Raw genomic sequence first — 61,622 nt, forward strand, 5'->3', positions numbered from 1 at the left:
GAAGTGCAACTGGCATCTTTGGAGAACAGCTGGGTACCTAGAACCGAGACACATCCTAAGATACTATCGATAAGCCCCAAAACAAGAAACTGTGACAGCAACTTATCATCTGAAAAAGTGGAAACGGTCTGGGAAAATAAAATGGTTCTAAAAGAACAGAAAACAGCATCGCCTGTTGGCTGTTACAGGTGAAAAATCAAAATTAAGAGCATCTATGGCTGCTCAAGGTGGCAACGTCCTACACCCTCTTATGCCTCTATGATCTAAGAGGAACTTAATTTTTATCCAGCATGAAGCCTCTCTCTCTGAGAACTTCCCATGCTGCACATGCTTTTCCTTTCCTAAACAGGTTGAATCCTGTTCAGACATTCTACGAGCACTTGGATGCTCACCAGGGATGCCTGGCTGACTCCAGGCTTGGTGAAGCAGATCATCTCCGAAGTGAGACTCTGTCTATTTATCATATTGGCCTCAGTTTTGGGAGTTTGTCCTCCCACCTCTGCAATGGTTGGGTCCCCCTCTGGGATCAGTTTGTCCTCTCCTTTGGGATGGTTTGGCCCCTTCTGAAATCTGTCTAATTTACTTGATACCTGCCAGTATTATATACCTGTGTAAGTAATCTATCATAAGTATATCTGCTGCTACATTGTTGATAAGTTGCTTCGCTAATAATGTTTGTAGTAATCTGTAGTAGCATATACCTACTTGGTTGTTACTATACAATTGGTTGATGCTATTATTAACTGCTGCCATACTAATGATTGATACTATACTATTGATTGCTGATCATCATTTGTAATAGCTTGATATATGCATATATTCACTTTATTAATCATAGGTATACTTGCTATTGGTGATTTTTGTGGTATTTGTGTTAATTTGTAATAAAGTAGAGAAATTTAGGGGATAAAAGCCTCCATGTCCTTGTGTATTACAGAGTCCTACAAACCATGGTCACAATCTCTACCCACCCACAAGCTGGGCAGACCTTTAGGTCTTGACATATTCCCAGGCATGTGCTTAGTTTCCCTAAGTGTGCTCCATGATGCCACCGGGAATACAAGTGAACCTAAGGGTAAGCATGTGACAAAATGTTTTGTTGGATGTACATGAAGCTGTAAAAATCAATAGCATCCCACCAACAGACAGGATCGGGTAGGAGGTTCAAGGAAGGGAAAATGCACCTGCATTAATCAAATGGCTTGTCATCCACTAAAGACGTTTGAGAATAGACTGCTTGCTTCATTCAGGTCTGTGGTGTTGCAGGGTTGGGCTGCTGAGCACTCAGCTACTCAGAAAGCCAGCTGCAGCTGAAGAAGCAGCCAGGGATCTGAACACTTGTACCCCCAGAAGCTGGGGGAAAAGGGACTGTTCACCAGTACCGCCTGCTCCTCTCCAACATGGTGTTGGTTTGTCACTGCTAAATGTAGAGGCTCGGTAATGTAAAGCATTTAGGTGGCGTTGAGCAGAAAATATTTGGCAACAGGCCTCCTAGCCTAGACATGAAAAAAGCAAATTGGTGCGTACAAGTTAAATAAGTATTTACCAAGTTAAAGTTTAAAAATTTGAACTTCATCGTACATGAATTTATACATGAATTTTAGCTTCTCCAAACCAGTTTTGTTTTGATATATGTGGACATCAGCTACGTAATAAATATGTATAATATAGATGTATATGGATTTTGGCAGAGTAACAACATTTTCTCATGCTCCTACCAGGAGTCATTTCTGTGGCTCATGAATATATGACTTGCAGTTCCAGCATGAAATCAATGGAGTTACACATAGAACTACCTTGCCCTTCTAGGTTTCCTGCCCTACTTTCAGTTCACCTAATTAGCTCAAATTGCATCAACTACAATCTTGTTTAGTAAGACAAAGTACCTGCTGTATGTCTCTTCAGGCCCGCCTATGTACCTGCTGTGAATGTGTCTGGTCTAAAAAGCCAGTGAACTAAGAGCTGAAATGAAACCAAACCAAGAACACTCTGTTTTATAAAGCTTCAGTTTACCCAAACATCTTCCCTCTAGTGGAAAACTATTGCAAAATGTCCTCTTGTCCTGGTTTCGGCTGGGACAGAGTTAATCGAGTAATGGAGAATGGAGTCTAACAGTAGACTATTGTGGCCCAAATGAAGTCACGCCTCTGCTGCCAAAGGGATTGAGAAAAATGCATTAGAGATATCAGTTGTGGCGTACCACTTGGCTGCCTTCTTTGACTCCAGTTCATACTGAAGTTCTAGCATGTCCGGCATGGCAGCACTCAACAGCGACGTTTAGCAACAACTAAAACATCAGTGTGTTATCAACATTATCCTCACACTAAATCCAAAACACACTGTGCCAGCTGCTAACAAGAAAATTAACTCTATCCCAGCCGAAACCAAGACACCTTTCCATCATTAGTTTGCAAGGTCTCTGCCACCATAAGACAGCCCTCCCTTACATACCCTTTTCAAAAATAAATGCATCCTGTCTTTAATGGTATTTCAGTCTGAGTTCATTAAGTTCATATTGTCTCTGAAGTCGTTAACAGAAGACATTACAACAGGCAGGGTGGGAGTGGATTTACAGTTACTGTACTGCATTTGGAAATGCTAGGGACAAATTTTCACAGACTGTAATGGCAGAGTCACACATCCGAGACACTGCCTCTGCATGTCATCTTGCATATCTTGGAAGATGTGACGCAAGTGGCGGGGGGGGAAGGCTTCAAATAAAATAAATCTTTAATGAGTGTGCTCAGGTAAAGATGAATACAGCAGAAAATTTGATATGTGGTTGATACAATAAAGTTTCCTCTCCAAGGCAACTTAGGCTGCAAGAAAGACTATTCTTAATCTGCCCACAGTATTATCTAGTCTTTGAGTCCTGCCTCCAAAATCCAAATAATATTATTAATGTATTTGCAAATCTTACTTCTTTTATTTTATTTGGTGCTTACATTGTCTCAAGAGCTCTAATCTGATTTGGGAAATTTTTATTGTAACTGATGCCACCTTTAGAAAATCATTAGTCTCCTTATAGCTTAAAACAATAACTGAGTCTTTCCTGCTTTCTTATCTTCTGTTCCATCTTCTATGCAGATGGTGCCTTTTCTTGTGAAGGTTAAGTCAATATAATAGTTTTAAATATTTGTGGAAAACTGACCAACGACTTTTTTTCCTGCCTGTTACATTAAAATAAAATTATTCTTTTAGTAGGTGCAAACATCTCTTTTTCCAGAGAGTACTCTCTAAAGCTTTGTTCTGGGTTACAACAGAACAACAGGGCTCTGCATAGGTACAGACCCTTCTGGAGCAGAGCCACATTTGGAGTCGGAAGTAACTGATTTTAGTGTTCATTTCATTTTCCGGGTATTCACTCAGGCTTGTTACCATAGAATATAAGCTAAATAAGAAATATCTGAGAGATTTTTATACGGATAGTCTGTTAAATGCACATGCGCATGCTCAAGCAGTTGAACCATCTCACTGTAATCTAGGAGTACATTCTTCAGTTAAATATGTACAAATGTCTGCCAGATCAGACTGTAGATCTGATCCTGTGCTGCTGACGTGAATGCTAAATCTCCCATTAAGTCGGGATTATTCCAGAAATGGTTTCATTCTAATTCTCAGTGAACAGGTAACCACAGGAGAATGGACAAATAGGAGGAAACAACCCTCAACCATCTCCACACAACTGCCAAGGTTATACTGAACCCTCTATAACAAGTCTGTGCCTTGCATTACTTGCATGCCAGTGACTGGGAAAAGTCAGCTTTTGTACTGTATGTTTGTTCTGTATATCGTATTTTATTTTCCCTGTAAGTGGAAGAAGTCTGTCGTGGCTCCCCAGTTTTCAGGAACAGTATAATTACTGAACTTTCCCGTATCACCTGTTTTCTAGGAGTGCAGATGACAGCGTGACACCAAGGAGCTACCGACTGCGTGTGGTTGGGCCATGTCCCATTCAAACCCGGGGATCAGAGCCTCCCTGCTGGTACCAGACACACCGCAGTGAGGGCCGTGGACAGACAGAGAAGGTGCTGAAGCATCTGCAGCATGGTGAAACGTAGGTGTGTAAGTCTCCACATTCATTACCCCACAGATCTAGTTCGCACTGGAGGCACCTAATCTCTTTTAGTACTGCATTATTTGTCTTAGTTGCCCAGAGGGTGCAACTCTGCAAATGCCTAGAATGGCCTAGTACTGCCAGTCCTGAACATCTTGGACACCACAATTTGGCAAATATTTTACCTATCTGAGACCAAAAATCATACTGAGTCTCTGTCCAGAAGTTCTCCCAGCATACTTCATCTGAAGTTCTGGAGGCACCAGGACCAGACTCTACAGGAAACACAGTTGTGGCCACCACCTTCTTTTGACATTTAAAGACCAGGATGTACTTTTATGGTCTTTTTTTTGCACTTCTTGAACTTGTGTCACTCTGAAGGGGAAGAGAGAAGGGTATCCTAGCCTAAAGAAATCAGCACTCCAGTGAAAAGCACACTCACCTGATAGAGGGAAAGAGGCTGTGATTTCTCTCTCTGCTTCCCATTGTTTGTACATTTTGTCTGTAATTCTTTAATTTAAAATGCATAGCAGTTCTTGGACCAGGAACTGGAACCAAAGAGTCTCCATTTCATGTCCAGGTGTGCAGTCTACCCAGCAAACTACACACCTATAGTCTTTCTTGCTTGTTCTCTAGTCCAATGAACCTCAAATTCTTCTTTGGTAGTTAGGAGATTCTCCAAGAATGGAGGTCTGAGTCTGCTCAAGCAGAGAAGGGACTAAATGTGGACCCCTGTGACCTGTGAGCATGCTCTGCCTCCTGTACAAGGTAGGTGCCTTTGTCTCTGGCCATGTGAAAAAAACATTTTCTGCTCCAGTACCACAGTAAGAACAGGAGAACCACAAAAAAACCTCCCACCCTGTACACTCCTACCTATCAGCCACTTTCAGCTCAAGAACTTACTGAGACAGATGTGTTTTATGTTTAACAACTCTCAGTGAATTTCATTTTACTGGCAACTTCAGTCTCCGCTACATCCTTTTTTGAGGTCTGGTTTTAAATTTCTGCTAGGAATAGGATTCGAGACACATTGTTATTCTTCAGCTTTGCCTACTGATTAATTTTAAGAACTTCCAGCTGAAGACCGCTCTGTTCTCCATGTTTATCGCATGGGAAAACTAAGCAATCAACTCTCTGTTCTGGATTCCCAAGGAGACATAATCAACATGATTTCAGCTGAGGTGCATTGAAGATTGCAATGAAAACTTCAGGAAAAAGAAGAAATAAATACTAGTAACACAGCCTGCTGAACTGGAGGAACTAACTTGAGCATAGAGTTGGGCTGGCATTTCCTAAAATGTCAAGTATTAGGCTAAGTGGTTGGCAGGTACACAAGGGGCAGAAAGAAATAATTCTGATAGAGTCTACTAGCTATTAATTTTCCATGATATTTAAATAAAAGATAGGAGAAATTAACCGAAAAGGAGTGCGCACTAGTGGAAAACATTTTCTCTCGTAATTGATTCAGTTGACTGAATAGCAGTGTTTTTCAGTGACAGATACACAAATGACTGTTGATGGGAATCATTATGTCTGGGTCTGCACTTCCTTTCAGTGGAAACTGCTATTAAGATCTAAGTGCCTACAGAAGTAAAGCTTTTAACCTCCCCCCGCTATGACAGTTTATCATTATGCATTCCATTTCAACACAGTGAGCCGAACAAGGTGCACAGATGAAGTGGGATACAATTTACTTTTACACAGCTAATACATTGCTAATTACAACTGAATAAATATTGAAACAGGAATTTCTAATAACATTAACCATTACTCTCTTTTAAATGTGTTTTGCTGGAGGACTGTTCAGAACTGTAATCACAACTTCAGGTATAATGAAGCAGAAATAAAGCAAATTTTTATTATTTTTAGCTTCAGTTGTGAGGTGAAAATAAATATTTTTTAGCTGTTTGCCTACAAGAGGCCAATGCAAACATCCAGTAATGTGGAGGTTTCTGCCATTAATAATAAATAAAGTCATCCTGATGAACTCATAGACCCGAATTAACTTTTTTTATTATTCTGGAGAAGTTACAGAAAATTGAAAATCTCTACAGAGGCTTTCTGTATGGCTATATAGAAAAACTATACAGACGTCACCCTGCCTGTTCATCGTGAGAGCTGGAAAAGAATGACCATTCTATGTTGTCCGAAAAGCAGTTTTGTTACCTGGTGTGCAATGAGCCAATAATCACACACTCAGGAAAGACATTATTTATTTCATATTTGTGCAATGATGGGTGCTAAGTGGTAATTCCACAAAGCTAGCACACCCTGCAGTTAAACAAGCAAGCAATTTATACAGTTTTAGATTCACCCACTTAGTTTCCAAAGTCCTTCCCCAAAATCGTTATTGGCAGTCACTTATCTGCCACCATTTCTATTGGGCTAAGGTTTTCTCCGCTTCTAATTGAACAACCTGCTGCTGTTGGCCTTATCTGGCCAGCCCCTCTCCTACCTTCCCCAAGACCACACGCCCCATGCATTCCCCAGGTCGACACGTCTTCTCAGCTGGGCCTGTCTTCCTGCAGCCATTTGTCCTCAGCCAAGGTCCCCACTGCCAGAAACAGCATTTGGAGCTTTTCTCTTGTCCAAAGGGGAACTTGCAACTGAGGATAGCTGGAGTAAGGAGAGAGTAGCTGTCTTGCAACACATAGAGAAGTCATAGTAGAAGAGAGTTATATCATGCTGATCCACACTAGAGTAACTTGCTCATTTTAAGTCACCCTGACCTGTACTGAAAGTGCATTGCAAACACTCCAGGACATATCTCTCCTTTTGCTACTCGCTATTAGGAAGCAGAGTACCTTGGCGCCTGCCCAATAGCCTGTGCAGCTGCGCTTGGCAGTGTGCTAATGTTGGGCATGTTTCTGGACGGTGTGCTCTAGCAGGGCATCTCCAGACATATTACAGGGAGGGCAGGAAAGTCTTTTCCTGAGAACACTGTGAGGCAACCCTTAACCAGCCACATTGACATAAATAGCAAACCTTTAGTCAGTAGTGCATTGGCACTTAATATCTAGGCCGCTACCTTCCCGGGCAAGGACACAAATGCAGAGAAACTTTTTACAGGATGCAGCACACAGACCTGTGAAATAATAAGGGGATGAGTTACCTACCCAAGCTTGAACATGTTCTGACAACTATAATCTCAATACGCTATATGGTATAGGGACAATGCAGACACAGCTGGTAAAGAGTCTTTACATCATCACAACACATTTGGAGGTAAAATACTGGGCTTGTGTTCTCTTTGGAAAATAAAACAGTTGCTTCTCAAATATCATAAAGAGCTGCTCATTTGTGTCTGGGTTTGTGGTCCCAGGGCTGTTGTCTCTGCATATGCACACTCGCCCAGAAGACTATCTGGCAGGTTTTAAAAAAAGGGCTTCTAAAATCCACGTCCTAATTTATGGCAGCAAAAATCTAGGGAAATGACTACAGCCTTAAATGCAGTATAATCTGATCATTTGTACGGCTTTTATCTTATTTTAGAATTCAGATTCATGTTCTTCTGATAGATACCACAATCTTCAATATACTTACATTGGAAAGGAGGGAATGTTAATGCTGCTGACTCAAGTCCTGTTTCAAATTTCTTGTCAAGTCACAAAAACACAGAGCCCAAGACTTCAAAATTTTGTGGTATCATTCTTTTGAATAATTCTCAGATATGCTCTTAGTTGCATCCAACAATAATTACAGAGAGCAGAAGGAGGATGGGAGGGAGGAGTGGAAAAGGGAATCTGATCTGTAAAAAGGGAACCCTGGGCCTGCTGGTGTTTTCCTGGCTCCGGCTGCCATCTAGTGTTTTCTCAGGCACGGTGAGGTGTACGGCTTATTTTTAAGTTTGCGTGAATCTTCTCCGAGACTGAACTCTGCCTGTGTACACAAGCAGGATAAATAGTACAGAACCACCTCTCCAAGGGACCGCAGACGAGGAAGATTTAACACAGCAAGTTGAGGAAGAGCTCCTATGAAATTAGTTCTCAAGTATTTGAGGTAGCATCACTTCCTCTGAATTAACTGCTTTACATGGTTGTGGTCTTACATGGTGGTACGTATGTGTGGGTGGGCTCTACTGAGCTAAGGACAGACATAACAAAACATAAGCCTTGGTCTTCCACTGCATAAAAAGGGGGTAGGCTTCTGTTCTTCCCTACTGCTGTGGTACAGTAGCTGCTGTTGCATTTTGGGCTTCTTTTTCCTTTCACTTAAATGGATGTATGGAAAGCCTGATTCCTAACAAAAGCAACATTGGTGGAGGGAGAATCCTCTCAGTGTAAAAATCATCGCTGCAGTTGTGGAAACCAAGAGTAAGTATAACACACAATGTATAAACTCGAGCTAATGTAACAGTCATCAACATAGGCTATAAGCTTCTGGAACAGGATGCACACCATTATTTTTTAGCATCTATTATTTTTACCATCTTACTAGCTTGAATTATGCTAGGAAATTATTTCTGCACTACTGTGGGAGATCTAATCCATCCTCCTCAAGCAGGTAAGAGTTTGTAGCTCTTTAATACAGTGGCATAATGTGCTCTCAGATGAGCGCGGCCCTCCAGTTTGTTTGTTCCGGATGTTGCACACGGCTTTGAAGTGCATCAGATTTTGTTTGCCCTGTTGTTGCAGACAGCTGATAGTGGGCACAGAGGACATTTCAGAAGTTCCTGCTGATCTTTGAGAAGCTGTGGATCTTTGTGTGAAGGTTGTACAAACCAGAGTGACGTGACAGAATACATTCACTGTCACTTTTGGTGCAGGACAAGCAGTAATCCAGAGATTGAATGGATTACGTTGTCCAGGAGATCTGGCTGACTCTGGCTCTGGCAGAGACTCTTGAGGTGTCACATCACTGACAATATATCCTTCTGATGCCTGGAGTTTGTGCAAACAAAGGAAGCCATGCCAACTGCTGTAAACCCAAAAACAATGTGCTGTTGGAAAGTTGCCTGTCAGCACTTTAGCAACAGGATCAGACTTGTGAAGCAATTACTTCACTCACAGGTAACGAATAGAACTGAATTAGCAGCTGGCTTTGAGAGGATGGGAAGCAGCTCAGGAAAAGAGATGTCCCTTATTTAAATTGCTTCATACTGAGGTCACAGGTGGTTGTTTTAGATCTAGTCAGAATGTCTAGTTCACACCTAGGCTTTAGACTATGCAGAATTAAAACCATAGCTTTGGGTCACAGATATTATGAGGAATAGTCCATATTTCACTGAGGGGGGGCGGGGGAATTTCCTGCGGGCTGCTTAGCAGGGCTGGACAAGGGCCTGAAACCTTTTATGACTTTTTCTTTGGCAATATTTCATGCTGGGAAAAGCTCTGAAGGATTGAATCTACTGGAACACCCTGCTTTGAAGAAGCACAGCTTTGCAGGTTGTCGTAGAAAACAATCACAAACTATCAGCAAATCAATAAATGAAGAGGGCTACTGAACAGGGATGATAGCCAGGATGGTAGACTAGGGCTACCTCTCCCTTTTCATACATATTAGTGTTAAAAATCAGTATTACCTATTTTGTAGTACTGATTGATTTCATCTCAGACTAAAAATCAGTACCCTTCCTCTGAAGACCTTTAAGAATAGCAGTAGGCTCTGTTACAACTATAATGATGAAGTTGACCATCTAGTCAAATTCTCAAAGTAAAGGTGAAGGGACTGGTTAAATTTGCCCATATGGCCCTTAGTTTCCAGTAGTATTTCTTGGAATTTTCCACTTGCTCCAGTTGCTAATCTGACCGCCTGATCTCCTTCTTGCACTTGTAAGTTTTGAGTGTTCCTCACTCAGACTTGAGATTCAAAACATAGTAGAATTTGCCAGCTGAAGTCATGAGTTGTTCACTGAGAAGCTATGCAAGAAAGCTTCCTGTACACTGGACTGTTGATGTCCTCATGAGCAATATTCGTGACCTTAATTTGACAGTCTATCTGTTCAATCTGTGGTAACTGGTTTTCCTTTCTGATTGTCTTATGGTCTCGTAAATATGTAACTTTATCTTAAATTATATATAATAAAAATTTAAGATGTTTATTTGTGTCACTCCATCTTTCAAAGCAACAAAACCAGGTATTTTACTGTTTAGAACATTCAGGGACTACCTTTCATATATAATCTCTCAAAATCATTTTGATTACACAGCAATCATGACTTCTCTGTTTTACTACAAAAAAACATTTACTACAAAATTTTGCTAAAATTGCAGGCTAGCACAGAATCAAAAAGAAAATGCCTTTAAACTTAATAATTACATTTCAGTGTGCTTTGACATGATGAAAGAAGTGGCCACATATTAGATGAAGAGTTATCTGAGAAGATAATGCTTAGCAAAGTAGCAAACAACAGGGACTTCTGATCCCCCTGAAAGGGAGACCAAAATTAAAAAGAAAGCAGACAATTGATAAAAGCTGCCATTTATAGAGTAAAAAAAAAAACATTAGGCTGGTCTTTAACGCAAATAGAGAGGGCCAAGATGGGAAATTCATATAAATTTTTCCTCGAGGAGCATTATTAGGAAAGCTAACCATGAGAAAGCTACCAGCTGATGGGCCTACAAAACAAATCACAGGCAAGACAATCCGTAAAGTTTGAGCTCTGAGGTTGGAGATTACTAACACACCATAATCTCATTGGAAGGTGTTGGAATATTCACTCTAAAAACCTACTGCATGTGTATACATAATCCCACTTACCTAAAAGCACAACAGTTTACGATCTATCTACGTCAGAGGCCAAGAAGAGAAAGTGTTCAACTCAGAGACTAAGTTTGAAGCCCACAAATCCAGCTTGTTGGGACCCAGCATTGTACTCTGATGAATGTTAACAAAGGAAGTACATCTGAAGCCGCTGCTGCTAAAGCATATTTATTTTGAATGTGTTCTCCCATCTCATGTATTTTTTAGACATGTCTCCATTTCACAAATAAATCAGTTTAAAAAAGTTATGCAGAATTTGTTATACAAAAGCCACAGAAATGGTACAGTAGACATACTTCTCAAGAAATAATGATCTCACATCACTTACAGCAGTAAAGTTACAGTGAAATGCTCAAAAAGTTTCTATCCTTGTCAATAGGAATTTAAAAAGTAAAATTAATCTAAGTCTGGCTTTTTGACAAAACCTTTAAATAGCAGGGTGATCTCATTAACGTTAATCATCTGGCATTAGATACAAATTCAAATTAATATTTCTGCAAAATCTGCAAAAATCAACTAATATAAAAGACTGAAATGTATAATAAGACATCTGTTGAAACTTCAAGATAGAGAACACCATTTTCTAAAATAAAAATAGTGGTACAGCAGTACAAAAAGTCAGGTTTTCCAAAGCATTGCTGTGTCTTGACTGGACCACCAATGAGACAACTTTCTTTCAGAAACTTTAGACACGGAAAAACCAGTCTAAAAAACTGATCCAAGTTAAATCTTTTTTTTTTAAAGTGCATTAATTATTTGAACAGTACACCGATACTTTTTACAATCTTAAATACAAAAATTCAAAGAACCAGTATAGTTTTCAAAGTTTAGAACAACTGACACCAAGAATGAAATTGCAAATATTTCCTAGATTTACAAACCCTTTAGGTTTAGATATGTATCTTCTTTTGTGCCTGTACACTCTATGACACAATAGAAAACTGATCCTGGTTAGTCACTGCTTTCATAACTTACAGAAAATTACGTAAAAAATTTGGACTACAGGCTTATTTTTTTGCCAGCTGAGTTACTGAAAACTCTCTTGGATTTTAATGATTCCTTAGACTTTGAAACACACTCATCTGTGGAGAAACTCAAGCAAAATTAACAGGAATTATAACTGCCAAGAATAAGATAGAGGACCTAGTATCAGCTGATTCCAATGGTCAAATGCAAATCATACTTCATCTTAATTTAAAGTAAATCCATTTAGTGATAGAAGGTGTGCTCAGAACTTATTTCTGGGAGATGCACATATTTTCTGGCACAGTAACTATTATTTTTGCAACTGTAATGAATTTGCAAGCGTACTGGCCACATAAGAGGCTAAAGAAGAGATTGTGTTTATCTACCATAAGAAAGGAAGAACGATTACTACAAGAACAATGACAGCTAAGTAATAAAGGCTTTAAATTAGAGCCAAAACTACAAGCAACTAAAAAAAGGCTGGAAATGTGTGAACTACCTCTACAAAAACCGTAACAAGGTAAGGAAATGGATACACTGATGACACTGAAGAAAACAACAGATGAGAGAGAGAAAGACTGGATAAACAGTAATGCCTTCATCTTTTTGGGTTCAGGATCAGATGTGATGATGTGGTGTTAAGACAGTGAATTCTGTTTTGTCACTTACAGAACTAGAGGGTTTATTTATCTATACATCAAAGAGTCTCTTGCTATGCCGTCCAGTGTAGTATAAAACTTGAAAATATTAGTCGTATATATTTGCTTCTTTATGTAATCAAGATGTTAAATGAAATACTTAACAGTAAAGGCTTACTTACGATGTTGGTCCAATCTCAAAACACAACTTAGCATTCACACCAGTATTGAAAGACTACCATCTATCTTATTATCAGATTCAAGGTGTAGAACAACCATCACATGGGAGTATGAGACAACATTTATATAATTACATTTAAGGTGTAGTTTTGGTATTCAATTAGTCGCATCATCCCTTTTCAGAGGAATTACTTGAAGTGCTTTGGCTATTCTCTCTCCTATAGCTCGACTACTTGCTGCAATTATTCTTCGAGACATCAAATCAAATGGTCCACCTAGAAATCAAAGCAAGCAAAGTAATTAGCTTGTATCTGGAGAAAATGAAAAGTTGGTAAGAAAATGAGCATTGAAAAAATCAAGTGTAAATGGTATATTACTATTTAGGACCAAGGTTTGCCCCTGGATAAAAATGCATTTAACACAATAGGTATCTCATACAAGCTACCTTTAAATTCTGTTCAGTGTATGTTTACTGTCTTTTTTCACTCTTCCAGGTGCTCAGCCAAGGGAGTAAAGGTTGTCTTGTAGCTTAAGGACATACAATTGACTCTCTATTAACTGGATGGGAACTCTGTTCAGTAGTGGTAATTTGGAAAGAGGAGCGAAAAACCTCTTTGCCTTCTCATTTCAGCTATGTTTTGCTCCCAATTAGCTATTTGAAAGGACAAAAGAGTATCATGCATGCCCACATACTAACCTGATACATCTAGCAGTACTCCACCTGCTTCAGTAATAATGATTCCAGCCCCTGCCATATCCCAGCAGTGAATCCCCATTTCATAATAGGCATCAGCTCCACCCGTTGCCACAAGGCACATGTTCACAGCTGCTGTACCAACGGCTCTAATCCTAAGGGAGACATATTTGTTTATTTAATTGAGAACAGTTTGTAAGAAAGTCAGGATGTCTGTGTACACTGCACAGAGAACACAGAAGCATCATACGCAAAGTGAACTGAGCAAGAGAAAATGTGACGGAATGCTGCAGCGAAACAAATAAAAAGTTTGGAACGAAGTTTTGCTTAAGTAGCTTGAAGAGCTCTCCAAATATAGCAAATTTCCAGAAATTACATTTATGAATTCTCTTAAACAATTTTGGTTTAGAGTGAAAACACATCTCAAAAAAACTTTTTAACCTAAAACATATTATGGAAGATATCTACCCATGAAACAGTAACAGATACTCTACTTCGCTTTTTGAATACAAGAATTCAAGTAGGGTGTACACTGTTCTCAGCATTGAAAAAACAGTTACTTCAGTTTCTCTGGTGATGCTCAGCAAGCATCACTGACTTGCAAAACACCCTAACAGCAGTAATCACAAAAAATAAATTACACAGCATAAATTTGGTCTGGGTAATTTCATCAAAACCCTTGTGTTACAAATTCCAGTTTCTTTTGGAAATGTTGATGCGCTTAGTCAGTAAGTGTGACTTGTACAAATAATTGCAGTTATTTCAATTATCAGTAAAACGTACGTTAAATTGTAACCCATAGCAGCTAAGTTACTGCAAGAAGCAACTTAAATCAACTCCAATCTCAATTTATTTTTTACGAATAAAATACCAAAGTTCAACCAACAACATACCTAAAGTATATTCCCTACTTACAATTTAGCATATATTCTTTAATGACATCAGAAGACTTTTTGAAAGTAGAAAAAACCCTACATGTTAAGTGTCAAAACAAGAATCTCGAGAATCTCAGCATAAAACTACAACCCCTTTTAGATCAGAAATGTGAGTAGGGTTGAGTAACAAAAAACTGTCTACTAAAACCACATTTAGACGTAAAATGGTTTGCAGAAATGTAGGCTTTAGCTTATCTGGAGGAGAGGAAGCAGGGAACGTAACCAAAATAAGAGCAGTTTATGGACAATTTCAACTACTTGGACAAATTCAAAAAAATTGTACGGTGTTGAAAGAGGAAAGGGAAATCTGCTCTTGTCTTCTGATATATAGAAAAAAACCGAATTATTTTCATTACTACAGAGTAAGGAAACTAAGCAATGTAATATAGCTTCTGTTTTTCCAGTTTTACTCCTTGTGTGTTTCTGGGGGAAAAAAAAAAAAAAAAAAAAAAGAAAAACACAAAATTGTATTTCATTTGTTTAACTAGTAAATACAATACTTTTTAGTCCTACAAAACCAAAAATGCTTTGCTTCCCAATACTGATTTTTAGGGTTCTCTTATATATGTCCAGCTTGAAAAAGTTAAAACACACTTAGAGTTTCTCTGCAGAAGCTACAAGACAAAAACATTTAAATCATATTTCACATTTAAGGTGTCAAATGTAATGTAACCAGTCCTTCCTAAAAATTATCATATTTACAATATTAACACTACCAGTAAATATAAAAAATAGGAAGTATCTTACCCATGAATAGGAATACTGAGAAGTCTTTCCATGTTAGCAAGAATTATTTTTACAGTCTCTGGATCACGATTTGATCCCAATTCTGTTACTAAGAGGGATTTTGTAATGTCTGAAAAAAACCCAAAAGCTCACTTTTCCAACAGTACAGCTTATATAAGAACAGTAATTAGCAGAGTTTACTTCATTGCTTTCTTACAAGACTGAATAAAAGTATTTTAATACAAATATTACATATATTGAATGTCTAAAAATCTGTTCTTACATGGAAAATGGCAGGAAAAAATAAAAATGAAATGAACAAAGCATGATCTGGTTCAATTGTGCATATACATTAACTGATGTCATTAGTAATTAGATTCTATTGCTATAAAAATTGGAACAGTCCTCATATCTTTAAAGGTCCCGCTTTAAGTGTGGATTTTACTTTACATAGGGTAGTAAGCATACAAGAGTGATACTGATTTAAACCACTACTTCACACCTGGAAGAAGTTGAATTGTTTGGTAGGTTTGTTACATACTCTAAAGAACAATCATAGACTGATCACAGACATACAGGGAATTAAAAACAAACAAACAAAAACCCAGAACACAGACACAGGGAGTAAAATCTTCAATTGCTGAGTCTGATTTTGCAAAGATCACAAGCACGTTTTACATGCATCAAATAGAACATAAAAGCTGTTTCTCAAAACTGAACAAACCACGGCCAAAAAAAGCCTGTCTTTGCAAAACAAAACTATGAGCTAAGAAACAGGAATACATCCAGGTCTAAAACTGTTGATGCCTCGTTTGCAAAATAAATGTCATTACTAGAAACAAGCTACTCAGTTCAGCTTACCTTCTTGGCCTGATACTTGAAGTTTTTGACCATTGCAAAATGCACCTTTTCCTTTTCTGGCAGTATACATCTTGTCTTCTATACAACTGTACACAATTCCAAACTCTATCTGTAAGAAAAAGTAAAGATACCTTGAGGTTTTTTTCCCTTTCTTCCTATTTACTGTGAAAATGCAGATCTTAGTTATAGCTAGCAACAAGGAATTAATTTGGTTTTGATTGATTAGATATTAAGTAATAAAAAGTATACCTTTTTGTTTACAACAAAGCCAATTGAAACTGCCACAAATGGAAACCTACAAAACAAAACATTTTACTGATTTATAGTGAGATACTGTGCTTCTTTCATTACCAAGCTTACTCTCAATAAAAACAATGTTCAGTTAAATGTAATGTATATTTCAAAAAGAAACTTGGACTATATAGGAAATGTTATTTTTCTGAACTTGCACAATTTACTATGAAAACAGACCCAACACCACCAATTACCATTTAAAATACAAACTTTTCCACCCACTGAAACTAAGCCCGTTACAGCTTAGGGACTGTCATCCCAGTTACAACTGTTACTAGCTTAGGGACTGTCACTTTATAGCCAAAGAATACAAGCAAGCCTCTATACTACTAACCTTTCTCAGAAGGAACAAGCTGGCCAAAATGGTCTCACCAAAAGAAGCAAGTCACCTCTCCCCCCACCTCCACTTTCTCCACCAAAGCAATGAGAAAGACAGATACTGAAGTGAGAAGGAAGAATGCAGGGGGAAGAGTGAAGGCAGTGGGAATCTATAGGACATGGTGGGCTCCGTCTCAGTCAAGTTTCTAACAATCAACCAATTAATTTTTTTTATTATCATTTTTTACTCTTGAAAATTTGCAGTTCCAAAACATTTGCTTTAATTGCTATCTGAAAAAAAATACAGACTTTTAAGTCTGTAAATCCAGCAGAATGAGTTCTTTTCTTACAGCTTTTTGAACATGTTATTTAGCAGGATTCAGCAGCTGTTTAAAGCTGTGGCACACATCGCAGCAGTCATTACAAAATTGGAATCACGTGCACTCAGAAAAGCTCATCAGGGCCAAAATCTGTCATGTTTGAAAGACAGAAGGAATAGGCAGTCAGCATTACACTGAAAGTCCCCTCCTCGTCCTGGCGTAAAATACCACTAGACAATTACCGGTGATATTCTGCTTGCTTTCATGGTAGTGGCTCCTAGATCTCAATGAATTTGAAGTTTCTTAGAAATCAGCACTTGGAGCTGTTATCACCTCTCTGAAGGTGCTGCAACTCCTAATTCTGAGTCCTGTTGCTTTACCGTTAAAATCTGCCCACCTATCTTTGGCACCTGTGCCAAAAGCTGCTGATCCCTCCTATATAGTACAGGCCTCTCATGGAACAACTGCTGTTGGTTATACAGTGAGACTATTATAATACTTACAGAAATACTGAAATGATTACAAAAACTGCCCAATGGCTCTCAATAAATGCAAATAGCAATTTGTAACTATTAACAAGTCCATAATATCTCTTTTAAAGCAATTTAAAAGTGAAAAAACCTTACTTTCATGGAACTGGAGAAAGAAAAAAGGTAATCAGTTGAAGTTGCTAACATAAAAAAATGAAAGGTAGACCTGTGTACGAAGTTGGTAGTTCCGTCAATAGGGTCTATAATCCATGTGGGGTTATCTGTCAAAATGCTGCCCTCTCCAGCTGCAACAGATTCTTCTCCGATGAAGCTGGAGTAGCAAAGACATTTAAAAGATACAAAGAAACTGTTTAAAATATCTGAATTACAACACTGTCCTTGAAATTAAAATTTTTAAATGAGATGCAGTTTTTTGTACCACCAGTGATCATATGTAAAAAGCTGAGAAATACACAATTTCTCTAGAAAGCACCAATCACATCTGACCAAGCTTGCATCAATATTTATGATGTCAGAGATAAGCACAGCACGAGGGGAAAAGAACTTTACGTTTTAATATCCATTACTGGAATTTAGCATTCATAACATTTCAGTTTTCATCATTTTTTCCAGTGACAGCATCATCAAATTTTAGTCAGAATACTTGTAGCTATTTACGCCTTTCAGTTTATTTGTGCTATAAACCACTACTTTTTAGCTTGTGTTTTAACTGAAGAAAGCCTTTGTGGTCATATGCATCTAGTTAGACCACTGCAGTAACTGTTAAATTTGCAGTCTGATTTCAACCCAAATATGACAGAAAGCTGTTAGTCTCAAAACTGTTTAGTTTTACAGGCATTACAAAATGGTAACATGGTAAAGGGATGAAGTCTCAAGTTTAATACAGTTTCCTTAAAGTGGGTTTAATAATTTTTCTTGCATTTTCTTGTAGATTTTCTTATTGTAGCTATATATGTGAAGCATAATAAATATGTATAGAATTGGAACAACTGAGGTGATGCGAAACGTCAGTAACCTAACTAAAGTAGTGTAAACACACAGACTTGTGGAATGACCCTGAAGTAACAGTTTCAAATGTCAAAATGGGAAAGTTCCATGTAAGTAAAAGTAAGATACATACAATTCATGCTTCAAGAATAGATTTATTCTGGGGGGAAGAGGAACACGGGGAGGAAAAAAAAAAAGGAAAGAGCAATATAAAAAAATAAATCAGTATTTTGTATGACAGGCTTTCAGTTATGTAGAATCAGAAGATCCTGTCTTCTTTTAAGGATGTTTGATGTTCTTAAGTTGTATGAGACTTGCCAAAGGCACACTCAGTACCACACGACCCATCCAGCACAGACAGCGAAGGCATGCTAGTTTCAACAGCCAACAGCATACAAGAAATTTGGATTCTGGGTATCTTGGGGCCACCTTTGATTCTCCAACACAAATAACCAAGAAGTTATTTACAGCTGTCTCAACTGGAAGCGACTTTCAGTATAAGTCTTAAGCAAGGCTAAACGCACGTCAGTAGACCCTGGGGACACCTTGTTTTGTTACTACAGCCCTGGGCAAAACTTCAACCCACTACTACTCTAAAATACTTAATATATAGAGGGTAAGAGAGAATTCTGTAACTTTCCAGCATGCCAATCGTAATGAAATTTTACCAAGCAAAATCATAAACTTTCCATTTTCTTCTTCCAGTCACCTCTCCTTCTTCTATCAAAAGTGTATTGATAAGAAGCCATACCTGTGAGAAGGATACTTTTCTTTTATCAAAGAAATAATGAAGTTTTCTACTTTTTGATCAGTTTCTGTCACTAGATCTACTGGTGAACTTTTAGTCATAACAGATACTTCTCCTTTGAGTGCTCCATGGATTATCTGTTAACAAAATTAAATAAAAAAAAAGAAAAAAGAAAAAAGCTTTCTCCATTAACAGTATGGAAAATATTAGTTTTCCCAAAAATCTGAGCATCATTTTTACTGTCATTTTCTATACTGCACATACAAAACACGAACACAAGCAGTGACAAAACCTGGATTTAACTGCAGGAGCTGGGGCTTACCCTTGCATCTATCTATCTATCTGTCTCCCCACTCAGCACAAACTTTTTACATGACCTTAAATCCAAGTACTACAAGAAAATCCACTGGTACATGAAACTGAGCTCTATTTTGTGAGGACAAGTTTTTGATTTATAAATTTAAATACCAGAGTTGAATGAAACACTTAAGACTGAGCTTAAGTCAGCTATTTTTAGCCAGACCCTGCATTTAGGGCAACCAAGTTGGTGAGGGGCCTTGAGCACAAGTCTTATGAGGAGCAGCTGAGGGATCTGGGGTTGTTCAGTCTAGAAAAGAGGAGGCTGAGGGGAGACCTTATCGCTCTCTACAACTACCCGAAAGGGGGTTGTAGTGAGGAGGGTGTTGGTCTCTTCTGTCAGGTGTCTGGAGATAGGACAAGAGGAAATGGCCTCAAGTTGAGGCAAGGGAGATTTAGGTTAGATATTAGGAAAAATTTTTTTACTGAGAGGGTTGTCAAACATTGGAATGGGCTGCCCAGGGAAGTGGTTGAGTCACCATCCCTGGAGGTATTCAAAAAGCGAGTGGACAGGGTACTCCAGGGCATGGTTTAGGGGGCATGGTTAATGGTTGGACTTGATGATCTTGAAGGTCTTTTCCAACCGAAATGATTCTATGATTCTATGATTTATGATCTTAAAACTATCAGAATCAGCTTAAGCAAGAATCCATGCCTCACAGCCCACAAAATTATTTTACTATAACTTAGAAAGATTTTCTGAGGGAAGACTTTAATGAGGTCATTGCAGGGACAATGTTCTGCAGATTCTGCAGCTCCAGGGGACAGAATTAGTACATGTGCCATCTTGTCTGGCTGCAATAGCATTTAAATGTACCAAGCAGAACCACCAAGAACTGAACATTTGGTAACCATTCTTATGCTAAGGCTCTGTTTGCCAAGATGTGCAAACTCTTTCTTGTTCTAAGCCATCTTAGATCACAAATGTGCAAAGTATCGCCACTGCAAGGGATGCTTCTTATTTATAGAAGTAAAGCCGTCTTCATGAAGAGAACTCGATATGGTTATCTTGTGCCAACAACAAGCCACTGTATAAAGTTGATTGAGGTGTTCACAGGAAAGACTGTCAACAGTTTTCAGGTGGTAAAATAGTAAGGTAGACGGGTGCAGTTTAAGGGGAAAAACAGAGATGCTCCTTGTTTACCACAATTCAGAATTTTTTTTTTTTTTTTTTAAATAAAATTTAAGGAACAAAAGATACTGCTTAGTCTTTAACCAGACTCTGGTCCAAAAAAAAAGTGCAAAGTTGTTTTCTTAAATTAACCAAGCTGTAAACATCAAAGACACTCCAATCTTGAACATCACTGAACGATTCTGCTAATTTATGTTTTTGACAAAATAATCCTCAGAAGAATATCCAACACCAAATTCCTTCAGAAGCTATATACATACTAGACTCAATAAATAATGTTATTATTTATAATAGTTTATACTTACCTCCCCAGCTTTTCTTGCTAAAGCAACTGCATAATCCATACATTCTTGCCAAGGGTCTGCCATCTTTTCTTAGATATACAGCCTATGAAAATGAAAGATTAATACAAAAATAAATATGGCTATTTTTTTTTTTACAAATTCTAATTTTCTACTCCCCCTGTTCTGGACTGTACTGTTTTCTCCTTGCTCAAATATGGAAGCTTGTCCTATCCTTTCTCTGAAAAAAACTCCCCCCCCCCCACACTTAAAAAGCATTAAAACCTTAGACTAAGTTACCAGATTTTTTCCCCACATTTTGTGATTATCAAAAAGGCATAACATAAAACATTAACAAGTACAGAGCCTCAGTCTTGAAAGATACATGCATATACAAGATTCCACATTTAGACGCTGACCTCAAGGTACATAAAGGCTGTGAAAAGCAATAGTGTGGCTACACACAAGCACATTCTCAAATACAGTGTACAGCTCAGGGCCTTTTTGCTTAGAAATACTAGAATCTTCACTGTAATTTATTGCAGAAGACTGCTGACATACAGCTTAGTCTATTTTAAAGTATGGTTTAAATGACTTCGAATATCTTAAATTAGAAGATTAGAAGCTTAAACCCAAAATCTATCCTTTCTGTATTTTAGTCCTCCATGCTTTGTTCTAGGGGTTTATTCCAAACACAAATGTGAAATGGTTTTGATTCTGCATGAGAAAGTTACAAGATCCCACAGTCATTTAAAAGCGTCTTCTATATTCTTAAGTATTATGAAGCAATAAAAGATGCATTATTTCCTATGCAACTCTACTTTCATGAGCAATGTAAAATACAAATCAGCATATCATACATTATTTCTGATACACCCCCAACAGACCACAAACTCATTCAGTCACGCAACAGTATTCTGAATTTTGGAAGTCTGTTTCATTTTTGAGCTCTAGCCCTTTAAGAAGCCTTCTGGGTATTTCCTACTTGAGTCATTCAGTTTTTAAGTGATGACCCGGGTAATGGTTTTGTAACACTTGCAGATTCACAAAGATTAGATAAATGATCATAAAAAATCCAGCACTGGAACAGCATAAAAAACCCTGTGCAATTAACATGATCCACGAGTCCCCAGTCCAATCATGCTGATCTAATGGTCCTTGCCTCTTTCAGCCTTGGTCCTAAACAGATAGATGGCTAGAAAAGCTAGGTAAAATGCAAAAGATACGATGCTTCAATTACGGTGATAACTTTCTTTACTTATCATAGCCTTTAAAGTATAGGTTGTGTTATATAAACGCAAAAGTAATTTGTCAGGACACAGAACTGGGTACCATAGCACTAAATAAAGTTACTCTGTTATCCATAAAAGACTGGTAGTACTAGAGGAACGTTAAGTACACTGACATCCAGTACAACGGCACAGACTCACATAGCAGAGGAAAAAAATCATTTACATTTCACCAAAACCTTAACTCCAGAAAACGTATTCTACTTAAATACTAGCGCCTACATTGGAAGTGTCCTACATGGAAGAAGTGTCTTTTTTTCCCCAGCTTAGTTCTGTCCTCTCTGGATGCCCCGAAACGAGTTTGTCCCACAAACTAGGTCGCGCATTCAGAGTAGAGGTTTGGATCCCGGGCTGGAAGGGCTGACGGGCGGCCCACACTGCCCGGTCGGGGTGAGAGCACCTCCCGCCCCGCCCCGCCCCGCCCCGCGGCAGGGCCACACAGCCCCCGGGGCAGCAGCACACAGCCCCCGGGGCAGCAGCACACAGCCCCCTCACGGCATCCCGAAATGGCGGCTGAGGGAGGGAGGAAGAAGAGGCTCACCCCTGCCGCCCTGCGCCACCTCCACCGTCGCCGTCGCCGTCGCTCCCGCTGAGGCGCGCAGCCGCGCCAGTGCGCAGGCGCCAGGGGCGAAGCCGTTAACCCCGCCTCCTCCTCCCGGTGTTCTGTAGCTGCCGCTGCGCCTGCGCAGTGTGTGTGGAGGTGGAGGTGGAGGTGGGGGGAAGGGGTGTGGGGAGGTAAGAACGGTCGTCGGGCGCCGTCAAAATAGCAGTTAAGATGTTGAAATTAGCCTTTCAGGTGGACTTCTGCTTAATAATCGGACATGGCAGGATGAAGGTACCGTAAGTGCTCTCCCGTGGAGCACGGGATTGGCGTTTACCTGGGCTTTTCGGTGCTGAAGGCGCCACTGTTGAAAACGAGACTGCGTTATTCAGTGTGCGGAAAAAAAGTATGAAGGGCCGTGAAAAAGGAAGATGAAAGTACGTGTAACAGTCCCCTCGAAGTAAAACAGCATCTCGTCAATTCAGGTTACAGTGCTTAAAAAAGAGTAAAATGATCACGTTTCTTACAGATGTGGTTCTTCTCCATTAACGTCTTAATTTTTCCCTCAGAAAAGCAACACTCGTGAAACAGCTTCTTTTGCCCCCTCACTAGCCCCTCCTGCTGTCGGTTCTGCTAATTAGAATAATACCAAATCAGTAACCAGAGAGAACTGGTATTTTTAAAATATACAGTAAACACATTTTCCAGAAAACTCCCTAGCTTTCAAACAAAGATTTTTGAAAATAATTTGCAGTTCGAATGATGCATTTGCAAGATTACTATAAGTAAAGTTATACAGAGGGGAAAAAAGCTTTCCTTTCCAAGACTGACTGATACCAGTTAAATTGTTTTTCTGTGGTCTTTTGACCCTATTGTCTTTCATCAAGTAAAGGTAAAACATTGAGGTGTTGTATTGTAGTCACAAATTGCAACTGATATCATCTACTGTCATCTGTAAAATGATAGTCTACTCTAAACAGGACAAGGGTTGTAGTTTGCTTTATGACTTAAAATGATCATAAAATGACTACATCACCAAAAGAAGCAGCCTTACCCTGTTTCCCCAATGCCAATCCAACCCACAACTAGACACTTGTTCAGGGCCAAATGGGGGTAGTTTTGTCCTTTCCACATCAGTAAAGATATGGTTTCCATTCCCAGCAGTGCTGTTGTGTGGGACAAGTCACTGTCCCTTTTCATGTTTCCTCCTTCCTATTTCAAAAACAGGAATAGCCTTATAAACCTGGGGTTTTTTTAAGTATTCAAAGTATTCACAGCCATTAAAGAACTGCAGAGATGATAAGGTGTGTTTTAATTGTTTTGCAAGTCATTCTTTACAAGGTTATCCTAGAAGCATACAGCCAATTAAAAGAGGCACTTTGGCTCTGATTCAGTCTTTGTTGAGGCAAGATGCCAAACATGCCTTAGTGCAAGCTGTATTGGACTGTACCAGTATTATGGAAAATGGCTTCTTTGACATCGTTAATACTATACTTAACATTACAGCAAGTGTTTTATAGGCTTTAGAATGGGATTTCAAATTCCGCATTGATCCTAAAATCAGCAGAAGTAAACCAAACAGAAATGCCTGAAACACTCTCCTCAGAAGTGTAAGAATTTCCCTAACCCAACCACAATTTCCATTCCAGCTGAAAGGAAATTTTTTGTTTCATTTAAGTGGCTACTCTGAGGAGAACTGAGCTGCAAGGAGGTATATTTTTATGTGACACCTGATAAGCAAGATGAACAGAGGTGATCTATTGATAAAAGTCTTCAAACCAGACTGATGACACTCCAAGGCAAATACTTTTCTAAAACAGACACACAAAAGGAAATTGATGAAAATAAAAGTATAAGCGATTACTGCCTGCTTTCTTAGTGTGATGTATTAATTCTTGTTTGCTACAGCATTGCCCAGCTGATCTAAAAAGTTGCATATCCAAGCAAAATTGAGCCCTTGATGTTAATGTAACCCTTTCCACACTGTGTTACGTGTATCACAAATATATGCTAGGCAATTTTGTAGCAGTATTTGAACTGGAACAAGGCCAGGAGCTGCGACCAAGAGCATTTTCAGCTTTAAAATGTTTGCAAAGCCTTGACCTTGTGCATTCTCTAAAATTAGTATACAGATATAACAACCAAAAAGCTTGACATTCACTTATTTTAACAGTTCGGCTGAAAGTACTGTTTATAATAAAGTCATTAAGTATTTCTTTTGAACAAATTCCTCTTCTCAGTTAATTAACTTTGCATACAATTTCTTTACATCTACTAGAAGTGAGTTTAACATTTTATTTATTAATTTTGAAGTGAAACAGTTCAGCAACTTCTAAACACAAGCCTGTAAAATTAACAATGGTTTCAATTGTCAACTGTCTTCTCCAAAGTGTTTTGTTTTTATTTTTTCAAATCCAGTTGTTTAACTTTCCCTATGAAAATGTACTAAGATAATAAGCTCTAGAAAAACAAAAAATTGCATATGCTAAGTAAAGATATGCTAGAGTCTAATCAGCTAAAATGTGAGCAATTCTAGCCTAGGCAAGATACTGAAGCTCTGGGAAAGTTTCTGCTCTTGTTCCTAGAGTTGAAGATTAGGACAGAGTTTTCACCTCTCCTCAGTTATTTATCTGTCAGACTAGCTGAATTTGGTTTTGCTTCTCAGTTTCTGAAGGCTAAGTGGAATGAGGTTCTATATACAATCCCAGACACATTCCTGGAATAAGATGAAAGTGAATGTGAAAACTTTTTAGAGTCTTATCAACAGTGACTTCCCATATTTATACTGTCATTTACAGGCTGCTAGCCCTTAGTAATAACTGGTGATTGATGAAAACAACCTTCCTGGTAAAAACTTTGAGATCTCCCCAGAGGTTTACTTCCTGCATCCCAAGTCTATCTTCTCTCTATCCACAAAAAATGTTACTTTAATTATTTTGCCTGCAGCTGCTAGGGCAGAAAAATCAGGGGCAGAAGGAAGGGAGTAAGTAGAGAATGAGGATTTTCTGCTGAAGAAAAATGACCCTGTTCTGTAGCAGCATTTTCCACTTGTTTCTGTAACAACAGCAGGGGGAGCAAGTTCAGTTTGGGGCTCTTCCCCAACTCTCTTGTCCCACAGTGATGGTTGGCCTCTTACTGCATATTCCTTACCACAGCAGCCTAAGACACAAAGAAAGGTGAATAGAGAATTGCGGAGGAAAGGGAGGAAAAGAAATAACAAGGGAAAAGGGAACTGTTCCTCTTGCGCTGGAAAGGGAGATGACAAACAGCTGGAGAGATAGGCGGGGGAAAGGGGAGAAATGCACGTATAATTCCTGCTGCCAGGAACCAAAGATTTCCAAAATACTCAGCCACTGAAGACCCTTTCCTTCATGGAAACCAGAAGCACCCTCCTTTTTGTGACATCCACACCACATCCAGTAAAATCATTTATCAATACCTAAGTCATGTTAAAACTACAGTGAAGAGTACTGTAAAGCGAAATAAGAACAATTAACAGTGACATGCTTACTGAGATGTTTTTGGTTTTTATGTAAGCCCAATCCATATATAATAATCCTACAGACATTCCTAAATTGTTATAAAGGTATACTACTTGGTAGTACCAAAACCCACAATACTTTACAGCCACTTGAACAAGACGACATTACTGTTCCGCCAATGGAGAGTACCTTTGGAAAAGATGCTAGGCAGGCTCCTCTTACACTGTGATATTTTTTTTTTTATTGCAGCTGTGCCTACGATGGGTATGTCATGCATGGCTATCTGTTTGTTTTCAAACCGGTACAAATGAACCAGAATCTAGCATTATAGCCAGTGGACAATTGTTCCCTTTAGGCAAGCACGTACTAGAGAAAAACTTGGGACAGTTTTTCTCAGTTAGTGACCATGGTAACTGAATGAGCCAAAATACCAAACCCAGATTTGTGAATGCCCAGGTGACTGTGGTGCAGTGTCCACCTCCACTTGCAGGTCTGAGTACACCTCTCTGCTCATGTCAGCTCTCCAAACCAAAACTCCGTTTCTCACAGGACTAATATTCCTCAGCCTTATGTCCCCTGCCCTCCCCATAGAGTTTCTCCCCACTTCTATATATGAACTGCAATGGCAGGGCAATGTCCCTGAAATGCATCATATTGACATTTTTGAACAATATAGACATTCAGTCTCCCCGTGGCCCAGTTACATCTCCAGGCATTACTGAGCACGTTCAGTCACAGTGCACATACAAGCTGGAACATCCTTGCGATCATGAGAACAGCACATGAAGATAGTTACCTGAAAGTGGCCTGCGTTTGAAAAAGAAATGTAGCTCTTCTCTTCTCAGACTTGTTGAAAGGTAAGTCATGCTGATCTAGCAGTGAGTCAGTCTGTGGCAGATGGAGGTTTCTCCCCCTGTCTGAATACTGCACCCTAATCGCAAGCCACTAGGTCATTTCAGTAGCAATGGATCACACCTTACATGCTGCAGCTGACAATCTTGCTAGCCTATTTAGTATCCAATAAATAGGTTTACCTCGGTAGTTCATTCACACTGCACAGCACCACAGAGCAGTAGAAACACACTACAGCTTTGCAAATGGAGCTGAGGCTTGAGCTTTCCACTGCTCTGTCTACACTTGTTCATACATTGTCCTTTCTGTCATTGTACTATTGCCTTTCTAGCTCCTCTCAGTTGGAGAACATTGGCTGAATAATTGTAAACAGATGAAAGCAAATTGGAGGGATTAGTCTTGAAAGGGTTCTACTCTAGCTTAAATAGAGACAGGCTCAAGGCCACTGCAGAATGAGTTTAGGTTGTAACAGGCTCATTCAAGAAAGATGATGGAAGACTCCTTGGTTATACATCAAAACTTATGGTTAGGAAAGTGCTGGCCCTAATATTTGTGTGCAACATTACATGGTTTTGTGTTTCAGTAATTCAAAACAGCTCTAACTGTGATAAAAATAGCCTTGTGGTTCTTCTTGCTATGTTCGCTTTTAATTTACAATCCAGCTCTGAAATCCACCAAAAGAGATCCAAAAACTGGAGCACATCAACTACTGATACTCTGAACAGTCTCTTTAATGAGCACCAAACAATTTTAAGACACTGACACTTAAGAAAGCCATTAATTCTATAGGTTATATATACACACCCAGAGGTATAATTTCTTTATGTACAAGCACTGTAAACAACCGCTTTAAAACTTAGTAAGTCCATCTTGCAGGCTGCTGAAGAGGAAACAATAGAGATTTACCTAAGGTCAGAAATGCCAGGATGGAACTGCAAGCTGTTGAATGCTATGCTTCTAGTTGAACTGTATTTTGTCCTTTCTCATCATATTTATTCCTCTTTTACACAAGAATTAGAAAAGGATAATTTCAAGTTCTCTTTTTATCCCCCACCTAATCACACAGTGATGCTGAGAATTACAAACACAAGACAGACATCTGTGTGAATTTACTTTTGCTTCAGAAAGCTTTCCTTCTAAACGTCATTATGCTATTATGAGGAGAGAAGAAAATGTGGACCTGGGGCATGGACAGTGCTGGATTCCAAACTCAATGAAATCTGTTCTTGTAGATGTAGAAAAGATGCTGCAATAATGTAATGTGTTTCTTTCCTTCAGAGAACTGATACACTGCAAGTTTACATTTTCATTATTTATTGATTTTAATACATACTTTTCCCATCATTTACACAAAAATAAATATAAAATTTAGGAAAACATTATTGACATTATACAGCCAAATAAAGCAAGAACTTATTCTAGAAAGTGAGTATCTGTAATATTAGTTATTATAATAACTAATTTTCCTTTCAGGACATAGTTCTTTTGTCAGTCAAGCAATTGAGAAATTGATGGCAACTGTGCCTTTACAACCGAGGGCAGATTCTGGCGTACCAGTGATTTTAAAAGAAAACTGGACTTGGTTTGAATACCACACTTCTAAAAAATTCTTTGATTTTATTTGTTTGTGATAATTTACTGATTAACTAAAGTATGACTCTGTGTCTTCTATAAATAGAACATCATTATCAAGATACTCCAAAATTATATTTCCACCATTGTACAATGGATAGTCTTTATCAGATAGCCATGTTTCCAATGTGTGCTCAAATGGCAAAGCTTCTCCAGAGGCAGTATGGCATAATCTCAATTTCTGTAAGACAAATAGCATGGAAATTAACATCAAGATTTGCCTACCTGAGATGCAAGAACTGGGGTGGGGGAAGGACAAAAGGGTAAAAAAAAACCCAAATCAAACCCTAACAAGCTGGAAAATGTTTGTTATTTTTACTGATTTACCTGGGATGTTGATTTGTTGTTGTCATTTTTAAGGCTTGCTAAGGAAGCTGCAAAATCTACTACTTTGCCAATACTCCACTTACTGCAAAAGAACATGGGCCTGCTTTTCTCTTTGTTCCCCTTCGGTAAAAATACTTGAAAGTAAATTCTTTCTGTCTAGAAAAACATGGAAATAAACAAAAAATTATTCACAGAAGAAACACATAATTACAGTCATACACATCTAACAGTTTTTCAGTAGAAAACTTAAACTTCAACCCCAAAATTACCAACTGAAACTTGTTCTATTCCATCAGGACCAAGGCCCCATTTTACTGCACAATATAAATGACTGAGATCATCAAGTCACATCCCCTCCAGCTGCAGGTATGTATATGATGGATAGTAAGTTCAGAAAGGTGGAGAGAACATCTTTCGCCAGAGTCCCACAGCTAGACTGTTATATATAGGCAGACGTGAAAAGGTCTCTGCCCTGGGTTTACTAGACTGCTCTGGGGAGAAAAAGGTGAGTTTAAATAAGCAGTGCTGGCTTTTGGCAGCAGTATAATGTCTCAAATCGGAATGCAAAGGCAGTTAAAACAGAACAATTCACCATACTAGAAATGCCTGCTTCACAAACCAACATTCTGGTCACGGCCAGCTAATCCTTTATCCTGTTTTTCCTCCTTTTATGTACTAAATGCTCTTTCAGTATATACTAGACTTCTTTAAGAAATTTCAAGAGTAACCTATGAGGGAGAGGTTTTGAATGGGATTGGGACAATCCCTTCTTCAGGTTTATTTCTTCTTGACATTCAACAGAAGATACAGAGTAAGCGTGACTGGTATATTCATCAGTTCAGACCGCTCTTACTGAGTCCAAGCCAGACACTATCAAACAAGACAGTAGTCTTCTTTTTAAAGGATTTAATTATGCCTTCCCTAGAAAAATACGGAACCGCTCTTCCCCAGCTATGTTCATAAAACTGAATCTGAATTTCAACCTGCACATTTTCCTCAGAACTTGAGGCTCTCCACACACACACAAAATCTTTTAACATCCAGGAACATTACAAAGGGGCCGGGGAAGCAGGACCTGAATCTTGCTAAAATGTAAATGACCACAACTTGTAAAACAGCTAACACAATGGCCACCCTATTATGGACACATGCTAACCTCACTCAACTGCTGTCAGTGCCCCAGCACCTTCCTACAGTTGCTCCTCCAGTTCCAAGGATGATGAGACAGTCTCCTGCAGTTCACTGGAACTTAATTCACGAAACAGCTCATTCTACTGTTGCATCCTGTGATGGGTTAACCCTGGCTGGACGCCAGGAGCCCACCAGAGCCGTTCTATCACTCCCCTTCCTTCTCAGCTGGACAGGGGAGAGAAAAAATATAACAAAGAGCTTGTGGGTCGAGATAAGGATAGGAGAGATCACTCACCAATTACCGTCACGGGCAAAACAGACTCAGTTTGGGGAAAATTAACTTGATTTATTACAAATCAACCGGAGTAGGGTAATGAGAAATAAAACCAAATCTCAGAACACCTTCCCTCCACCCCTCCCTTCTTCCCAGGCACAACTTCACTCCCGGATTCTCTACCAACCCCCCAGCGGCACAGGGGGACGGGGATGGGGTTTACGGTCAGTTCATCACATGTTATTTTCTGCCGCTTCATCCTCCTCAGGGGGAGGACTCATCACACTCTTCCCCTGCTCCAGCGTGGGGTCCCACCCACGGGAGATAGTCCTCCACGAACTTCTCCAACGTGGGTCCTTCCCATGGGCTGCAGTTCTTCACGAACTGCTCCAGCATGGGTCCTTTCCACGGGGTGCAGTCCTTCAGGCACAGACTGCTCCAGCGTGGGCCCCCCATGGGGTCACAAGTCCTGCCAGAAAACCTGCTCCAGCGTGGGCTCCTCTCTCCACAGATCCGCAGGTCCTGCCAGGAGCCTGCTCCAGCGCGGGGTTCCCACGGGGTCACAGCCTCCTTCGGGAACCCACCTGCTCCGGCGTGGGGTCCTCCACGGGCTGCAGGTGGATATCTGCTCCACCGTGGACCTCCATGGACTGCAGGGGGACAGCCTGCCTCACCATGGTCTTCACCACGGGCTGCAGGGGAATCTCTGCTCCGGCGCCTGGAGCATCTCCTCCCCCTCCTTCTTCACTGACCTTGGTGTCCGCAGGGTTGTTTCTCTTACATGTTCTCACTCCTCTCTCCGGCTGCCGAATACCGCCGTCCCAACTTTTTTTTCCTTCTTAAAAATGTTATCACAGAGGCGTTACCACTATCGCTGATTGGCTCGGCCTTGGCCGGCGGCGGGTCCGTCTTAGAGCCGGCTGGTATAGGCTTTTCTCGAACACAGGGGAAGCTTCCAGCAGCTTCTTACAGAAGCCACCCCTGTAACCCCCCCCCGCTACCAAAACCTTGCCACACAAAACCAATACACATCCCTAACTATGGGATATGCCTCCTGGAATTTCTGTGCCATATCCAAGAAAATACCAGTCAGTCAGGGACACAATAACTAACACTATTTTACAGCATGGCCCTCCTGTTTTGAGCTGGTCAGTCTCAAGAGGGGCAACTCATACCAGGTCTGACATCAAAAGAAGCAATCACCTGCAAAAAGCTAATCTCAACAAAGAGGTCAGAGAAAAGGTATTTCTAAGATAGTCTGATTTTCCTGATCATAGAATAAGAAAGGTCAGGAAGGACCTCTGGTGTCATGTGGTCCAAAACCATGCTCAAAGCAGGGGGAACTCTAAAGCTGGACCTAACTATAAAGGTAGATGGGGTTGCTCCAAGTCAGATACAATCAAGTTTTGAACATCCCAAAGGTGCAGATTCCACAAATTTTCAGAGCAGCTTGTTCCAAAGTCTAACCACCCTCACTGTGATTTTTCTTCCTATTATCTAATTGGAATTTCATATGTTGCCGCTTGTGCACATTGCACCCTGTCCTTTTGCTGTGCACCTCCAAGAAAAATGTGTCAATCTTCTGTATATAGTGATGTGAGAACTAATGTGTCTAAAAGGCATTCCAGAAACTTTGTCTTCAAAAAAATCTGTCATCAAACTGGAACAAACTGGGCAGAAGAAGGCTAGAAGGAGCCTAGGAAGCAATTTAAATACAGAAGTGCTGAAGGTTAACAAGCTTAATTTATCAGTGTTAGAATTATCGCTGTTCTAGACGATTAAACAATTAATATCCAAATGAAAAAATGAATAGTAAAAGAAATTAGCATACAGTAATTTGTGCTGCACTTTTTAGAGCTTACTGGCTTTGGAATTAGGAAGCAAATTTTAAAATTTTCTTATATATATATAGAGGGTGGATTTTTTTAATTATGTTCCACAATATTTGAAATTAATCACTTTCCCTCCACCACATATTTATTAAAGTGGTACTATCTGTGAAGAATGCTACAAGCAGGTCTTTGTATTATGAATTCTGCCTAGGCAGAGTTATCTAATTTCTAAGCGTAAAGTATAAAAAAGTATAAAAGAAGAAATTCATAAGAGTACTCAATAATGGAATAGCTGTAGTTGTTTTAAAAACAATAATTAAATGTACTCTACTAAGGTAAGGCTTAACAATAAGACTATCACACAATGTTTTCAGTATTACAAAATCAATATAACAGGCCTAAACTTTGTGTGCTCCAACATAACAATGTGCTGAAAAGTAATTTAAATACAGTTCTTTTAAGAGGATGCGTAAGTACAGATCTAAAGTGCAACCCTAGATGAAAGAATCAAGGTGTTTCTAAACCCAACATAATCCTGATATGTGGAAAAGACTTGAACACCAGGTTCACCATGGTAGTGAAAAACAATAAGGAATCTGTGAAATGCTTCGAGAATCAAAGATATTAAAGGCTGAAAGAAACATAAAGCAACTGTCAAAACCCTTTTGCAACCCAAAGGCAGGAACAACAGATCTCAGGCCCCTCATACCTCATCCAGAAATGTAATAAATGTCTATTAAACCCGAGTAGCAGAAATAAGAATGGAGCTTTGTGGAACACAAAGCTCAGTTTTATACGAAACAGGTTCAATCTGACTGGTACAGAGTTGTGCAAGCTGTGTCCTGTCTGTGTCAGAAGCCTCTCAGTACCCCAGCATGAAAACCCATCCCTTTGAGATGGGTTTGCCATGTGTGATCAGTACTCCCTGCTCCTGACCCCTGCTAATAAGGTTAGCATAATTAATGCCATTTTATAAGGCAAACGGACATTCTCTACGACTGAGCTGGTCACAAAGAAAGCTGCCTTTTCCCCCCACTCCCAATGGCCCTGAAGGTCCCGCAGACCAGGCAGACTTCTTCTCCCCCTCCCTATCGGCCTCAAGGTCCCAGGCGCCAGGCTGACTACTCCCCTCCTTACCGGCCTTGAAGGTCCCAGGCACCCAGCCAACCTGGTGGTGATGACCCTGTCACAGAACAGGGAAGCCTAGCAGCACACAGAGCACTGTCCATAAAATCAAGCAGTTACAAGCACTAAGTGGGACTTGGACCAGAACTGCCGCTGGACTGCAAAACCCATGATCCCCCGCTGGCCAGGGACGCCTTCACCGTCTGCTTCTTCCAAGGACTGAGTGACTCATATTCTTTTACATGTTTCGAGCCTAGATGATGACTGTGATAATGACACTGCAAGCCAAGTGTTAAGATTTGACCCGATCTGCAGAGGGTCCAGGTGATTAGGAACCATAAGCTAATCTGTGCTCTAAAATCCTGTGCTACGCTACTTACAAAATTGTGCTACACCGATTCTGATTATAAAAATCCTGTACTACTCTGATCATAAAATTCTATGCTATGCTGATCATCAAAGTCTGTTAAAATAATAAAGATTTAATTGTAACTACAACTTAGTGCCATCATCATTCTGCCAAGGATCCCCAAAACCACCTGTCTGTCCCTGTAGTGTCGGGTGACAGAATAAATTGGTGTAGTCGGCTGAATCCTTGGGTCAGAGTGATGACAACTGATTTCCCCGATAAATGGGACTCCTGGAGAAAGGGGTTTACAGAAAATAGATGGCAAGATCCCAAGTGGGACAAGAATTGGCTAGAGGCAATAAGCCATATCCAAAAGCCGTATGGAATGAGTTTAATAAATGGAAGGATATGTGTAAAGTGAAGAAGGACAGATGGAAGGAAGGAATGTGCTGGTTATTAGCCGCAGTATGGAAAATAAGGAACGAACAAGTGGAAAGGTTAGAAGAGGAAATTATAAAGTTGAAAGGTGAATTGTCAGCAAAGGATTTAGAAATAAGTATAACCCAATTAAAGGCTGATCGCAAGTCTGGAAAAAAGAGTGTATCTTGAAAAACAACTAGTGCCACAAGTTATAGAAAAAGCAAGAGAACATACTGAAAACCTGTTAAAAGGTAGCAATATAGACCCCATAAAGGTCTGTGTAGCTATGTATGATAGTGACTGGGATGGAGACATTTGGGACAGCCCAGATGAATCTGATGAGGAAGTAATTGATTCTGTACCAATACAACCCCTGACTAAAGACGAAATCACTACTCATGACCCACAGGGGAACAATCCGCAGAGATGGGATACTACTAATGTTCGAGATTTTAATGCGGATTATTTGTGAAAAATTCAGGCAACATACCAAAAATGACCTGGGCAGTCAATAGTTAAATGGTTGTGCCCCTCTGGCATGATAAAGCAGCAAGAGTATCTCTGTTTGCCGGAGAGGCAAGAGACTTAGATTTAGGTCCTGGAATTTTTCTCACCCTCAGAGGGAATGTCGCTTGAACCTTATGGACCTTAGCTATTCAGTGGGCAAGCAGAGTCCATTATCAAGATTGGAGCAAGGAACCTACAATTCCTTGGCAGGGTCCAGACGAATTGCAGGAAGCATAATTACAAGCGGCTATTATAACCTTATTACATTGCGCCAAAGCCCCGGGTGATGAACCTAGTCCTTGGGACATTGATTTGAGGTGTGATGAGAAAGGAGCTGCAGGGTCATGGAAATTAATCTTTAAGCAAATATGCCAGCGTTTACTTACAGAAATCCCTTCTTCACAAGTGCTCCGCAAATGCAAGAACTAAGTCCTAACCCTCCCATATGAAGGGAGCAGCGCCAGGTCCTAACTCCCTCAGTCCCACATGGAGATCAAACAAGTGCCCCACATGGCCATCAGGCCAATTTAAATAAAGAATATAATACCATCAGGAGACTTCTTAATCAAACTGAAAGTGCGCGATCTGAGTGAAACAAGTTGTGGCATGCCTGCATAAATCAGGGGTACACTGGTGACTTGCTCCATGGTTTGCCTACCAAAAAACTACAATTGCTAGCAAAGGAAGCTATCCACATCTCTACCTTGCCCCCTCCCATAAATAGAAACCCTTTTAAACCACAAAAATGTCCTGACTTATCTCCTATCAGAGAGCAGTATTAGGGAACTAGACAAGGGGCTCGGACTGGTGGAGGTACAAATGGCCCTACCCTCTGCCACTTGAGGACCAAGTCCCACCCTTTGAGCCACAGTAAACAATAATTTAAAGACTGATTTCCTCATAGATACTGGAGCACAACTATTCATGATTAAAGCAGAATGATGTCCTGGAGCTATCCCTCTGAAACATCAGAAAATATTAGTAACCCGAGTAAGTGGAACAGTGGTTCCTTATTGAATTTTTAAGGTAAAACTGGAACTTCCCTTTTGCCTTACCCTGCCCCACAAAATAGCAAATGCAACTAGGAAACTTATTTGGCACGGATATTCTGTGAGCTGGATACAGGGCAACACTAACTGGGCTATAGAATCAACTGATGAAGAAACAATGCCAGGACTCCAGCCAGGAGGTCACCTTTGGCTAGGAAATAAGTCCCCTGGTCCACTTGGCAAATTGATTATGTTGGACCTCTCCCTCGAACACCCAAGGGGTGGCACTACATCCTTACTGGAGCTGAAATAATATCAGGCTTAGGGAAAGTTTTTGCTTGCCAGTAAGCTGATGGTCTTACCACTGTGGCAGGATTTAATCAATGGTTTGCTGACACTCCCATGCCCTCTGCTGTGCAGTCTGACAATGGCACTCATTTAAAAAAAAATAAAAATTCCAGGAATGGTATTGCCTGGGTGTTTCACCTGTCCTACAGACCCCAAAGTAATGGCACAGTCGAGAAGTGGAATGACCTACTGAAATGAGCTCTAGGGCAAAGTTTATATACAGGAAAACGGGGTAAAGCCCCACCTAAGGCTGTTAGACTCTTAAATAACTGGCAGACACCCACTAGATGCCCGCTGGAACAAGAAAACTGTTTCTAAATGGGGACTCCCTCTAACTTTCACTGAGGCTTAGTGCCGTCATCATTCTGCCAAGGATCCCCAAAAGAACCTGTCTGTCCCCCCAGTGTTGGGTGACAGCTGTATGGCAGGCAAATACATTTCTGCTATAAAATAAAGGAATTTGACCTGACTGCTCCAAACTCTACAGAGACGCCTTATAAAAGACATGACTAGTGAGATTGGTTTTGGGTACCAGGCTGAAATAGATGTATAAATGATTGTGGGCTTGAAGAATTAAATCCAAACCCAAACTGACGGAACTAGATGAAGAACAAGAAATTTAGAAAACTTCCCATTTCCTTTGAGAAGTCAATTATTGAAAACAAACATGACTGACCTGAGGCAAGGACTTGTCCCCACAAGCGTGCATTTTCAGTTTCATTAATGCCACTTTTGCTGCTGTCTCACTGTTTTTTGCTCCTTTGCGTTTTTTGCTTTTTGCTTCCTCATTTTTTTTAGAATCTGAGAACAATATTATTACTGTTAGTGTGATGATTCAGACTGTCTCCTGAATGTATCCTGGAATTAGCCTATTGGGCCTCATTATATCTCCAGGGTTCCCATCCTTTTCATGTCCCTCTCATGTCCTCCCAAGGCCATATCAGGTACTCCTATACAAGAATATTTGGAATTGTTACAGTTCTAGCAGAACTCCTTTACACTGAAAAGGAGATGAACACTATCACGAGGTTAACACAGGTTGCAAAAGCCAAAGAGATAAAAATTCCTAAGTTTCCACACCTGTGGCCATCACAGCATTCATATGGCAACAGTTGCAGGTCTTCCTTTCTACACATAACCCCACTGTCCAGTTAGGCAGTGCTGTTTATTCTCTTCCTGTCCTACAGCTTGTTTAAAAGCTGCAAAACATTACTTTGTAGACTCACATTTTTTTGCCATCTTGGTTGCGTAGGTATAATCCCAGCAGATTGGCATGTGCACCCAATACAATACAGTTGCATTATCTGCACATGAATTAATAAGCAAATTATAATGGCTAGGTACAATTCATTACATTATAGTACTTGTAGAATGAAAACAAGACAATAATTCTGAAAGAAACCTGAGCCCTATTTACTCTTTAAAAATTCTCTTTATAGACATATGCTACTGTTGTCTTGTCTCAGTCTAGATGAACATTATTACATGCTGACATCTGAGTTTAGGGCTATTTAAACAAGGAACCCCCATTCTTTCTTCTTATTTGGTCAAACCTGAATCCTCAGAAAATAGCCCTCTGAAGAAACTGTAGAATATATATCCCACTGTACTTGCCTGTAATATGTTTAACTAGCTGCTGGGTGGCAGCCATTCGAGGTTTTGGTGTGTCCAGTTTCTCACATTCATGGTCTGATTGATGCCGGTGTCTGTAAACAACAGTGTAAAACTTTTATAACCTTTTCCATACACTAATGAATGAGTATTGATGTTTAAACACTCTGTTCCACTCACCTTAGACAAAAATGTTTTTCACAGTAAGGACATGAAACTGGCAAAAGCTCCTTTCTGTTGCAGTCCTTGTATGAGCATGGGTAAGATCTGTGCTGATCTGGTTTCACAGAATTGTTTTTTATATTCACCTAGGCATTAATACAAAATGTTTTGTGTAAATAAACAGATATTACACATACAAGTCACCACCCCGGCTTTCCAGAAGAACTGTACTAGCTCTCTGTTCTGTGGGCAAAACTAGTCCAGTGATTCTCTCCTACTTTTGTCCCGGTTCAGTTTAGCTCAGAGTTAGAAAAACAACCATCGTCCTACTCAAATTCAATTTACTTCTGGCAGGCAGAAAAAGAATAGATTCATTTTTTTAAGCTTGTCAAATTCTCAGTTAAATAATTCATACTTATATACTACATGTATATATCTAATCCGAAAATATACAGTTAAGTTGCACGGAATTTTAATTTTAAGGTAGTCATATATTATTAGATTACCTCAGAACATCCATGAGCATCCCGGCTCCTGTGCTGAAGGCTTTGTGGCAAAAGAAGGAAATATCACACCATTATCAACATTTCAGGAAAAGAAAACTGCATGTGAAAACATTTAAGTGTTTAAAGAGTGCTCTGACAAGTTTTATCATGGGAACATTTCAATTAAATAATGAATCTTCTCCAAAATTTCTTCTAACCTATGCATTTCACATTGTGAATGGATTGATCATATTCTTTCTGAGTATGTAAAACATTTTGCCCTTGAAACTTACACTCCAAGATAACAAACCATTTCAAGAGAATAAGAACATTAGCATGCTTAAGAATTCAGGTCAGATCAACTGGAGTTTGTCTGTTTTAATGGATTCTGAATCACCTTCCACAGCAGCAGAAATCCCTTGAAGGCTTCTAATGTGTTAAAGTAAAATCTGCCCTCAGTTTATCTGATCTTATCTCAGCTGCCCTCTGCTAATCTCAAGTGTAAATCAAAGTGCAGGCCCTGATTTGAACCTTGGAGGAAACTTCAAATTTTTTCCACAAGAAAAATACCACCCCTCCCCCTGCCCCCCAAATCAGTGCAAAACAGGGTCTAGCTAGATGCCTTCCAAAATAATCTACTTGTATTCTAGAGATATTTCCACTGATTTCAAAGCTCCACAACAGCTGCTCAGGAAAAACGTGGCAAGTTCAATGAAACAATTATTTTTTAACTAAATGTATCTGAACTGAGTCACAGAATGTTTTATACAACATTTAGGTCTACACAACTGCCACACTGCAACCTTATAGGAAAACCAACTTAATGTCCTTTTATGACAAGGTCACCCATCTAGTTGACCTAGGGAAGCTAGTAGATGTGGTGGGTTTGGATTTTAGAAAAGCTTTTGATGCTGTCTCTCACAGCGTCCTTTTAGACAAAATGTCCAGCACACAGCTAGACAAGTCCATAATACGATGTGTGAGCAATTGGCTGATGGGTTGGGCTCAAAGAGTTATATAGTAAATGGGGATACATCAGGCTGGTGGCCAATCACCAGTGGGGTTCCCCAGGGCTCCATTTTAGGTCCACTGCTCTTTGTGTTTTTATAAGTGATCTGGACACAGGAATCAAATGTACATTAAGTAAGTTTGCTGACGATTACTAAACTAGGAGGAGCTGTGGACTCCCTCAAGGGTAGAGAGGCCTTACAGAGAGATCTGGGTAGACTAGAGAGCTGGGCAGTCACCAACTGCATGAAATTTCACAAGAGCAAGTGGAAGATTCTCCACCTCAGACGGGGTAATACATACAAACTGGGAGATGAGAGGCTGGAGAGCAGCCTGGTGGAGAGAGGTCTGGGGGTTTGGGTTGATGGAAAGTTGACTATGAGTCAACAGTGTGCCAAAAGGGCCAACCACACCCTAGCACAGCATAGCTGGCCGGTCAAGGGAGGTGATTGTCCCACTCTACGCTGTACTGGTGCAACCCCACTTCAAGTACGGTGTGCAGTTTTGGGTGCCTCAGTGTAAGGAGGACATGAAAGTATTACATTGTGTCCCAGGGAGGGCAGACCAAGATGGTGAAAGGCCTCGAGGGCAAGACTGACAAGGAGTGGCTGAGGTCACTTGGTTTGTTCAGCTTGGAAAAGAGAAGGCTGAGAGGTGACCTCATCGCAGTCTACAACTTCCTCAAGGGGGGCAGTGGAAAGGGAGGTGCTGATCTCTCTCTGGTGACCAGAGACAGGACACAAGGAAATGGAATGAAGCTGTGTCAGGGGAAGTTCAGATTGGACATTAGGAAAAGGTTCTTCACTGAGACCGTGGTTGGTCACTCAAACAGGCTCCCCAGGGAAGTGGTCAGGGCACCAAGCCTGTCAGAGTTCAAAGAGCACCTGGACAACGCTCTAAGTCATTTGATTTAGTTTTAGGTAGTCGGGCGAGGAGCAGGGAGTTGGACTCGATGATCCTTATGTGTCCCTTCCAACTGGAGATACTCTATGATTCTATGAACTTACCAAAAGACACCTGAACAGCCATCACATACAAAGGGGAGAAAATCTGAAACAGAGATTTGTTTTCAGTTAGACAACATGGTCTTTTTTTTTTGTTTCTAGCTTAATTTTTACATGATTTAACTTTTGCTTACCTATAACATGGGGTAGGTATCTTTACAAGGACACTTAGCAGCTGCATCTACACAGCATCTAGAATTGGCTTTTGTAACACAGTTACACTTAACTACCCTAGTTAGTATGACTGAAAAGCATATGAGTAGGTAAATTATATTTATATACATTCCAAAAGTTGGAACGATGCTTTAAATTAAACTTTTTTCGATATCAAACTTTGAGACTAGAACATTTGGCTAGCCATCAAACTTACCAGTTGTGCTAAAAATTGAATTTGTTGCGAGACCACTCAGAACGCCAGGGACTGACTGCTGGAGCAGTCCTCCCCCTCCCCAGGGGGAGGCACCCCCTCACCACCGCCCCCGGCCCCGCCCCGCGCCCCGCCCCCGCCAGCGGCGGCCCGCGGGAGGCCGGGCCCTGTCTCCGCGACCCTGCCGGCGACCCGCCGCGCCTTCCCTTACCGAGCTGGCGGCAATCCGCCACCCCGCAGTGCTGCCCCAGCTCCAGCTCCGCCATTTTCCGCGCCTCGCAAATGACGGGGCGGAGGGGGGTGGGGTGTGCGGGCCGCGAAGCTGCAGGAAGCGGGCGCGCAAGGGCTGTTGGGCCACTGGAGGATACCGCGCGCCGGCTGCACGGGGCGGGGCGGTGCTGCTATGCAGATGAAGACAGTCCCCGCCCCGGGGCGTGGGCGGCGGCGCAGCGGGCGGGGCCCGAGGGACGGGGTCAGCAGGCCGCGAGGGCCCTGCCGCCCGTACCGGCAGGCCGCGAGGACCCCGCCGGCTCGGAGCCGCTGGGTCCCCCGTCAGGACCGGCTGCCTTGCCGGGCTCAGGGAAGCCTGCGCTGACCGGCCCGCGTCTCGCCTAGGCGGCGCCTCAGGCTTCCGGTCAGCCCAGAGCCGCGGCGCTGGTGCTGTTCATGCATCAGGCTGCTGTTACCGGGGGGAAAAAGCATTTTTTTTTTGCGTCTTATTTTTGTCGTTATTTGCGTCAGCCCTCCGGACAGCGGGGCCGGTCCCAAGAGGCAGAGGGAAGGGGAACGCGGCTTTGCGCTCCTCTTAATTCATCGGTGCCGCCGTGGTTTCCTCCGCGACGCACCCGTACTTTTAAAAGCCGCGTTTCCTCAGAATTCAGCGTTTACCTTCTCAGCCCCAACCCGCCTGCTCGGCCCCGGCCGGCGGCGCTGTGGCAGCCCGCACCTGTGAGGCCTCTCAAGCGCACCTTCCGGCGGCGTGAGACCGGAGGAAAGCGGGAGGAACTACGCACTACGCGGCCGCCTGCGCCGCTCCTCTTCCGCCCCGCCCGGGACTCTGCCCTCTAACCCCCGCGGGCTGCCCCGCCGAGCTCCCCGGCGCTGGCGGCGGGCGGCCCGGGGCCGGGCCCGCCCCGCCCCGCCGCCAGGTGCGGTGCCGCCGCCCGCGGGCCCAGGAAGTGCCGTCACGGCGTGTGCCGGGCGGGGCGGCGGCTCCTGCGGGCCGGGCCGGTCAGACCGTTCCGTCGGCGGGTGCCGGGCCGGGGCCGCCGCCGCCATGAGCAAGATTTCCAAGTTCTTCAAGGGGGGCGGCTCGGCCGCCTCCAAGGGCCGCGGGGGGCCCTCGCCGCAGGAGGCGCTGGCCCGGCTGCGGGAGACGGAGGAGATGCTCAGCAAGAAGCAGGAGTACCTGGAGACGAGGATCGAGCGGGAGCTGGCGGCAGCCCGGCAGCACGGCACCAAGAACAAGCGAGGTGAGTCCTCGCCTGCCGGCGGCCGGGACCGGGCGGGGCCCCGCTGCCCTCCGCCCGCCGCCGGGGAAGGCCGGGCGCGCCCTGCCGGGCCGGCGGCAGCTGCTTGAGTGTCTTGCGAGGCTTTGAGCCCCAGGCTTCGAAGGCCTCTAGGTGCGGGGCTCCGCTGAGGAGAGGGCGGACTCGCAGGGGCTGTTGCTGGGTCGGGTCTGTGGGCTCCGCAGTGCGTTCCGTGATTCAGCTGTGGACTCTGAGCGGGCGTCACCACGGTGTGCGCAGGCCGGGTAGGACAGGGTGGTGGCTTTGGGTCTTTGGCATCTGTTAGGGTTTAATGCATGGTGGATTCATTATGGTGGGCTGGTAATAGGATGCCGTATTCCTGGCTCATTTGCTGTCTGTGGTTTCCTGTGCGATACTTTTGTTCGCACTTTGCACCGCAGTCGACGTGGGTATCGGCTGGGTGCATGGTGCGCAAAGTACTACTGTTCAACGTGGGAACAGCTTGGGTGTTGAGCATTGGTTGTGCAGATAGCAAAGGAGCTGAAGCATGCGAGGATCTCCTGTCTATTCATGGATGCATTCACATTATCCCCGCTGTGAGGGTTGGAGAACAGGAGGAACAAAGTGATTCGCCTCAAATCACATAGGAAGTACGTGATACCACTAAAAAATGAATTGTAGTTCAGAGCATTAGTGACTACTGGTCTGGGCTGCTGTTAGCTGCAAAGGAGAGGGTACTAAGGGATAATAAGGTCTGGATCCTGCTTGTATTGATGTTGTCATCTCTGGGAAGCAAATGGTGGTAGCCAATGTCTTGGGGGATATACAGGCCTTTGAGAAACAAATTAATTACTTCCTAAAGTCACCTGGAGTCCTGTTTGTCTACTCTGAGCTTTATTTAAAGAAAAATACTTCAAAACAGAAGAAAAACATTTCAAATTAAAGATTTGTGACAACGAGAAAGTAGCTCTTTCATCTGCTCTTTCTGGTGCTTGGTAATTTAAAAAATTAATGCCATATAACTTAGAACTTGTGAGGAGCTGCACATTAAAGGTGTGTTGGTTAGCCCTTTAACGTATTTGTAATACTTTAGCATTTAATAGTTATTAGCAAAAGGCAGATTAACTAAACTAACTTTTAGTTAGAAAGGATTTAAAACCATGGGTCAAGATGGGACAGATTTGAAGGCTGAAACAGTCAGAGGGAGTAAAGCCGGTTCAGCAGCACAGCTGAGCCTGTTGCTCTGCAGCACGGGAGCTGCCAGGGTTGTCCCGGTCCCACGCTTTCTACTCCCCTGGCTTCAACTGGAGTGTCTGTCTTGTCCCCTTGTGCAGGTACTGGCACCTGTGTGCTGGTGCAGTGACCTGGTTCAGGAAGGTGATCCAGCTGAAAACTAATTTGCTGTGGGACGCAGTGACCAGATCACTCCTAGGGCTGGGTTCATTGTGCAAATGCCCAAGCGGCAGGGCTGATGCAAGAAAACAGGCCAGCTCCTGGAAGTTCATCCCAAGCCTGGACTTTGAGCTGGCATGGTTGCAGGAAGAAGCAATGCTTCCTGCCTTGCTCCTGCCCTTGTGCTGCTCCCTTCCTTTCCTCGGCAGAGCTCCCTGAAGGGTGTGTTTCAGAAAGCTGAATGCAGCTGTCAAACATCATGGGTTTTCTTTGGCTGGGTTATGTTTTTTACCCAGTGTAGGTTAAGTTCCACTTCTCCAGTTGACTCAGCAGCTGCACGAGTGCTCGGGCACCTGTGAAAGAGAGGGAGGTGCACAGGCAGGAATGAGTACTTGTTGTTGGGAGAGGGTGGATTTGCTTCTCCTTTAACTCAGCTGGTTGATGCTGGTTTCAGGCGTTTGTTGGCCTTGTGCTTCAGGCATGCAGTGTTTGACAAATGAAGCTTTTCTCCCAGATCTTTGTTTCCACTGCTGTGCTCAGTATGCAATGCCCCGAGTTTTTTGTCTATGCAATTCTGTGTGGAGCCAGGCTGCAAACTGGATTGTTGAGCTGGTCATGGTTAAGAATAACTCCCTTTTATCTTGTCGTTTGCTCGGGGACCTACAGTTAAGGACAGTAAGGAGACAGGAGTAGGGCAAGAAGTGCAGAGTGGGCGTATTTTCATGCCAAAAACGGTTCTAAAGCCAAAATGGGATAGTGTAACTACAGTCAGAGGAGAAACGAGAAACTAACCTTGGTGTGCCAAAGTGCTTGAATTTTGTGGGCTAGTGAGTGAACTTAAATCCCCAATAATACCCCTTCATTTGATATGTCAGTTGTTTTACAGTTTAATTGCTGTTGATATAACAGTGTATTAGCTGGTATACTGTACTATATAGTTCAGAGGGAACCTGCGCTAACCAGTGTCTATTGTAGCATTATGTAAACATACACACAAATGAGAGAATAAAAGTTTTAATCTACATTGCCTTGTTAAAGTGAACGTTTCAAAGGGACCTTGCAGGTAATTTTTAATGTTGTTTTTTCTTAATTGCTTCTGTGGAGAAGCCTATGGAAACTAAAATGGGAGTGTCTGAGACTAGAGCAAGATGTATCTAGATAGAAAATCTATAGAAAATGCACCAAATTAGTGTGATCTCATTTGATTTTTAGGCGCATGAGTTTGAGTCAGTTCTACTGACAGAAGAGAGAGCAGATTCAAGCATCAGCAATTTTTCACAAGTTCAGATGATTCTTGAATGGGTTCATGTGGCATCAGTAAGCTTAACTTGATTTAGAAGCTGTAACACGTTAGCTATGCAAATAGATGTGAAATATCACTTAAATATTTTTGGCTTCTCCTTTATGAATTGAGTATCTCTGCAGTTCCTGTACCTAATCTGAAATGATCTGCACTTCTGGGGTGATACATTTCCAGCATTCTCCATTAATATCTTACTGTAGCTGGACCACTTGTGGGTTTTCAGAACAGCGATGTGTGTTGGAATCCCTCCTGCAGAGGTCATGTCATGATAAGCAGTATTTCTTTTCATGGTTAGCACTGCCTTTTAATCTCTCCCCATTCCAGATACAAAGTCAAGATTTTCTTTTTTTATATCTCTTGCTGTATTTTTGGGGTATCTCAGTTTCAGCCAGTACACAGCTGCCAACTCCATCTGTGAACTGGCCTTTCATCTTCAATATTTTGAAGGTCATACAGGAAAATTTAAAGGACAGAAAGTGATACTGAGTATTTGAGAACTCTGTTTAAAAAGAAATGTCTTCTCTGAAGTGTGCCTGTGCAAGTAACATACATGTGAATGAGTGTTGTTTTAGCCTGCAGTCTTTCACAGATCCTAAAAAATGGCTAAATGAAAAGAATTGTTAAAAGAAGCCATAGCTGCTTTTTTTTTTTTTTTTATTTTAAATCCAGAATAGGATTACATCTTAACCATAAAGAGCCACATAGTACTACTGAGGACAAAACCTATATAGTAAGTTGGAGTAACAGGTAGGCTTTTACAGGTAGATGCTGCTAAACATGTTGTGTGGTACATTTGGGCAGGGTTTATGTAGCTGTGTAGCATTCCTTTTCAGTGACTTAGTTGTAACCAGAATGCTGTTGAAACCAAACAACAATGTTGTGTGTTAATGTGGACAGGGCTGTCATACCTATGGCAGGGTGTATGACAGTTTGGGACTGAGGTTTTCTGGTGGGGAGACAGGAGGAAGCCTTTAGTGTGTCTGTTTTGTGAGTTACAGCTATTCTCTGATCTTCATGATCGTTTCAAGTGTCTTGCCATGAAGTGGAATGATTATAAGTGCATTATTGTTCTTGAATTAGCCCCTCAGTTGTAACTGTATGTGGCTTCCCCTACAAGGTTTTAAGGATTATGAATGTTGATAATGAGTTTACTTAGGTTGGCATGATTTTTATGGCCTCCAGCAGCATTTCTTTTGGTTGTCCCTGGTGTAAGGGAGATCGGAAGTTGTAATCCATTGGTCCCTTGCAGGAGTGAAGGGAGGTTTGTGAACTGTATCCAAGAATGAAATCTAGTATTTTCACAGTGGTTTTATATCTTCTGAAGAAACACTCTTTTCCTTCTTCACCAGTTTCCCCCTGGGAATTTTAAGGATTACTAGACAATGCTTTTATTTCTACTTCAGAAGATGAGATCATCGGTAATTCCTGTACTGATGAGTGTTGGTGGTGGGCTTGACAGGTAAAGGTGGTGTTATCACTGTACTGTCTCTTCATTCTAATCTGTCATGAAACCATGAGGAGGGTGCCACAACTCTTTCTATGTCGCTACTTTTGTTCTTTCCTTTAGAAACCTGGATATTCAGTGTGGCCAGGCTTACTATTGCCTAGCTGGCCATTTCTGCTTCCTTAATAAAGTATCAGCATGGTAGTGATATTGGAAAAATGTCCTTCTGTCTGTTAATAACAGTAGTTCTTTAATATGCATAGTTAAGCTGACATAATAGTCTACTGTCGTTCCAGCCACTTACCTTGAAAATAAAATAAACACTCAGATTAAAAGCAGTGGTTCCTAATCTGAGCTGTATCCTGCTTGCTGGACTCAGAAGTAGAGCACAGGAAACATGCTAAAACCCAGCCAACTGCTAACCACTTTATTATGAAATGCAGGAGTTGAATTGGCTTCTTTGGAGGACAACAGAGATAGTATACGAGATCACTTTTTTCCTGGAGAAGACCTCCACCTCTTCCTGGTTGAAATGGTATTAATTGCACTTGCTTCCTCAGACTATATCCCTGCTTAGACTCTTCCTCCCTGGGCTGTCTTCCTTCTTTGAAACCTTTGGAATGAGCAACAGCCTTTTTCAGTGCCATTCTTAGACCTTCAGTGAAGTAAGTTTGTGTTCTTTGCTCAATTTCTTTATTTTTTGATAGATATGTTCTTCTTCAGTTTGGTTATTATAATTCAGTAGCATTTCTGTGAAGCATTTCAATCTTCTTGTAAGACTTGCACACAATTTTAAAATGCTTGTATGTGCAGTAGAAAAGCACTTAAAAGTTCATGATAATGTGTAAAACAGAAAAATAGATTTCAAATAGCAAGGAAATTCTCATATCATAGCTATAGGAGCTACTAAAACAAAACACTGTGCAATTAAGGACATGCATTTAATATAAATGAGAAATCCTGTAGTGTGGTGTGGGAATTTATTATGGTTGATAAGGAAGGAGTGTGAATTGATTTCCTATGAAGTGCTTTGTTCTGTTAAGTCATTGGTAAAACTAAAGAGAATTAATAAAGATTATATGTTGCACTACAATAACTAGGAAAAGCTGTTTACGAATAGGTGAAGTCACACAGAGTTTAGCTGCTTCTGTGGTTTCTTAATTTGGGTGTGGTTTAATTAAATGTTAATACAGGAACCTTCAGGATTTTGAAAACAACTGCTTTGTGTGTAACTGAGGAAATTCATTTTCTCTCTGAGCAGCCAATAATAACAGCACCATTACAGAGTCCCATTTCTGAAAAACACCGACTGGAAATACTGCCCTGTGGTAGCTACTTACTCCAATTGAAGCCTTTCTGCATCAGCTAGTTAGTGCTCCTCAGTCCACAGGGCTTTAGAGTCCTCTCTGGCACAGCTGGTGTTATGCAGTTTCAGACCATTAAATTTAGCTGGAATCTCTGGCTTCCAAACCTAAGAATCCAGGATCAAATTTTGATTCAACTGAAGCTAAGGAAGGAAGTGGCTGGTGTCCTAACGCTACCAATGATAAGCATAAATAAGTAAGGAAGTAATAAGTAGGTAAAAAGATTATTTGGGATAAGTCAAACCGATGTATTTTGGAATTGCCAATGAGAATTTTACAATTCTCACATTTGCCATTTGCATGACATCATCTGGTGTTCATGCATCTCTTTTAGAATATGCATGATTTTCAGACAATCCCCCAAAACCTGGGAAAAATCTTGCATGTGAATACTGTGATTAATCTGTTGTGATTGTGGTTTGCTGTCCTGAAACATTTTACTGCAGGTGCTAGAAGGCATTGTGTGTATTAGCCAGTGTGAATGCTTGTCCTTGCGCAGCTAATGATGACTGATTTTGACCATGTTGATTCAAGAATTTGTCAAGAAAACACTAAATTTTTTAGTATGTTGTTACCAAAAATCTATGCCACCTCCTTGGAGGAATCCTAACTTCATTTGACAAGTTGTGTACTCCAATGTCAAGGTTCAGTGTTATCGCAGGTAGGCAGTTATTTGCCTAGGACAGCAAGAGTAAGTGCTGCTATTGGTTGAGTTTGGGGGCCTGCAGTGCTGCTGTTGCTTGCTGGCTCTGACCCTGATTTAAAAATTAAATGTAAGATGCAAGGGAAAGGACACAGGTATTAATAGCATTGAAAAAGCAATGGGTTAACTCAGTCTCTTGGTTTTGTTTGGTGTTTTTCTTGCCTGGCACATGTGTAGTTTGGAAAGGACAGTGGTCAGGAAATGCTTGTGGCAAGATTGTGTGTTCCACACCCGTAGGCCAAGATAAAGCCCTTTTCTCGTCCTGCTTGTCATGTGCATTTATTCTGGTAATGATTTACTCTGGGCAAAGTATGCTGCTCACAACTGAGCAAATATAAAAGACTAATCGCAAGGATTTACAAAGATAATGGGGAGCAGCTGGATTTGACTGTGGCTGCGTCTACAAAGTTCTATATGTTTTCAAGTTCTAAGGTTTAAAGATCATGCTCCTAAGTGATTGTAAAAAATAGATGCAGCTGAAAGCCAGAGAAATGTGAGTCCTCCTTTGATCTAACCCACCTGCTTGGTTAGGCCATTTGGGCTTTCCATTGTGCTTGACAGTTTCTGCTGCTGAGACGAAGTTTAGAGAGCGGCATTGGTGGAGCATTGGTTATCATGACAGATCTTCTTACTCTGTCTTCCTTAGTTTTTACTGATGTATTGCAACCTCTTCTTTTCTTTCTTTCCCGTTTCCTCCTTTCTGACTTCTCTCTGACATTTTTCTTTTTCCTCCCCACCTTCCCTGCTTTGCCTGTGTGCACAGGATGGAGTTCAAGATCTCCCGCAGTGGAGGAAGAAGCTGCTCTTCCCTGTGGTGCTAAAAGGAGTTAATCTAAAAGAGGCTTCCCAGCATGTTCATGCAACAGCATGTTGGTGATAAACAGGCTGCTGATCTGGTGTGGTCAAAGTTTGTCTTCCTACTAGTAAGGTAGGAGAGTGAGAATTATAAATTCTGCAGGTTGACTTGGTGCTGAACTACTTATCCTTGCATTTTGCTATATAAAAACACAGTGCACTTTGCCTCTGCTTTCCAGCTGCCTTACAAGCACTGAAGAGAAAAAAGAGATATGAGAAACAGTTGAGTCAAATTGATGGGACGCTGTCGACCATTGAGTTCCAGAGAGAGGCACTGGAAAATTCCCACACCAACACAGAAGTGCTCAAGAATATGGGTTATGCTGCACAAGCTATGAAAAAAGTGCATGAAAATATGTAAGTGCTTTCTAATAGCTTTCAAGTCGAGCTTACTAACCACTTTCAAACTATTTCGCCACAGTCGATTGTATCAAGTCAGGCAGTTTTGACTTCATTTGGGGTTCAGGCATTTAATGTCAGGAATGCTACTGGTGCTGTAATGTTATATTTGGCAGAAAAATATCTTTTCTTAACAGCAAGTCTAGAAGGAAGTCCAGCTAACTAGAGAGAATCTGTGTGGTGCCTGGTTATTTAAGTCTGCCTTGGCAGTAGAGACTGGCCTCTGCCCTTGATTTTTCCAGAAGAAAACTTAGTTGAAGAAATTAAGTGGACTCTTTTCCTCAAAGTCCATAAGCTGGACTGTGTGATTCAAAGTACTCATTAGACCTGAATAAAAGAAAGGGTAATTTTTTTGTGCATGTAGTATTTTTATATGTCCTATATTGTTTCATGAGGCATTTTCCTGCCTGAATAAACAGAGTTAAATCAGAAAGGTTGTTCTGGGAGAACTAAACAGGAACTGAAACAATAATGAAGTTAACAATAAGGGGAAGCTTTTAAATGGGGTATAGTCGTGTTAAGTTCCCCCAGTTCTGGTGAAAGCTTAACATCAAAAAAGATCCATCTATAAAGATGCTCACTTCGGGAAGGAGATGATATCTGCCCAGGGAATGTGACTGTTGGCCGCTAAAGGTACGAGAAGCACAGAGAGGGAGAGACACACAGATGGCTGCAGTTTGACGTTTGTTATAATCCCAAAGTGGAAGAAATTGGACTGACTAAAACACACAGAAGCTTGCCAAGAAACATTAAGGTGTATGTGAGGGAAATTATTCCCTGTGAGTTCTGCTGTTTATACAGCCATGGACATAAAAAGAAAATAGGGTCTGTTCAAGTCTCTCTGAGTCTCTTCTGTAGGATTTGAATGATGTATCTTTAAAAATTTTTCCCATGTTATCTTGCCAGGGACTTGAACAAAATTGATGATTTGATGCAAGATATCACTGAACAGCAAGATGTTGCCCAGGAAATTTCAGACGCTATTTCAAACCGAGCGGCCTTTGCTGATGAGTTTGATGAGGTTAGTACTTCAATAAAGCCTGTGAGTTTTAGCTGTTCAATGACTGCATAGTTACTTTGTTGTGCAGTGGCTTGTTCCAGTGGTTTGTTTCTCAAAAGGTGTGGATGTGAAATTCCTTGATTCTAGTTTACCCTATCTAGGACATTTTATTATTTTATATATACACACACACACGTGTGTATATAAAATAAATAAAATTAATAATATATATAATATAATGAAAATCTATATATGTAAAATACAGAAATATTTTTATTTATATATACATTTTTAAAAAGATAATTTTTAACTGCACTCCTGTAGTTGTTATTCTTATTTGTACCATGGAAGGAAGAGGCCACTAAAACATGTAATTTGTACTGCTCCAAGTGGACACTGAAACATATAATTTTTTGTACTCCAAATAGACATCCGTTTGACTACGTGCATGTTCCTATGCTATGAACTGGCTGCTGTTCACAATTCTGAATGTTTGGACCAGGTTTTTAAGTTCTTTTTTGGTCCTTGGAGGTGCAGGTCCTTTCCCTGTTTTCCAGATTTTCTACAGAATTAGATCCATTAAGTAGAAGTAATTCCTGTTGGAGGCAATAAGGTTTCTTCCTTGAGCACTTTTCTTCTAAAACCCCCACAAGGCATTTAAGACCTTCTGAAAATTTGGTGCAGTAGCTTTCATGCAGTGTCCCTGGAATTGATTTTGTTTATCTAAGCAGGATGTTACTTCTGATCCAACCATGGCTGAGGACTCAGGGGTCAGGTATACTCAAAATTCCTGCAGTCTGTGGAATGCAACTGGGGATCAGGCTCAGGATCACAACCAGTTTGGTTTTGGTTTTTAACTACGTTTTAAAATGACCAAGCACTAGGGATCATTTGAAGAATGCCCTAAAGAATCAAATGGTTCACATTCTCCCCAGCTAATTCATTCCTATGTGCCCAAATGGACAACAAAGAAAAATACATATGCTATATCATATTTGCTTGATTGGGGGCGGGAGGGGAGGTTTCCTTTAACAGTTATAATTTGTTGAAAACGGTAATGATTCTTTGTATTTTGTTTTTCCACTTTTGAGTGTAAATAGACTTTTCAAGAAACATTCAGTCGGTACTGGCACAAGGAATGGGATTTGGCTTGTATAAACTGGGCTTCAAACAACTGAAAAACATACTGCCATCCCAAACAGCTATACAGTGTCACTTACTTTTCATCAGTGCTTAACTTTTAGGAGTCTAGACTTAGTAATCATGTTGTAGATTGACCTGGAAGTTCCTAAGAGGTACTAGTCTAAGTTGATGGGCGTGTTTTCTGTTCTGGGAAAACAAGCCACTGTCACATGGGGCATCATTGTACCAGCACGTGCTTTTTGCATAGGAGCCTAATACTTATAGCACTTGTCCAGTAACTGGGAAACCTGGTTTGCAGGCCACTTAGTGTGAGTGCTAGAATCAATGACTTAATTGCTGGGTTATGAGGTGATTTGTGTTGAAGGATGATATTTAATTTTATTTTTTTGAAGGACAGTTTGACCGCACGCTTTGATTTCCTCTTCACATGTGTGCCATAGGTTTAAAGAGATCATGAAAGCAAGTAATTTCTACTGTTCCAGATAGACACAAAAACATAAGGGTACTTTCTCCCTGGGTTGACACAGTGTATGTCATGAAGAATGCAAAAAAGCTTGTCCCACCTGAGTAGGATGCTTGCTGGGAGGGGTGACCCTTGCCTGGACTGCTTCTGATAATCAAATGCAAAATACGCACATTTCAGTGGACAAAGCCTGGAACCTGAGAGTTCACCTCTGCAATCTTTTTGGCCTAGGTTCAAGATGAGAAAGGGCATTTGTTATTGCTGTTGCAGTACTCCACAGCCTAGTTGTAGAGCAATGCCTGAGTTGTGGGGAAACAAGGTAAATCCATACTTGAGGATTAGAAGAACTTGAAAGTTGGGTCTCCCACTTCAAGAGCAAATGTTCTAGCCATTACACTATTATGTTAAAAGTGTTGGGGTCATGATCACTGTTTCCTTCACTTTTTTTTTTTTTTTAAGACCCTGTTGTGGCTGACACACCTCTTAATTGTTTACTTGTTCAGCACAGGTTGGTAAGGACTAATTTGGTGTGGGGGAGTGTAAGATGACCATCTAGAGGTCTTCAGAAAATACCTGTTTCCATTGACTTTACAACAACTTAGATACTAACTTTGTAAGAAGCTTGTATTCACACCACTGACTGAGGCACTTAAAGTAAAGACACATTTGCACCTCAGCTAAATGGCTAAGTTAGACATGAGGCCCCAACTTGCACATTTCTTTGAGACATCAGCTGTCAATTGAACATCATCAGGTGTAGACTTGACGCTGAAATTTTTAGATGATATCATAGTATTTGTACTGTGAACTAGGTCAGGTAGGCAAACTGTAGTCTTTTTTTGGCCTTAAAAATATAAAAAGTGAGAAAGTAAGTCTAGGAAGGCCTGTGATGGCTATGTAATTATTGTTTTAATTTCCACATTGGTGATAAGCAAGGTATAAATGTGTAGGCAAAGCCCATTTCAATACCTAGTAGATCTCACTTTGCTGCAGCTGCTTTGTCCCCAGCCACTTTTGCTCATTGTTTCTTTTTAAACCATTTTATCAACGTGGCAAATGTCCATTTCTCTACAAATATGTAATATTTAGCTCCCTTTCTCTGGGAAACTCCAGCCAAAGAATTTCAGCTTTTTTTAAAAGTGTGTAGCCTTTTTATTTTTAGTATTATACAAGTGGATTAGGTCATCTGTCCAAATCAGCTTCTGCAGCTAAAAGCCCAAGAGTGTTATGTGCTTCAAGAGTAAATAACAAGATCCAGGACAGCTCTGATTCCAGTGCTGAAATCGTATATCATCCTGGACTTGTGTGATAGGGCAGAAGCATAATGTGTAATGACAGTCTACCTTATAACCAGTGGAAGCTGTTTGCTTTTTAAAATGGGAGAAATTGCACATTAAAATTAGAATCCATTAAGGAGTACAGGAACAAACCTGAGCAAAGCAGAGGGACATTTTCCTCCCCCACCTCTGTTTGCCTTTTTGATGAGTACTACAATGCCATCAGTTTTCTTTCTAATTTTATTCCTTGTCCTGTTTCTGACTTCCATTGTCCTTTCAACTTTCAGTTAAGGTTTATTGTTATTGCCCACACTTAGTAAAAATTACACTTGTGATATGCTGCTTTTGGTATTTGTTTTCAGGTGTAAACTGTTTTTTCAGTAGTGTTTTGCTTCATGGTCATTAAATGTGCCCTTGCCTGAGATCACTGTCAGAACAATGAATTTGCAAATAATGTTTTCCTTGAATTTAGGATGAGTTGATGGCAGAATTAGAAGAACTGGAGCAAGAAGAATTAAACAAGGGAATGAGAGATGTCAGACTGCCAAGTGTTCCATCCACATCGCTGCCTTCTCGCCCTGGTAAATTGCTTGCTTGCCATTTTACGTTTCTCATGATTAAGGCATGCTTGAGTAGGAGGAGAGGAAGAGAGAGCTCCAGATATGTATTTAACTGTGCTTTAACCTTTAAAGTATTATAGGTTCCTTTTCTTATTTTTGTATCTGTTTATCAGAAGAAGCAGAGTGGAATTCTGGTTTGCTGTATGAAAGCATTTAGGATCAAATTCTATGTAGATTGGGGGAGGCAAACTCAGGGAACTTGACTTTGCACATGTGATAATGCATCTCCTGCTGAAATGTAGTGAGATCACTGAGGAATGGGAAGACCTTTTTTTCTCTTTTTGGCAATTAAATCCTTAGTCTTTTTTAATTAGAGTCTGACCTAGATTCATAATGTTTGCGTCACAAAGATTCAGCTTTGTAGGGTAGTGGTTTGATATTTGCCACTGGTATTTTAATTAGAAATGAAGGAGGCAGCAGGAAGTACACATTTAAAGAAATACTGTCATTCCTTTGTTTTCCTTCCACAGAACAGACTTATTCCTGGCATTAAGCGGTAGTCTTATTTTTCTGTAGTTCTGCCCTGTTCATTTTGAATTAAGCCAGAGACAGCCAACTTTTAACTGTACCTTTTACCGTGTCCCTGTTGTCCTCTCTCAGCTGAAAGACTTGCTGTGTACTAATGCTGGTAAAAGAGTATAAATATTTGGTGGCAAGGGCAGCACACATGTAGCACAGGTTGTTTATGGTGCATTCTGCTGCAGAACAGGTTACCTAGACTAGATCAGCTCAGCTCAGAGACTCTCATGTGTTTTGGCAGACAGCACTTAAACCACTGAGAAGCAGTTTAAAATGTTCAGTCTGGGATTGTTGCCTCATTTACTAGTCAATTGCAGAATAGCTAGTAAAAAAATGGACTTAGGAGAACCCAGTGCAAATTGCAGTCTGGGCATTTATGGCTTGTTCATACATCCTCTTCCAGATCCAGCTGTGCCAGTTGACTTTTTTATTGAACCCAGGCCATCTCCATGTGCTTCTCACTATCTTAATTTGCTACTTCATCTATCTGTATGACTGTTTCAGGCAAAATTAGCTGGTTACATTTGTACAGTTTAAGGCCTTGCAAAACTGGCTTATCTTTTATGAAACTGGATGCTTACTGTTACACAGCAATGGCAAAATAAGAACAACAGTTAATGGTTCTATAATGCTTCTAATGGGAGATGCGAGTTGCCCTCCAGATTTTAGAGATGGGGAAAGAGATGGAGCAAGGCATAGTGACTTTCCCCAGTTGCACAGTAAACCAGTGGCACTTGCCTCTAGAGTAGGGACTGGACCCCTGGTCTCCCATGTCTTCTTCCCACCTTTAGTCCCTAGAGGTGGTAGCTGCAGCCCCTCTCAAGACTGTGGCTCCTGGCTGTACGGCCGCCACAGGCAGGAGCCAGCTGGTGCTGTAAACGTACACACAAGGGTATTGCACCCAGTAACAGTGTTCCACTGATATTTGGAGGAATGCAGATCCTGACGTGCACAGCCCACAGATGGAGTCAGCCTGAGGTTGAACCTGGGCTCTAGGGCATGCAGTTTGTAGGTCAGTGAATGAAGACTATTTGGGTGAGGTTTTAGTTCAGCGAATGCGAAAGATGTGTGATAGGAGATTTGGGTAAAAAAAGGAGAGACGAAGTGTGTGTGGGACCTGGTACAGAGCTGGGAATTGCTGTTGCTGTGACCACAGCAGTTAAGTGATGTCAGGTGAGCAAAGATAAGTTCAGGAGTTTCTCTATCCCCTTTAATAGATGACAGCTGTCATTAAAATGGGGTGAGTCTGTTTGGAGGCTGGACCTGCACATGCAGAACCCTTGAGCACTATTTGGAAAGGTAGCAGGATGCACAGCCGGCCAGGGGTAGGTCACTTGTGCCTGCTCAAGTGGCAGTGAGAGAACTGGCAGCATTCTGTGGATGCTTGCTCTCTGTGACAGCTTTTAGAGATTAAAAGGTATTTTCTGTGGGAGTTGTTCAGTAGGAGTTGCATCAGACCTATATTGTTAACCTCAGGGTTATATGGTGAGATAATGGTGGGGTAAAATAGTCACATCTCTCATCAGCTTCATTACTGCGTTACCTTTGTTTAGCTTGCTACTCAGTAAATTGATCAGAGATCTTCAAACTGAAAAGCACTATGCAAGTCCTCATGCTAACAAATAAAATGGTTCTGACTGTTACATTAGTTGGTGGTTATTGTTAATCTCTCTTTCTCTGCAGCATCGACCAGGAAGAGAGCAGAGGATGAAGATGAAATGAAGCAGCTGGCTGCCTGGGCTTCATAAGAGCATGGTCTTTTTATAACGCTGAACATTATAGTGCAGATGTAAAGTGCTGTAATGCTGTTTTATAACTGTACCTATTTAGTGTGGTTGCATTTCATACAGGCTGGGTTTTTTATGGCCAATCTTGCTAAGAATAGTGTTACTATTTGTTACTACAAAACTAGTTTAAAAACAAACAAACAAAAAAATGCAATAGTTGCCAAAACCTCCAAGCATCAAAGTTTTTTCAGCCTTGGCCAGAGATTTGTTTTGTTATTAGTATCAGTTTTTATTAGGTAGTGTCTTACTATATCTGGCTGGTTTGTAAAACCTGTGTGCCTCACTTATGCACACAGCTGGATTCATTGTTGAAATGAAAAAGTCAAATAAGTCCTCAAGGCCCTATCCTAGAGGGTTATTTGATTCAGACTATTTGAATATTAGCAAAACAGCTTTATATGTGTCCTGACTTGCAAGTTCCTTTGAGCTCAAGAGCTAATAGCCATTCATTTGGGCATGGAGATTTAAACAGTCTGCCTGGAGCAACTTACAGTATCCTAGATATTAAGAGGAGACTCTTCTGTAGGGTTTTTGAAGTGGGATAGGTTTTTTGTTTTGTTTTAACTTTGGCCAGAATATCCCGTGTACTTCTATAGGTCACCTTGAATCATATTTTGAACTATTTCCAATTCAGTTAAACAACAGTTTTACAGTGATTGGGGAAAATGAAATGTCCAAGTTCTTACAGATCCCTGCCAAACAAAACTGATTTCCGCTAATACTGTCAGAAATCCAGAAGAGATCTGACCTTCCTGTGTTGTCCTCCACAGTGTATTTCTAGGGTGAGTCTTTACTTTGTATTCTAATACCCATCCTCAAAGGAATTAGTAACATATTTTTTTGATAATACAATTTCAAAATAATTTTGATTTCTGAGCATTCGGTGGTTCTCTCTTACTCAGTTTCTGAACAGAAATAATACCAGCATGTTGTATTTGAAATGCTTTTTAACCCTGGTTAAAAGCTGGTTCTGGATTACTTGTAAAGTTGATATGTAATTGTCCAACTGACAGCTTTTTAGCTTACGGAGCAAATGCCACTCTGAGTGCTAAACTACTACATACATAGGGAAATCCCTATTCAAATACAAACCAAAAATTAAATAGGCTGCTTTGTGCTAACAAATTTTATTAAATAAGACTTAAGCTCTATGCTAGTAGCCTGCTGTCAATCACCAGGAAATAGTAAAACACTGTGGAGTTCCTAGGGTTGTGGGAAGCAGAGTCACATTGATCTAGGTTTCTTGTTTTCAAATTAATTTAAATTTACTGATGATTGAACCACTTGGGGAATAGTGGGAGACTTGGTTTCTGTAGATCTATAGCAGCAGAAGATTGACCCCTTCTCCTGTGGGCTTTAGGCTGTGATTTGCCGGGTGTTCAGCTTTGATAGGCTACAATAGGCTTCAGCTTATTGGAATTTAGGTTAAGCATAAGTTAATATGTGTTTCTGGACATGGCGTGCTGGCGTGCTCAGAACCTTTCAAGTTGAGTTCCGTGGATGAAACCCAAAATTTACAAACCCTGTGGAGAGATTCAGTTTTTCAGGACTTTTTCATTCTCTGTAGTGGAATTGCTTTTGGTCTGCATCCACGTGAAAGGAGAATCAAGCCTTGCCACTTTACTTGAGATAAATTTCCTACTGGAAAAAATTAAGCACGTTAATTCTGTCCCAAAGTTTGGAGGTACCAGGAAAATTGTCCCTTTATGTTGAGAGTAGAGAAAACCTGGAACTATTCAATGTGTGTTCTCAAAACAAAACAAAACAAAAATTGAAGAACTGCTTTAAATTTAAGAACAGCCTTATATTTAAAAATACATGTTGAACTCTCAATAGGAAACCAAACACTAACAAAATGTTACTTAGTTTTAATGCTTGCTGAAATTCAGGATGAGATGCCAGCTGTAAGCAGGCATATTTAATAAAATAACAAATATTCTGAGTTATTTAGAATCCATTTGCTAACCCTTTTGTCTGGAATCCTGTTTTCAAGGCATGCAGTCTATGCAAGTCCCTGAATTGGGTACAGAAAGTATTAGCGTACACTGTTTGCATCACTGTGCAAGGCTGGCCATGCATGTGGACACATCTGGTATTTCTAAATGTGAGGCCATGCCAACATAGTCCCATGCTTAGCTTGGAAAAGCTGACTTCTAGCATCTGTTCTTGGTCGAATTAGTAGTTTTCCAATACTTGGCACTTACATAGTAATTGGCATATTTAAAGTGCTCTACAACCTAACCAAAAGGGTCTCTAAGCTTCCAGTTTGAAACTGAAGTGATTTTTCAGTCTGCTTTAGAATATGTGGACCTGCTGTTCTTGTGCAAGAACTTTCCATATGAACACCCTGCAGGGGAGAAGAAATCCTATGGAAGGTCATCTCCTTTGCAAGCTAGTGGCTGACTGCTGACCTCCAGTAATGTTTTGGCCAAGTGTTGATCCTGGGAAGCTTCAGGTGTCTTCAGATTATTGATTTCAGACCAGGCACTTCAGGAACAAAATTTGTGAAGGGTGAAGAAAAGAAACTGGTTATTTGGGTGAATTTCTCTAAAACCTTGTGTGTAGTGGCTGGTGATTCTGGAGGACAGAGTTACATACCAGTTCACAGGCTAGGACGTGTGTGGTTGGTGAAGCTATGCTCGGAGATACTATAGTCATGTACACAAACCAAAATACAGTATGGACCTCTAGAACTGGAGTGCTTGTTGCTATGTTTGTTTGGGAGACAGTAGGTGACTGGTTTTCTTCAAAAGCAAAGGGGTTCTAGGGATTTAATTCAGCTGAGGAGGTGGCTCTTTCCTGTGTAAATTCAGATAATGCTGGGACAAATGGCTCTTCCTTTTTTGAACATATGTCTCTCTTCATGCCAAGATGGTATTTGTTTAGTATGTAAGCAGACGAGAGTGTATAGTGTCAACATGTTATTGCAAATGTACTCTCTATTACTGGAACATATTTTACACGAGGTGTGTGGAAGCAGATGGTGTACTATAGCTGACTTCCTTTCTTGTTTCTTATTTATTCTGAGAATGTTTTCTCCTCTTAACAGACTTGGACATTTTTAATCTGTGTAGCTTTTAAAGGGGGAAAGTACATTAATAAAGTGAAAAGAATTAATATATATATGCTGTAAATAAATATTTTGGTGTCATATTTGTGCTGTATGACTGCGTTAAATTTATTTTCCTATCAGGCAAACCTGTAAGTACTCTCCTTACACTGTCATTAGGATACAGTGCTCCTTAGAGGATGTGAGGATATTTTGAAAGATTTTTGACATATTAGTCTTTCAACATCAGGTTAGAATTCAACTGTTCTTCAAGGTTGATTTAGTTTAAAAAAGAAGAAAGCAGTATATGCTATGGTGTTTGGACTGCATTCCTTTGCGCTTAACTGTTGTGTTGCAAGAGATTCTTTTGTTTTAATGTGTCCAAAATACCTACTTTTTCCTCCCACCCCTGCAAAGATTTCTTCATTGTTTGAGAAATGTGTGGATTTCACTTTCCAGGCCTTAGTTGAAAGGAAGAATGGTCAGGTCTTTTTAAACATGAAGATGACAAATTCCTGTAGGCAAGGATAAATTACAACAAATAAAATAATGAATTTTTTTCATGCATCTCATTAGAATCTCCTTAAAGTAAGTATGTGTATTTTATGTATGCACACACATGTATATTTACACATATGTATAAAGTGTTGGAGCAAAGATTTAAGACTGTCATTCATTATCTGGTCTGGAAAGGGTTCAATTGCTTGGGCAGCTTGTCTTTGCCTCTTTGTGAAGCCTAAAGACTTCATCACAAAATGTCAAGGAACTGTTCTGGTACATACACATGCCTGCTGTGTATACAGCTGCTGGGGGCAGGAGGGGAGGTTGAGGGGGGTGGAAGAAGAAGATGGACATGTACGGGACTATTTCTGATCAGAAAATCTCACAGTTTTATATGATGTAGTGCCTAAATTTCTTAATGATGTAATTTTTTTTTAGAAACATTAAGGAGGCAGCTTTACTCTCAAAAAAAATTACGTAACAACAGGGACTAGCTTGAACATCTAAAGAAATGCCAGCTATCACCAGTCTAATCTTACATAGCTGTCATATTTTGTCACGTCTGACCCCATTGCAGAGACCGCTGCAAGACCCACCATCGTAGCACTGTTTGGTCAGATGTATATTGTAAGGAAATCCTGCCCAGTTCATGTGACTGATCATGGTTTAAGTGGTTTATTGTTTTGTTATCAATGAGTAATTAACTGGCCCTCGCTGAACTATATATATGCTTTGGGATCCTTATTTGCAGTGCAACAGATAAAGCTAGCCAATATAGTTATGAAATGTTAATATGTGCCTAGAAATTTCTAAACATCCTTGTATAACTAGGATGGCTGTGTCTGGCAGGGTCACGCAGGCTCCTCTGCTGCCCTGCTCCCCTCTTCTGCACACTACACATCCTCGTGTTTTTGTGTTTTGCTTGCATGTCTGCTTAGCTGACTTTCTGCCCCCTGCAACTAAAAGTCTCCTGGTAATAGAGTTGATCGTTCTCTTCCTCTTTACTGAGATGAGCTTTGAGCAAACGCCCTGTCAAGACAGTTTGGGCATCCCACTCCCCCAACCCCTTTACACCCTCTCCCTGTGCTATCTCACCAGCCAGTGTTACTCCAGCTGTTTTTAAGGCAGCAGGGCTGTGTAGGTCCCCACTCAGCTGGCTTTCTCACAGAGGAGGCATCTGATTCTCCTAGACTTGAATGGCAACGTATGTCTACGTTGAGGATCTGGGGTTTGTAAGTGAGCTAAGTTTAATGAAATGGGTGGGAGGCTAATTGGTCTGAGCTAGCAGTCTTTTCCCATGTAGGTAATGAGTCTCGATGCCTCTCATTGGTATGACATCAGCTTTCAAAGATGTACTGTCTTACTGGGTGAGGCGTGTTTTGTAGGTTCGAACAGGATTTATGTGGACCCTCCTCCACCCTGAGTTTAGCACCCTTTCCTCAAAAAATAAAATGTGCACTTCGGAAGGAATGTAACTCTTAAGATATATTTAACATGTAAATATGTTCAGATGTATTATCTTTACTTTTGTGATTGGATTCAGCTTACCAAAGGGACCTTGGTGCAGCTGCAGAACTAACTGAAGTCAGCTAGGACTGCCTATGTATAGGCATACGCACGGTTTCTGTATTACCCTATACCTCCCTATTGTATATATCCTGTACGTAGGCAGGGTTGTTGAAGTGCCCGGTGCACTGATGTTTGTGCCAAGCAGCAGCGATGAGCTCTATCAGCGGCAGGGCTTGGACTCTGCGGACCTCCAGGAGGAGCTCTGGATTCAGCGTACAGCAAGAAACTCCAGCGGGCTCAGAAAGCTGTGATTTTCATACAGGACGTGGTTCCAGTCTTACTGCTCATGCTGGAGGGAAGAGGGCCTACTTGGAAGTGCCGCTCAAAAAGCGGGTGGGGGAAC

General features: G+C 40.9%; 3 protein-coding genes across 6 annotated transcripts; 1 reads left to right on the top strand and 2 right to left on the bottom strand.

Moving 5' to 3' along the window:
• Positions 1–10,911: 10,911 nt before the first annotated feature.
• IMPA1 (inositol monophosphatase 1) lies at positions 10,912–22,536 on the bottom strand. Of its 3 annotated transcripts, none has more exons than XM_052788107.1 (9): positions 22,518–22,536; positions 20,712–20,793; positions 18,921–19,054; positions 17,388–17,492; positions 16,009–16,054; positions 15,760–15,868; positions 14,920–15,028; positions 13,241–13,392; positions 10,912–12,818 (listed from the first exon to the last, which is right to left on the bottom strand). In XM_052788107.1, exons 2-9 carry the CDS (start codon positions 20,772–20,774, stop codon positions 12,700–12,702), a joined length of 837 nt encoding a protein of 278 aa, XP_052644067.1. In that variant the 5' UTR covers positions 20,775–20,793; positions 22,518–22,536; the 3' UTR covers positions 10,912–12,699. The 3 variants fall into 3 exon arrangements, with proteins under 3 accessions (XP_052644067.1, XP_052644068.1, XP_052644066.1); XM_052788108.1 differs by lacking the exon at positions 22,518–22,536 and adding an exon at positions 22,215–22,376; XM_052788106.1 differs by lacking the exon at positions 22,518–22,536 and adding an exon at positions 22,199–22,376.
• Positions 22,537–28,148: 5,612 nt separating this feature from the next.
• ZFAND1 (zinc finger AN1-type containing 1) lies at positions 28,149–40,789 on the bottom strand. Of its 2 annotated transcripts, XM_052787250.1 has the most exons (8): positions 40,634–40,789; positions 40,059–40,101; positions 38,065–38,104; positions 37,577–37,704; positions 37,400–37,491; positions 36,462–36,586; positions 28,811–28,966; positions 28,149–28,664 (listed from the first exon to the last, which is right to left on the bottom strand). In XM_052787250.1, the coding sequence occupies exons 1-8, from the start codon at positions 40,686–40,688 to the stop codon at positions 28,494–28,496; spliced, it is 810 nt and encodes a 269-aa protein (XP_052643210.1). In that variant the 5' UTR covers positions 40,689–40,789; the 3' UTR covers positions 28,149–28,493. The 2 variants fall into 2 exon arrangements, with proteins under 2 accessions (XP_052643210.1, XP_052643211.1); XM_052787251.1 differs by lacking the exons at positions 40,059–40,101; positions 40,634–40,789 and adding an exon at positions 39,651–40,035.
• A 258-nt stretch (positions 40,790–41,047) lies between these two features.
• Positions 41,048–59,313, top strand: CHMP4C (charged multivesicular body protein 4C). The gene is made up of 5 exons (XM_052787252.1): positions 41,048–41,894; positions 49,132–49,309; positions 50,258–50,372; positions 53,707–53,815; positions 56,057–59,313. Exons 1-5 carry the CDS (start codon positions 41,699–41,701, stop codon positions 56,119–56,121), a joined length of 663 nt encoding a protein of 220 aa, XP_052643212.1. The 5' UTR covers positions 41,048–41,698; the 3' UTR covers positions 56,122–59,313.
• The last annotated feature ends 2,309 nt before the right edge of the window (positions 59,314–61,622 follow it).

The sequence above is a fragment of the Harpia harpyja genome, chromosome 5 (assembly GCF_026419915.1).
Source record: "Harpia harpyja isolate bHarHar1 chromosome 5, bHarHar1 primary haplotype, whole genome shotgun sequence".
In the NCBI taxonomy this organism is placed as follows: domain Eukaryota; kingdom Metazoa; phylum Chordata; class Aves; order Accipitriformes; family Accipitridae; genus Harpia; species Harpia harpyja.

Excerpts from the sequence above, each read along its gene's own strand:
- IMPA1 (XM_052788107.1), bottom strand. The coding sequence starts at position 20,774 with ATGGCAGACCCTTGGCAAGAATGTATGGATTATGCAGTTGCTTTAGCA. Across the intron at positions 19,055-20,711 it reads TAGCAAGAAAAGCTGGGGAG|ATAATCCATGGAGCACTCAA; the intron begins GTAAGTATAAAC and ends TTTTGTTAACAG. Across the intron at positions 12,819-13,240 it reads AGTACTGCTAGATGTATCAG|GTGGACCATTTGATTTGATG; the intron begins GTTAGTATGTGG and ends TTTGATTTCTAG.
- ZFAND1 (XM_052787250.1), bottom strand. The coding sequence starts at position 40,688 with ATGGCGGAGCTGGAGCTGGGGCAGCACTGCGGGGTGGCGGATTGCCGC. Across the intron at positions 38,105-40,058 it reads GGCTGTTCAGGTGTCTTTTG|CCTTCAGCACAGGAGCCGGG; the intron begins GTAAGTTCATAG and ends TTTGCCACAAAG. Across the intron at positions 37,492-37,576 it reads GAAAAACATTTTTGTCTAAG|ACACCGGCATCAATCAGACC; the intron begins GTGAGTGGAACA and ends TGTTGTTTACAG.
- CHMP4C (XM_052787252.1), top strand. The coding sequence starts at position 41,699 with ATGAGCAAGATTTCCAAGTTCTTCAAGGGGGGCGGCTCGGCCGCCTCC. Across the intron at positions 41,895-49,131 it reads CGGCACCAAGAACAAGCGAG|CTGCCTTACAAGCACTGAAG; the intron begins GTGAGTCCTCGC and ends TCTGCTTTCCAG. Across the intron at positions 50,373-53,706 it reads TTGCTGATGAGTTTGATGAG|GATGAGTTGATGGCAGAATT; the intron begins GTTAGTACTTCA and ends CCTTGAATTTAG.